Raw genomic sequence first — 71,876 nt, 5'->3', positions numbered from 1 at the left:
GTGGTTATTAAAGAATACAACAGTTTATGCCCTGAAAAAATAAAGGAAATTATCCAAAGCATGTGAATAAGCTCAAATATCCCAGCCTGGAGCACGCTGCAAGTTGTTCCTGGGCTATATTTAGCTGTAACCTTTGGAGTCTGGAAGTCTAAGGAGAGCCTCTGCCGTGCCAGGTGAGGGTGATGTGTGCGTCTGTGTGGGCACCCTGGCGTAGCCAACGTGCCCTTGTTTTCCGGCAGCATTATTAAGCAAAGCCGTCCATACTTCACCATGTTGTTACATGTGTCTGTCTGCTGATTATAAAATGTGTTAAACAGTATTTAAAAAACAAAAAAATGCAGAGCTGCGCTTTGATTTATTCAGCGAACAAAACATATGCTCGCTGTTCTGTTCTATGTAATTCATATGATCAATAAAATTTTCTTTAAAAAGAGCAACTTTGGCATTTAGAGGGATTGTGCTGCTGAAGGAAAAAAAAAAAAAGTTTCCCTCTTGCTGCATGTAGGCAACCTCAAGGCTCTTGCACCGAAATAAGTTTTTGGCTGACTAACGTCTATTTTTGTGTATTTATGGTTTTTAATCCTCAGGATCGAAGCTGTGCATTGTGGCTGCTACCCGCTGTGTCCCAAAGCCTTGGTGTACCCAGAGATATTCCCAGGTAGCTGCTCTGTTCAATATTCCTTTTGCTGAAGCGTAATAACGTGATTCCTGCTAAAATCCGAAGTTTCAGGATAAACTTGAGCGAAAGCAATTGTTTATTTGGCAAGCCAACATGTTAGTGTTAAGGAAAATTTTATGTGTTTTAATACATTAGACGAAGTTTATATTTGCCATCTGTTCTTTTAAGATAACACAAAAGCAAGTTTTGAAATAGCATTCTTCATTGTTAGCATACACAACCCGTAATGATAGATTTTTGTTAAAAGGTCAGTGATGCTGCAATGGTTTGCAGATTTTTTTTTTTGATACACAGAAGGGAAAAAAAAAAAAAACGAGGCCTGAAAATCACACCAAATTATTTAAACAATTTAATAGTTAATAGTATGCAACTGCAGTACAGGATACACACTAATGTAGTACCAGTTCTTTGAAAAATCTCATCACTAAATGTATCACATATGCATTGTGTTACATTAGAATAATGTATTTTAATCACCCAAAGGAGATGTCTAAACAGCACAACTACACAGTCTTATTTAGCATTAAACATCCTTGTGAGCTGAGGTAACCTTATAAAATCATGCTTAAATAATGTAAAACACGAGGCGGCACAGAGCAATATGCATTTTTAATTAGTAAAGTGACTAATATCGAGTGTGTGCTTTGAGGTTTTTGTTTCATTAAAAATGTATCTGTTTTTCCTGCAGCTGAATATCTGTATTCTACACCTGAACAGCTTTTTAAAAGGCTTCAGAATTTCTGCAAGAGACCAGATATTGTAAGGAAACATCTCTATAAGGTAGTTGTTTGGAATAGTTTTAGATGATATAATGCCATATTGAAGTACAAAGGAAAAAAAAAAAGCCCTTAAAAAAACAACATTTAATTAACATACTAATGTTTAAAGGAAACATGCTAGGGAGGGATATTAGTCGTTACACTAACAAGGATTAATTAAACTAGATGCCAGTTGTATTAACCTAGGTCTTATGAAATACGTGCACTTAATGCATGCTACATGCTTTTTTTAATTTATTGTTTTCTAAAATGACTGTCCTTTACATTTGGACCCAAGAGGCTTATAAAAATGAACCTGGATTAATGCAACTCATTAGTTTAAAAGGAAAATAAAAGAAAGATCCTACAATTATACTAATGAGGGTAAGTCTACCTTTGTATCGTAATTTAATCTTCAAAAAAATGCAGGTGACAGGTATCAGGTAAGATTTCTTTGACTTTTGGAGTGATTCGAATGATTTTCATAATTATGATTATTTTATTTTTTTGTAAGGTGTGTTGAGCATAAAAGTTTATCAGGAGTATAATTTACTGGTATTTGTCATGTGCTCTTCAGTTATTTCTGTAGAGAAAGTCCAGTTTCAGTGACTGACCCTCCCTTCAGGTTTTGCTTGAGTGTTCAATGCTAGACTGACTTTCATGGGTTTAAGTGGTGTATTTATGCTGCTGAGAGTCACACTTTTCTTTTTTTTCAAATTTGATTGTAGATGAAGCACTAAATATATTATTTCAGTGAAGAGCTGTCATTACACAATGCTCCTTTTAGGAGAATAACTGCTATTTTCTGCACGCTGATATGTACATTCACAGCAGTTTATGGCTTCTACTGTCCTGGCTCTGCCACGGGTAGGTTGGATACACATCACCCCTGCATGACAGAGGTTTTTTCAGTTGTAAAAAAACCTGAATTTAGCTCAAAGTCCTTAAAGGGGTGCATGGAAACACTTCCTGTGTTAACCCATGCCATGCAAACGTGGTTCCTTGAGCGTTCCCTGGCTGTTGCTGTCCAGGCACATTGTTAATGAGCAGGGCGAGTAATCTCCTCCTTAATTTGGAGTCTCATGCTGCCAGCAGACCCAACCTCACCCCTCCACCTCCCTCCCTCTGGGGACCAGAAAGTGTTGGGTCCTGCTGTGTCTCATCTGCCTCTCGACTTCTCACAGGAGCAGTGAGGGTTCAGCCCACGCCTTGACTTTTTCTGTGACCTAAAAATAGACATTTACATAATGACACATCAAAGATGATGTTGTTTCTGCAGGAAACAGTTAAACCTCAAGAAAAAAGGAGAGAACCAAAAATGCAATTTAACACCCAATTTCAAGCTCATTATCTTTCATTGTCTATTAACTTGGCAATGGTTCAGAAGGTAGCTCATAATAGTTTAAAATGCTGACTGAACACTTCCAGTGTTCAGCATTACTTCTTGAGTCAATAGTATCGTAGAGTTATACATGGGGGCTTCAAAGGGAAAACAGTCCTTAAATGTTTACCTTGACATTTCCCAATGCTTCAAGCTCAGCTAATAGTTGTGTTCACGTGGATCTTCACCCTACGTCTGGATCCCCAGATCCTAAACAGAGCAAAGGCGTGCAAAAAACGGGAATAACGGTGGACAAAATACTGATATAAAATAGAACGGGTTGAAAACGTGTGTGCAAGCCCCATAGGTAAAATGCTGATTTTCTTGAAGGATTCTTTTCTTTTTTTTAAGAATTCCTTGAACTGATTTGCAGGCAGAAGCTGAAGGTGTTTTTCCTACCCCCCTCGTACAAGGGCTTGTGCAGCCCCGTTCAGATCTTTTGAGAGTTAGAACTGAATGTCTGCAACAGGTAGCAACTGAGCTGAGTGGGGGATCGTTTTAAAATGAGTAAAGCAGAGCCTAATCCAGCACCTGTGAGCACCACAAGAAAGATCCCTGTTGTCTTTAATAGGCTTTGGATCAGCTCGGAGAATGCTGTTAGAGTTGTCTTTTTGTACCTACACCCACGTACGCCAAGTCCTCTTTCACAGTGGAACCATCCGTAAAACCTCCTAGAAAATGCTGACTTAGAACTGTGTTGTTAATGTCATTATATGTGGAATGATGCTGCTTTTTTAGGAAGCTGAAAAGAGTGAAATCAGTAAGGGTAAACAGCACTTGCACTGTATTATCACCTCTTTGTCAGATCACTATAATATTATCTCTGTTACAGTGGAATAGAAAAGGGACCCCAGCACAGGAGTCCGTACTTACCAGCTCCTTTTCTTTCAGAAACCTTCCTGCCACACTCTCTGCCTCAAGTTTATAAAGTATCTGTGAAATTTTGAAAGTAAAAATGCTTTAAAAACGAATAGTGCTTTTGCTGGTTGGAGATTCGGTTCCATAGGTCAGGAAGTAATTGCCATCAGAAGAACTTTGGCTTATCCTTTTACATATTGTTGGGATTTTATTACTAAGGATATCTACAGTAATTAGACAGTGGACTAATTAAACAGGCAGTTTATTCTTCCAGTTGTCCTCAGTGCTTGTGCCGACAAAATTAGGGACAGAAAGGAGATAAATGGCAGCGGGGCAGTCGGCTTAGGACGGGACACAGGGAGTGTCCCTGTGAAAATGCACAGACCAAGGCATTAAACTGTAATAGCTTCACTGCACAGGGCAGATTCATGCTGGCAGACTTTTAGAAATGTCCATAATGTAAGCACCTATGAAAACCTTTCCAAATGATGTATTGCTCACCCTGGGCATTCTCACAGCACCAAGGGCTGGCTCATCTGCAATTCAACCTTGCCTTCTACCCGTCATTAGCAGAAGATTGAGATGAGAGGGAAGCAAATCTCATTTGTTATCAATTATTTGTTCTGTTCCAGTTTTATGGAACCAAACTCTAGTTCTGGGTGTTTTTAGCTGCCAAAGTAAGCACTGGAGTGAAGCAAGTAACAACAGGGCATCAGTCTGAGTACACCACAGAACCTGTCAGTGCTTGCAAGCACCCTATATAGCAGATTTAAAGTTAAAAAAATAAAATAAAACGGGTCAAAGCATTTGTTTCTGCATTATTTTCTTTAAGTTTACCTTTCAGTTCCCTCACTTGAGTTTCTTAATTTAAAACAGCATGTATAAAGAGTATACAGTGGAGAGGGACAAGAAGAGTTGCCAAAAGCCAGGCATGGAAGGAGCTGACAACTTTAAATAATCTCTCCCAGCCCTCCCAGCTGAATGAGTGCTGGTTGACATGCTGTCAGCTTCAGTTCCTACAGAAAATCCTACTCTCACTCATGCTTGTTTAACAGAGAAAAGAATTTGGCCCACTTTCTGACATTCATCTTCTCATTTCCATCACACTACAGAAGCTCACCTGCCTAGGAAAAGACACATGGTGTGATTTTTTTTCTTTCTTACACCACTGTAGAAGGAAGTCTGCTGAATTCAAAGGGATTAAACTGCTGTAAAATCAAATTAAGATCCCAGTTAGACCGTAGACATCTGAATTGTTTCCAGTCTCAGGATTTGGCTGTATAGGGCAGTTCTAACAAAACTTTCTTTTTTCTTTTTTTTCCTTTTCTTTTTTCTCTGATTTGAGATAAAGCAGTATCTTGGGTATTTCAGGGAAACACGTAGAAGGGAAAACTGCTCCTGGTCCAGCTTTCATGCTTAGGCAACAGGACACATTCTCAGTCTAAGGATACAGGCGCTGGACACGTGAGGATGCAGGGGAGCCTCACACCAGATGTCCCATCAACCACTCAACCCTGTTGCAGGGAGCAGTAGCTGTTCATAGTTCTTGTACAGTCCATGCAAAACCTCTGCCTTTATCCTTACTCAATCCCCGGCAACACTCCGTGAGAAATTAATTTTTCCATAAGCAGCGTGGTCTAGTGGAAGGTGTCCCTGTGCATGGCAGGGGGTTGGAGCAAGATGATCTTTAAGGTCCCTTCTAACCCAAACCATTCCATGATTCTATGATATATTTACGGATGTTGTTAAAAGCATTTCCCTCAGTTGGCTCAGGTTTTCCCCACCTTTAGCTGCATTGACTCTCGTTCTGAACCTGGTCTGCTGGAAGCAGGAGCTCCTCGTCCGTCTTTTGTATATCATGCATTATTTTGTAAGCATTTGTCAAACATTTTCAGTATCCCAGTCTTTTAAGTCTCTCTTTGTGAATGTTATTCCATGTTTATATTCTGATCTCTCATCATTCAAGCCGTTTTGATGTTTGAGAGCTGTTTCTGTGCTGGTGTGATCATTGCTTTATAGAGTATTCTAGGCCGTGCCATTGGTTTATGTGATGTGTAGTGCTCTGATAATTTTCAACCTGTTCCTTATGGAGCAAATCCTACTGTTTACTTTTTAATGGTGAATGTATATTGAGCAGATGTTTGCTTACAGTGTTCTCCAGATCTTTTGTCCTGGGTTGATAAAGTTAATTCAGAGCTTTATAGGGTATGCAAATAGTACAAGCATTTCCATCCATCCTGCTGGCTTTCTGTTCAGCAGCAGAACATGTTTGCAGAGGAAAAAAAGAAGGGATTGTGTTGAATTTGTGCTTTTACCTGGTTGGCATTAGGTGCAGGTCGGAAAGAGGTTAGAAACACAAGTGAGAAGCTTGTATTTTCCTCCTGAGATTCTCAGTTTCCACTGAATTTAATTTAAAATGGTTTCAGAGGTGGCTTAGATCTGCTGTGTGGGAAGCTTGTAGCAGCCTGGGAACTCTGGAGTGCAGCGTGCTGTGTCTGTGCTCTCCCATCTCTGTTTCAGTGCTTAGGCATGGGATCCTAAGTAAAGTGTATATAACATAAGGATTTCTTAGGTGAAAGAAAACTTCAGTTGCTTGTTTAGAACACGGAATCACAGTGTAGTTAAGGAAGGTGCCTCTGGAGGTCACCTGGCCAGCCTCTGATCCAAGCAGGGCCAGCTTCGAAACAGGATCTGACTTCAGAGCTGGATTAAGTTGCTCAGAGTTAGACTGAAGTCTTGACACTCTTCTTTCCCATATGTTTGGCTGATCTAGGTGAAATCCACCTCTAGCTTAGGAGGTTTGCTCAGGTGGGAAGGTCTGCTGGACTGTGGGACACAGTTTTTAAGCATTTTGGGTCAACCTTAGGGCTTCAAGCAGTGTGTGGGTCTGGAAGCAGCTGTGAGATCTGCTGGCTAATGTGAATCCTCACTGTGGAAGAAATGAGCTGGCAGGAAGGCTGTTGAAGTTGCCTGATAGCTCAATTTGGGGTCTAGCCATAGATGTAAAGACATAATATACGTGTAGATGTATCTATGCATAGGTGGCCTGTACTTGCCTTGCTCTTCACTCTCAGAAATACATATCCAGGAGACTTCAGCTCTTTGAAAATCATAGAATCATGCAAACATTTAGCTTGGGAAAGACCCTTAAGATCATTGAATCCAACCATTAAGCCAACACTGCCATGATCACCGCTAACCCTTGTCCCCAAGTCTTGGTCCGTAGCTCACAGCAGTTGGCTGCACTTGTGGAGCAGGATTAAAGCATTCATTAGGAAAGCAGTTATGGGTGCAGCAGAAACACCAAGACTCGGAACTTTTTATTCTGACAGTGTTAGATAGCTTCTAAGGTAGTTTTAGAAAGTAAATGAAAACTGTCAGATGAGCCACAGCCACTGCAAAACAGTAGATGGAGAAATGGGTCAGAGGAAATAGAATTGACTTTGGAAGAAAAGTTGCAAAAAGCATGAAAACTCTTTTTTTTTTCAGTAAACTTTATTCAAAAGTACCTTGAGAAAGGAAGCCTGAAACTGTTTTCCTGCTGTTGTAGTTGGTTGGTGTTCTGAACCATCCTATGCAAGGTACCCACCAGTGTGTCCTGCGTAGATTCACATCCAGAATTTGAAGGTTTTTTTTGTTTAAAGACATCAAGATTGAAATGAGTTTTAAAAGGCCAATTAAGAAACAGTTTGGTCAGGGAAATACTGTTACTCTGCTGAAGAATATTATATAGCTCTGCCTCAGGCCTTACAGTGCACCCAATTCGTATAAAAGCAATGGTGTCTTTTGATGGTGGTTTCCAAAGGTGCTTGGAGTTTGAAAACTGAGCTCCAAAATTAATTGCTAAAAACTGTTTTACACCTTGTTCCTTCCCCCTTACTCACTTGCAGAGGGAAGGAGCTGGATCACAGAGTAAATCTGATCTAATACAAACTGGCTCTGTAAATCACTTTGCTGCCTTGCCTGCAAAATTTCAGGTTTTGTGTTGAATAATAGGCTCTAAATATTTTTTTTTTAAGATGATTTTTTAAGAAGTTCATAAAATGTATGCCAAATCAGTACTGTCTGCTTGAACTCCAGCTGTCCCGAACCAGCCGGTCTGAATGGATGAACACTCATTATTAAAATCTAAAGGTTAATTCTGGGTCTAATGATGGCAGAGTAGATATTAAGTGTTTCAGTTCTGATCTTAGGACACCAGAAACAAGTAAGCTGATTATTTCATGAAAGATATTGTATTGCTAGTGACATTATGCTGCCTGTTCTTTATGGGGAGATCTTGCTTTATGTGAAAACTTTGCTTCTCTTTATCTCTACATATTTGGTAGCTGTTGATGGAATGATTGTTTGTTGAAAAAATGAGTGTCCAGACCTTCGCATATTTATCACTCCCCAGAATAAGGAGTTTACTCTCAAATAAAGCCCAGACTGATGATGTCCAAGCAGGAGAACTAGGCCCTTGCTCCTGCTGGCTCATGGTTCTGCCATGTCTGAGGGTGAGAGGGGCAGGTTGGTCCCCATGGGTGTTCCATCTGTGGTGTGTCTACTGAGACCAACCAGTAAAGCAGAGGGATATTTGATGGTGCTCATCCAGGAGCAAATAACCTGGGCTTGATGACCAGCTTACCTGTATTTAAAAAAAAACACCACTGAATTCACCCCTCCAGAAACCCTTCCTGTGTGAGAGACGTCCCCTTTGTGTCCCAGCTTCTAACACGGCTCCGTGTGCTTCTCTCTTGTGCTTCCTCGCAGGGTGAGACGGCCGGGTTTTCTTGGGCAGCGCTCGGCAGTAAATTCAGGTCTCTGCTCGCAGCAGAACCGAGGGAAGATTTGTGACAGATGGGGCTAAGTCACAAACTTGCAGCCTCAGGCAGAATTGTGGAAGTTTCCAGAGTGTGCCCATATTTACCTGATCAGAGAGAAAAGAAAATCTGCAGAGGAAGCCGAGCCTGGCTGCTTGTCATAGCTGACACAGAGCCATCTGCCACAAACCTGTGGCGGCTTCAGATCTCCAATCCCTGCCACCACCCCAGCTCAAATTAAATACAGATTCTTAGAGACGTTATGATGGTTACACATGTCCTCGGCATCACATGCAGGAGACTGTTCAAAAAAAATATGTGGCCTGTTGTGTAACCGCACTCATGTATCCCATATGTGGTGCCACATTGAATTTCCGGTTGAATCTGTTTTTATCCTTTGTACTGGATGACATGGTGCCTGAATTCTTTCTTTTTGCCGACACGATGGCAGCCAAGCTGCAGCTTCAAACGCTCACACTTGGCTGAGTTTCTACCTAGGTTGCCAGGTTATCATTGGAGCCTTATTGTGTCCTCAAAGGGCCACAGGGCCTGAAAGGAGGATCCGAACGCTGCCGGACTAATTGGGCAGCCATCTCCGGGTTGTTGGGAGGCAAAGGGCTGCTTGAGCACTTCTCTCTCTCTCTCTCTTTTTTTTTTTTTTTTTTATTGCAAATTAATGACTCTCTGGCACAGGGGTTTTTAAGTGAAGGTATTAATAAGGGGTCTGGCAGGTAATCCCATGATTCGTGGAGTTACATTTGCATTTAATTAATCTTAAAGAAAGCTGAAAGATAAACAGCTGTAATTCAAACTAGCATGGGAAATATGCTACATGGTGCCATCTATCCGATAAAATGAAAGCCGAGACACTTGTTTTATTTCTCTCAAGGATGGAGAACAAACAGATAACAATCAAAATACTTCCAATAAAAACCAGTAGTTTAAATGTAATGGCAGTTCATCAAGAATCTTTGCATCCAGTTGCAAATACAGTCTTTTAAAGATAAATCACTTATGATTCCAGCAGTCAAGCCGCTATATTTGTTGATGTAAAATGTTTTGAAGATGTAGATTGTACAATAAATTTTTAATAAAGTGCCCACTGCAATTTTTAATTAGCATATCTCATTCATGTATAAGTGTGTACATCTATCTGTATGTTTATCACCATGCATATCCTTGTGTCAGAGTCAATGAATGCAATTGTGTCTTTATCTGATGAAGTAGGATCTGGTTTGCAAGCGATAATAAAACCTTATGGCAATTCCAAGATTTTCAACTCTGCTCTGGCAAGAAGGAAGAAGAGGACTGTGGATAAGATGTGAAGCCTGGTAAGACTTCTCTTTGTGGACAGGTATGGTCTCCCTTGGATCAGGCAGCTCCTCTCCCTGTCATGGCAGGTTAAGGATGCAAGCTTGTTCCCTTCCAAACACGTGCCTTTGTCCCTTCTGAAGCCATCAAGATGCTGAAATGTCCTTTTTCATGTGCAAGAGAGAGCATGTGGTACCTTTCCTTAAAATTACTCCATTAAGCAATCAAAAAAAACCCAAGGAGACACAGTGATAAGTGTCAGGCATTTTCCTAGCACTTCAGAGTTGTAATTTTGCAGTAATCATCTCTTATGTGTGGATTCCTCCTTCTTTCTGCTCAGCCAGAGCCCAGCTTGGCTGTAGTTGTTGCGTGTGGTTGAGTAGACATGGTCTTCTCAAGAGGGTGTGCATAGGTCTGGTAGTCATTCTTGGAAGAGCCAAGGAACAGGACTTGCCATGCAGTTCCTACCAGAGTGTGTCATTAATGTGCACCAATGTTATCACACCTTGCAGCAGCAAGAATAAATTGGAGTATTTTTGGTCTTTACTGCTGGGGAAACTGAGGCATGGTACAATTAAAGCAAATTGCCTCAAGTATCACAGTGAGTCATTCTCCAAACCAATAAAAGGGAAAGAGGAGATGCTGTAATGCTGCACTTGGGCTTGTGGTGAGCAGACTCAGTACATCAAAGCTGTGTGGTTTCCAGTGTAAAACTCCTGCTGTCCTCAGGGCATGCCCTGAGCAGCTCCACAGCCAAAAGAGGTCTTGCCCAACCCCTTGGTGAGCTGGTGGTCTGCCTTGCTGATCAGTGATACTTCAACCATGCCCAGCTCTGTCTGGTGAGCGAGGCTTCATCTTGGTGGAAAAATTCCCCCCCATGTTACAAACCTTTGCAAGTAATGTTTTATAATAGAAACACTGTGAGGACTCTAATTGCAGGGTAATAAATAGCAATGCTGCCTTATCTTCTGGTATTTCTTTACATTCTTAGCAAAAATGCACAGCTGCTCTTGAGCAGGGATGGAAATTCCCCATCCCTGGACATGTTCAAGGCCAGGTTGGATGGGGCTTTGAGCGACCTGGTCTAGTGGAAGGTGTCCCATGGCAGGGGGGAAACAAGATGAGCTTTAAGGTCCTTTCCAGCCCAAACTATTCTGTGATTCAATGATTCCATGTCCTTACCACATCTCCTAGAACCTGCAGGTTGGCCTTGCGTTGGGGGCCATGCTGGCCTGTGTTGAGGTCCTCATTCAAGAGAGAGATGTGGGGCTTCCAGGTAGTCACAGGTGATTCTTCCCCTACTGTCCTCCAGCAACCTGCTGCAAACTTAAATATCCTGCAGAGTTTTGCCTGGCAGTTTCAGCAGAGCAAAGGAGACTGTCGCCCTGCACTGCTGCATTTAAACCCTTCACTTCCAAAGGTCAGAGAGACAAACTGGGATCTTGGTCCCATTGTTCCTACACACAAGTAAGTGGTGAATGCAGAGACCTAATCCTTTGAGTAAAGCGGCAGAATTAGACCTTGACTTACTTTCATTTTTATTTATGTTTTACCTGTGTTGACACAGCAACGCTGAGTGCTTTGATACAAGTTTCAGTGCAGAGTCAAAGCTGGGTTTTCCTGACTCATGCCAGCCTTGCCAGGCAGTGCCCCGACCAGACAGCTCCTCCTGCATCAGTGACAGGCCAGGCACCTAATCCTACAATCCTTTTGTCTTAGCATTTGAGATCACAGGAAACACAGGTTTATTCCACATGAGAATTGCCTTTTCCTGGATAATGGAAGAGAAAATCCTGAAACAACTAGGGAATTCTGTGGCAAACCGTTTCCAGCACTCCTACCCCACTCTGGTGCTGCAGGCACGGCGAGGAGCCGTGGCACAGACCGGCTTCCATCCCTGTTTGCAGCAACGAGACCTCTGCCTCAGCTGAAAGCTGTTCTGAATTAGGAGGTTAGATTTTTCTAATTGCGTTTTTAAAGACCGAGCCAGCAGTTCATTAGAAATCACGGAGCAAATTCTGCTTCTCTATTACACCAATATAAATCTTGAATGAATTTATATCAGGATAACTGGGAGGGTAGAATGTACCTCCCATCTTGTTCCTCAGATTATTAAAAGTTAAAGGGCCTTGAAAATTAAATTCACCTTTCCCTGTTCAAGCTGTTTTCTCTGGTTTTTATTCCAGAAAGGACAGTTGAAAATAATTAACCAACCTCCTTTCTGCTCATAGTCACTTTTAAGTTGGGTTCTCATGTACTAGCCCAAGACTAGTTTGTGTGGAAAAGACCAGAGGGCATTTTCTTTCAAACAAATTGTTTTCATGGGAATAATTTCCTAGAGAATTATATTAAAACCTTTCCATGAATCCTTGATTTTTTTGGGAAAAAAAAAAAATTTAAAAATTAAAATGTTTTCCTCATATGTATCTTTGATTTGGGGGACTTGGCAATTTATTTGTGGATATAAACGAGCACCTTAAGGAAAGTACTTGAGGATTTTGCCTTCTAACAGGCTAACCTTATTTAACTGAAATACTTCTCAGCGAGGCTTCATCTTGCAGGAAAATTTTGCCTCTGAGTTACCAACCCTTGCAAATCAGGCTTTATAATAGAAACACTGATAGAACTTTAATTATAGGGTAATAAATAGCATCGCTGCCTGATCTTCTGATATTTCTTTAGATTCTTAGCGGAGATACACAGCTGTTGCTGAAAACTGATAATCAAGTGCTGTAGGGGCCGGGAGTTATCCCCCTGCTCTCCGTGGAAGCAGCAGCGGGAGCGGAGCGGGAGGAGGCGGCGGGACCCGGGAGCGGCGGCGGCTGCGGGGGAGGCCGGGAGGGGACACGCCGGGGAGGAATCGGGACCCTGGCAGCGATTATCCCACTCGGGGAAAAAGGTTCTGCCATCCCGATGAACGGCCGAGAGGATGGAGGTGTGGGCAAGAGCGGGTTAAACGGGGCCAGCGGCAGCTATAATGATAAAAATTACAAATAGTAAAAATACAGGAATAATAATGCGATGGGCGTGAGCCGGGGGCGATCGCTGCGGGGCGGCCCCGCGGAGCGCTCCTCGCATCCCGGCGCATCCCGGCGCATCCCAGCACAGCGCTGCGGGCGGAGCGGAGCGCAGCGTCCCCGGGAAGGAGGGGACGGACGCGCTGCCCGCCACTTTTTGTCATCGATATCACCGATAATAAAAATACTGTTTTGCAAATAAGATGCTTTTGTAGCATTTCTGTACACGGGTGGCAAAGAGAAAGAGCCTCCCCCACCCCCGCAGTGGTTTTCCGCGGGTGCGGAGCGGCTGCTCGGGTGCGCAGCTTTCTCCCAGTCCTGCGCGCCTCCGAGTGCCCGGCTCCATCTCTCCTATGGTTTCTCCAATAAAAACTCAAACCCAAAAGACACCAAACGAACAACAACAACAAAAAAATACCCCCAAACCCCGCAAGAAATCCCGGGCAAGGAGCGCGGCGCTGGGGAGGGATGGGAGGGATGCGTGCGAGGGGCTTAACCCTTGGAGCTTTGAAGGCAAAACAAGGAAATACGTCGGAAAGGCATGTCTGTAAACAATGATAATTAGCCTTTTCAAAAATCATAACACTGATTAAAATCTCGGATTCATTATTTATTCATCACAGAACCTCTTTGCAGACCTGGGAATAGTGATTAAAACCTAAGTGCTTCTCAATTTTGCACAGCTCGAGAGGAGCCTAAAAACGGGTTAAAATGGAAAGGAAAGAGGAAACCAAGCAAACAGAATTCTTCTTTTAAGAACCAATACTTTCTTCTTCCCTTCCTGGCAGGAGTACTCTTATTCCCCCAAATTTTGGTATTATGAAAATGTTTCTCATACTAAGTACAAGTGTTAGACTGAATCCAGTTGGTACTAAAATTGCAAACACACTTTCACTCCTAGAAAAGCCAACAGAAAGGAACTTCTTTTAACTCCATAATAGCAGGTTACGGAGTAAATGAACAACTGATGGTCAACTGGCCAATTATGGTATAAATATCCGTTGTTTACAGCGAGGTGTTAAATGAGCCTTTCGAGCACAAAGGATCAGACTGTCTAAGCTACAATTTGTGCTTCATCCCATTATGTCTCCCCGAAAAAGGCCCGTGCCGTTGTAGGTAATGTGCGGCAGAACATATTTCTCTCTGTTGATTTTAGTTTGCTTTAATTCAATACACACTCTTGTTTACTTTTTAAAATTTAAATAAATGTCAGCATTGTATAATTTCTATGTTAACAAAGCAGTGAGCAAAATCCCTTGTATGTTTATAAAATATTATTGTTTAATTCACATAGTTTAGGAATTCCAAATGTTGAGAATAGGAAGGAGGCCAAATACCATCTGTTTATAACTATGATGCATCATCATATGTGTACTTTAAAAAAGAAGAAGAAGGGAAAAAAAAAGCTTGGTCAATCATGCCACTGTTCTATCTGTGAGGAATATGGTGAGCATTTAAAATTGCTCTGTGCGGTTCTCAGGAAATTTTAGCGTGGTTTAATTCCGAGCAGGGATGTTACAGGAGTTGCTCGTGTCTGTGTTCCTGTCAGAGGAGCTGCAGGAAACACTCACGTGCCCCAACCACTGCAGGCACGAATTCAATCACTTTCTCCCAGCCTCAATATTCCCCACTTCCAGAGACTGAGAAACAAAACCTGAAAGATTTATTTAAACTCCTTATAGATTTGAAGGTGGGGGGGGGGGGGGGAGAGAGAAGGAGGGGTGCATTTGGGGCTTCGTTTTCAAGTGCTTCATACATTCGTGGATTTTTAAGGACATGAGGATTTTGTAGCCTGTCTTGCAAAACACAGGCTATAGACCATCATTCAGCTGATTCTGCAAATAGCTTAAAAAAAAAAAACAAAACAAACCACCCTCTGTCAAATCTTAGTAGTTTTAGGTCCAAGTTAAAATAGGTCCTCGTTAAAAATAATACATTCCATACTCCGGAGTGGTACGTAACGTGCATTTTAAAGAGAAGGTAGTCTGCAGGCTTAAAAACAAAGAGAGTGTCTCCAAGTTAAGTAGATAAGAAGATTTTTTTTTTTCCAAACCCAAGTTAATTAGCTAGTACGTCAAGCCTCATAGATGTCTTCCTACCTTTCAAGGGCTGAAGAATCCCCAGTAAATGTACTTAAACTTCCTAGCGAGGGCCAGTGAGATGAATGCAGAGATTAGGGCGAGTATTACCGTGCCTTCTCAGTGCGTCCCAGCTGCAGTTCATCCTACTATTGATAATGATGCTTGGAGTTACTGAGGTGGTTTCTGAAACTCACATATGGGGTCCTTTCCCCAAGGATGAGGAATAATAGTGGCACTCAGGTGGTATGGGGAGGGTAAGAGCAGATTTGCAGTTGTCTTTGCCTGGTGCGTGGCGACTTTTCGGTTGTGCTGATTTAATAAATGGAGAGGTACATTCAGGACAAGGGCTGTAATTCTCTGATACAGATTTTGGCTTGTGTTAACAAACAGGAAATGGGGAAAAAAAAGCTCAGGTGAAAGGCAAGAACTGTCTGGGCTTGCTGGAACCCAGCCCTGGCAGAATGCTGGTGCAGTATGAAATGCTTTGTGGCCAAACTCTCAGCAATTTCTGTAATACCATAATTTAGCATACTGTGCACTACACTGAAGTGTCTGGGACTTTGTTTTTTGGACTTCTTCCTTTCTACTGTTGCATTTAACTTGCAGCACCTTGAATTACTTAGCTACACCCAGATAGAAAGTTACCATTTCTTTAGCAATGCACACTGCACCGGGCTGTTACTGCTAAAACTGCCCATGAGGGTGGGGGAGCTTTTCCAGCCCTTTCCTGTATGTTTTCCAGTCTTTAAGATAACCCTCTGAGACAGTTTATTATCTTGAAAGACTTTAATATTTGTAATTAGAAAAAGGAAATGCCTTACACACCTTTCTTAAGTAATCTTTGTGGAGCTGGCTCCATCAACAGGGATAATTCACTACCGTGCAATGAGATTAATCTGCTCACACTGACATTACAGGAGTGAAAAGCAGGACAAAAGGCACCTTCTGTCACTGCAATTTCGGGGGAAAAAAAAAATCATAAATGTAAAATGTATACAATCCCAGATTGAAAAAAACCTGGTGCCAGCTTCAGACAGCCAGACATGCATTCCTGCATATTACTTCCTATTTTCCATGGCTATGTGATCCTGGGTCTCCCAAGCTGAGATCGCAATTGGAGGGGGGGGGCAGATTGTCCAATTATGATGTGCATACCTGTCCGGGAGGAATTATATGGAACCCTCATGCTCGTTCATCACCTCGTTTTTCCACGCTGGAGTAGTTTTATGAGATACACTGATAGAGGCTGTTTCGAAGGTTGCTAAAGACCATGTTCATTGCATGCTTGGTTTCATGCGGCACTTGGGGTCGGTGCAGGGAGGTGGGTGTTTCAGATCTCACCCAAGCACAGGTATAAATGCTAATATGAAGAGTTGTGGTTGAGGTTATGTATCTGGGACATCAAGGTGGGCAGCCATCGGTACCTGTTTTGGGGCCAACAACTGCACATCCTGCACCCATGTCTGAAGGGTGCCCGTGCTGCTGCCAGAACTGCAAAAAAAAACATGCACCAGGCATGAAATACGTATTAATTCACAAGGAGAACATATTCCCTCATCATCACACTAACTTCTAATATCCTTTTGGAGTCTGAACCCTTTGTGTTCCCCCTTGCAGCGGTAGCTGAGGGCATTGATCATCTCACAAGCTCCTGGGCATTAACATTTAACCATCCTATAATTTGGTTTTTAAGTGAAAGCGGGGAGATTAATAAACTTAATCTAGCATTCACACAGATTTGAGGACAGCTGACCTCTGCCCTCTAGAGACCCAGGCTCATTTAAGAATCTGCATCTGAGAGAACCCCTACAGTTGTCATGTTGCAGCGAGTCTTGTCCCCCATGGTCTGTGGCATATCACCCTTGCTGTCTGCAGCAGGAGCAGTGGTGACAAGGAATTTGCTGCTTTTATTTGTGTCTCCCCACTCTAAAAGGGTCAGTGTTAGCAAACACAGCTCCTTCCTGCAAGATGACAGGCTTGAGCAGCTCTCCTGTGGGGCAAGCACAGGAAAAGCAAAATATTGGTCAAAAAATAGTCAATCTTCCAACTTGGAAGGAAAGAGAAAAAAATCCAACAACAAAACCAAAACCAAACCAAACCAAAACAGTAAAACTAAAAGGAATCTGTAGTGCCAGGTCTTTGTTTTGGGGCACAGGTTTGCAAGTTTTGGTATTACCTTATAAAAATCCCCAAATCAGCAAAGCCTTTCATGTTGGAGCATTCAGCCATGGCAATGCTGCCCTGAACTGCAAAGCACTATCATAGATTTCTTTGCACATTTCACATCATGCAATTCTTTGGAAAAAAAGAAAATCTGGATAGGAGTAGTTTGTCAATGCTATTAATAGATATGCTTAATGCAGAAGTGTGCAATGTGATGAACAGCCTTGGCAGGAACCATATCCAGCCTGATTGTATTGTAATACTGTTTGATGCAGCAGTGTGTTTGATCAGTTACAAGTGATGAGTATCATATCACATCAAACAATTTAATACAGTCTCATTGTATGGAATTATGGCTGCTGTCAATCAGCATGTGGCCTATTCCTTACAGATCTGTCTTTGAGAGATGGAATACAGTGGTAGCTTCATATGCATTAATAAATAAAAGTGCTGCTGAAATTCCATACAGACCTGTTGAGATTTTTGTTTCGCTTTTATGGCCTTTTTATTTTTTTATCTTATTTTCACGATTATTTTTCACTCTCTTCTTTTTGAATGCTTCGTGGAGGTGAGTACACCTGGTCAATAGGACCACCAAGGGTGGGGCTGGCGTGCTCTGAAGACTGTTTGGAAAACATCTAGCAAAGATATATATATATGAGAGTTGTGAATTTTGTTTTTCTGTGAATAGCAGCCTGAGTATAAATCCACTGAACTTGTTTTCAGCTGAAGCTTCACAGAGTCTCTTTTCTTGGCTTCCTCAGGGAGAGGAGAGGCTATCTATTAAAAATGCATATGTTTTGTCTTACTGCTTGGCGCACCTCACTTGATAACCCCCTACTTTGGTTTGGGGATGGCACTCTTTGAACTTAAAGTCTCTTCCTTAGGACTGATATATTCAAGGTGCTGGAGGGGAAGCCTATGTCAGATGAAAGATATGTATGTAAATAACAGTGTAGAGGTGGGGTTTAAGGCATCACCCATTTTACTATCAGTTTCAGACATGTGCTGCTCTGATGCTGGCTTGCCTTGCTTCCAGTCCCTAAGACAGGGGATGGTTTTTAATGAAGTCATACTCTGCTGCCTACAAATATGGGGTCATGCTACACTTGTATGGGAGCGGTGATTCCAGTAATGTTGCTTATTGTGGTCAAAGAGGGCAGAAGATTGCCTTTTTGCATCGTGTGGCTCTGGGGTTTTGGAGCCTGCACAGACAAATTGATTGCATTGCAGTAGGGCCACACATTCAGAGAATGGAGGTGTCACGCTGGAAAGCCAAATTTCAGCAGCTGATTAATCAATGTAATGACTGGAAGTTTTTTCACCTTTTGCTACAGTCTCAGCCTGCAGATCTGAATAAGATCAGTACTTGAAAGGGAAACCTCAGAAGAAATTTTTGTAGATGATCAAGGAAGTGGTTGTTGACTTAATAAATGACACATTTCCTTCTACATCAAAAATTATCCTTGGCGGTAAAACGAGGCCTGCTGAGAGGTAGGGACAGGAATAGGGATAGCTGCATTTAAGAGACATTTCTAGATGACTTTGGAGTGGTGACTGAGTTTGAGCTCACCTCTGGTTTGGGGGAATGCAGCCTGGCTTTCTGTGGCACGGATTTCTCAGCAAAACTGCTCTGATGGATCCCACCAAAGGACTGGGAGCAATCAGGGCTGTGGAGAGGTCGGGAGGAAGCTTAGCATTATGTAACTCCAACAACCTGAACTCGGAGGCATCCATATAAAGCAAATAAATAAAGACCCGGCTTGCTCCTGTAATATCATCCACCTGATAATTCCTGAGCACTGCTCAGCCAGGTATTTCCTCTGCCTTGTAATCCAAGCAAGATAGACAAGACCCCATATGCTCTGTTTTCCATATAGAGACAGGTTGTCCTGTTACACGTATCATTCAGGAATCTTATTGTTTTTATGGATTACAGAATGGCCACAATTATACCCTACTCTTGCAGATGAAGCTGATTGATTCAGAGCCAAAGAGCTCCGTGGTGTCTGACAGTCTGGGCCTTACAGTGCAAGGTAAAGAAGAGATAGCAAGTTTAAAATATTATATATGTGTCTTTATAGCAAAACTATTTTACTTCAGACCTGGCTCGTTATGTAGCTACTCATGACACTCCAGAATCACACAGCACCTGAAGCAGAGCGTGTCCTACCCCGGTTTATCTCATGTCTGGCATTAATTGGCCGTGGCTCCGTCTGAGACCGTGATCCAGTCAAATCCTGTAGGCCACGCAGGTCTGGATGGTATTTAGATCAGAAAACTCATCCAAGCAAGAGGAGCATTGGTTTGCCACTAATCCACAGGAGAGCAGTACCTCTACAAGGTTATTTGTAGATTATAAGGCCAAGAAAGGACTATTTGGATCATCTGGTGTCACGTGTATAACACGAGCCATATGACTTCCCTCAATTAATTCCTGTTTGAACCAGAAAACCTCATCCTCTACTGGTCTAAAAATTGCCAGGCATGCAGAAGCTACCACAAAATTTGATGTTATTAGATACAGTGTTTTCAGAGAGATTTTCTCTCAAACAAGGAGTCAGAAGTGACATTTATCTCCTGTGATTATTAGATACTTGTTGCTAGGGCAAGGACGTGAGTCACAACACTGAGACTGAGGTCCCCAAATACCAATACCTTTCACCTGGGTTTCCCTGATGGTCCCATATTCATCTGGAATTCTTCATTTTGCCATTTTCCTGTGGTTTCTTTTACAAATGGCAATTCTTTGGCAAACATCACAGTGATTTGGTGCACAGAGTGATGATCTATTGATAAATAGTGGTCCCTGCACTAATTTGGTGGAATCCACCCAAAATCACCAGGAATAGCGTTGCTAAAATGATAACCAGACGTTTAGTTAAAGGGTTTTGATTTGATGTGCATTTTAGGGGGTTAAATATAATGAAATAAAATTATTGCCATTACTGTAGGTTGTGAAACCAGTGCTGCTTGCTGGGATGAAAGGCACCATATGTGAGATATGTTGCTGATTTCTTATCTCCAGAAAAATGTTCTTAAAGACTAGAGGGACAGAGTGATTTTTTCCTGCTCTAGGGGCAGTGTTTCATGGGTTGATAGCATGAATTGGGGTTTAAGAGAATGAGGGTGTAACCCTTCCCTCGCTATATGCAACCTGCATGAGCTCAGGATTAGCATTACTGAACTAAAATGTCAGATTTTAATTATAAGGAGAAAAGCTTTTTTAAAAAGTCCTGTAGAACATTGACACTGATCTTTGCAGATGTTCACCTGGTTTGTACAGCACATCTCCCTCTTCCAGCTACACAGCCTGTGCAGGAGTCTGTGAGAGGAATGTTATTTCTTAAACAGTGAAATATGCTTTCTAGCTAAGGAGATATCCATATCTCCCCCATCACAATAATAATGAAAAGCCTCACAAAGCTGCAAAATTCAGACCCTCCTTTCCTTTCTTGGAGGGCGGAGGGAGGAAAATTCTTAGTGAATTGCCATGAGGCGACAGGGTGTCTTTCCCCTTCCTCCCAAGAGGTCCAGAGCATCCTGCACCCAAGTGACATGGCTCTGGTGTGAAGTGAGGGACCCCCAGTCGTGGTCCCACAGCGACACAGCCGTCCCATGTTTGTAGGATGCTCAGGAGACAGCTTGCTTTGTGCACATGGTGCACAGTCCCTGGTGTACGTGCCACTGATTCCCAACACGACATCTCCAACGTTGTCGCCGAGAGGGAAGATCTTAAAGGACTTTCCCAATATATGTAATTCCATGTCTTTCCTACCCCCCTGCCTCCGGTGCAGGACCCCCAACTAGTTAAAAGTGTAAGAGCTGCTCAGAAAGAGGTCAGCTAATAAATGATACCGAAATCCTAGTCCCAGATTTTCTGTTTCCAACATGCTGCGCAAGTAACACTGTGACACTTTGGCAAGATGATGGAGAAAAATCCTGTGCCAGCTGACTGATGAGCACCCATCTTTTTTAATTAATTGGGTTGAAAAATGTCTTGTGTCAGTTTGAATGTAGGGGCTCTTTCAGCTGCGTTTTTCTGGATGCATATATAGATATATCTAACTGCAGATTTGAGACCCCAGCATGAGGCCTCATAAATGATAAAAATATGTATATATTAGAATTATACACACACACACATGCACATATTGGATAAATTGATGCTTAAACATATACGTGTGTATATAATGTTCTGTTCTCTGTTCTGAGAGATATTTATAAATAAATTTTATATATATCTATCTGTATTATGCACAGCTCTATGTGCATCTGTATTGTAAAATCTGTTTGTTTTTTTTTTCCTGGTACGCTTTTTAGTTTTTAGCAGAGCAATATATCTGATTTCGCTTTAAATTAAATGAATTTATTTGTCTGCCTTCCCTTAATGGAATCAGTTTTGATATACTCTTTGTTCATGCTGTTACAGGCTTCAGTCTAAGGGCTCTTTGTATTAACTTTTTTAAGTTACATTACAAAGAGGTTTTAAGATTTCCCAACAGGCTTTTATTTAACCAGGGCTTTTGATCTCAAACCTGCTGGGGCCTAGTGAAATCCTTACCAATTCTCCAGTAACTCCTCACTATTGGAATTTGAAAAGACCCACCTGAAGGATTTAACTCGCTGTATGGCTTCAGCCATCCTTTAGATGCTTCTATTCATGCAGACAGTGAGGGGGTCGAGGGCACCCTTTGTGATCCTCAGAGTAGCCTAAGGTGCCCTTTGCATAAGTTGTACTCCTGAGGAAATAAAAATCAGGAGGACACAAACCTATATACCTTATTTCCTGCTATCTTTACTTAAAGGAGGAGCACAGGGGGTCTGCTTAACATCCTTTGCTACCTAAATACCTTTTGGACATGGGAACTCAATAAAGGAACTTTCATTGCATCCATTACCCTACTGCGGTGCATAGCAAATTAGATTTAAAAGGGTACTTTTTCCCTTACAGCTATTTCTATCATTTTCTTTAAAATTTCAATTTAGTGTCTAGTGACAGAATATTCTGTAATGTACATTAGAACTATATAACACCAATTATGCTAACTGTGAACATTATTTCAAAAGAATTAGTTATATTAAGTTATAGATAAACCGTTGGGAAAAAAAAGGTCAGGTTAGGGGGGAAAAAAAAAAAGGGAGCTATGTGATAATGTTTTAAAGGAGCAACATGAAGTGAATGCTCTTTTCATTTTTTAATCCTTTCCTTTTGCATAACCCACACTGAAAATTCGGTACTGGCTTGGTCTGGGTTATTTAGGCAGGGGCGTGGCCTGTCACTGTGTTAGTTTACGGCTACAAATCATGGTGTAAAACCTACAGCTGGGTCTTGTGGTTGTGGAGAAACAAAATTTCCTCCAGTTTTGGAGAAATGGGATTGCAGAAATCCACAAAAAAGTCTTTTGGCAGACACTGATGACCAGTGCATAGACAAAAAAAAAAAAAAAAAGGGAAAAAATGCTGGCAGACCAAGCTTGAAAGAATATAATAACTAAGCACATTCTTGTCACAGTTTTGGTTGCCTATTTTCTTTCTCATGACTGTAAGTGATATGCCTGTTACCTGCATTTTGTGTTAGCCTTCTCAATTTGTTTTTTTTTTTTTTTTTAATTTTAATTTGATGTTATAATAAAACCACTCCAAAGAATGCAACAGAATCTAAATCCACCTTCTGTTTTCATGACTCTTATTTCCATTTGTCTATTTGCTGTTGGTTTGTGGGTTGGAGGGTTTTTGAGTTTCAAGATCTTAGATGGTTGGGCTGCTCCTTTGTGTGCATTTGATCTGGATATGTATTGCACTGGAATTGTGTTTGTGTAGATGAATAAAATAAAAGTTCTCTATTTTAGTCCTTAATTTTTTCCTTCCTTAAAAGTTGTTCAAGACTTTTGCTGGAACTGCACGGGGTTTGGTTATTTCAATTTGTAGGGATTCCTGGCAAATCATTTGTGTTTGTTTGACGTCCTGTGGGATCAAACTGCCATGAATTTTGAATGATCTAAAAACTGTGTAGTTTACTTCGGCTAAAACTGCCTTCCACTTGAAAACATAAATCAGCTCACTTGAGATCTAGTCAAGGTCTTTTTTTTTTTTTTTTTTTTTTTTTAACACTTGGGACTTGCCTCAGCTCCAGCTCGAGCTGGAGCATCTCTGTGCTGGTCCCCTGCATTCAGAGGAAGAGCTGGATGACACTGCCAATAGTCACGTGCCAAATTGCTGAGCAGAGGACAGTCAGGGCTGTCCTTCATGTCTCAGCAAATGCTAGGTCTTTGGGCAGACCCTGCAATGTGCCCTGCCTGGGATTTCAGCTTCTGCAGGCTTGCTTGGGGTGGGTTTTGCTTTTTTGGAGGTTGTCTTAGACAGGTCTGAAGTTCAATAACTTCACAAAACTCACTGGATTCCAAGTCAATCACAGAATCATTTAGGTTGGAAAAGACCTCTGACATTATCGAGTCCAACCTTTGGGCCTTTGGTCAGGACTCTTTTAACTTGCAAACACACAGCTTTAAGTGGAGCTACAGTAGGAGCTTTCACTTTTTCTCTAGCAGTGAAGTGGAATTAGAAGCAGATGTGAACACTGGCATTGTCTCTGGGGGACAGATGATGTTATTTCACCAGCTTGACATCTGTTAAGACTAGATTAAACCCAAAATGTGCTGGGCTGGTCCTGTTCTCTAGATCCTCTGGAAAGGGATTTATCACATCAAGTGTATTTGGGGATTCAAGCCTACCTACAAACCTGGAAGCCTCTGAGCTGGGACTTCAAAATGGACTTTTTTTATATTCAGAAGATGCAAACCACAATTGAAAGGTTTATATCTTTGTGGCACAGATGTGAGACTTTAATGAGTCCATCTTTATAAGACAGTGGGAAAGAAAGGTAAATTGGGAGGGGAAGAGGGAGCTTGTGACTGGCAAGGCCCGATGATACTTTAGAATGCTTGTCCATGTGTGCCAACAGGAAAGCACACCAATCCAAGACCTTTATTCTTAAAAACTTCCTGAGAACTTTGTTAGGCAATGTCATCTTTGCCCACTCCAAAGAGGGGAAGCTCCTCAGGTGCTTGATTTCCCCAGTGCTGAACCCATGGCTCTGTGTCTTGGGGGCTTATAGAAAACCCTAATTTCCATGTGGATGGCCATGGGTGCCTTTGTGGAGGGAGCAGCACCGGATGCTGCCCAGATGCCTGAATAGCCACCAAGAAACCAAAGCATCCCAAGTTTTATTTTACTGACTCCCCCTGTGACCTTTGGTAAGTAACTTAACCTGTTGTCCTCAGGATCCCCAGTAAAATGGGAGACCTTAATACTTATCTGGTGGGATAACAGTGCTTAATACTTACCTAATTGGATGACAATACTTACCTACATACCTCACAGGGGTGTTGTGAGGATTAATTAGCTAATGTTTGTAAAGTGCTTTGGACATGGAAAGCGGTATATAGGAGTGCTAAGCACTATTACTCTGTGTCAGCACCAAGACCTTAAAATGGCTAAGGCTGTAATAAGAGTTTTTATATCTTTTAAAATAAGCCAATTGTTCAAGGCATCCGGATGCTGGACTTATTTTTAGACAGAGATTTCTAAGAAAGTTGGGAAACAGAAGGGTATAATTATATGACCTGAAACCTTTTGTTGTTTCTTTCAGTTGCCCAACTAAACAATCTTAGGTGTCGTTTGATGAATTGTAAAAACTGCTTGTTGGAGTTTTAGACATATCAGTGTTTACTCTTGCTGATCAAACACTATTTCTTGAAATAAATATCTTTGCTACAATTTGGACAAGCAAATATATTAAATAAGCCAGAGGAAGTATTTATTCCTGTGTTCTTTCTTTCTGTATTTCTTTCTGCAAGCAGCTTTTTTTATCAGTGTAATTCTGCTCTTGTTCCCATTAGGGTAACTGAAAGGTAACACCACTGCAGTAAATGGAATTACACCAGATACAAAAGCATTATGTGAGAGCAAAATTATATTTATATGTGGTCTGAAATGCAACCTGACACTTGGTTTTAAAGAAAAATCAAACCAACAGTTCCTAGAAATATATATAAATGCAACTTTAACAGAAATTGTCGAGCTCTTTGTTGAATCCTTCTTGTTTCATGGCAACTCCTAAACAGATTTTGCAAAAGGAAGGTCTGGTACAGCATAGACCATATTTTCCCTTTCATAGGAGGAAACTTTGCAAGATTTTTGCCTTTAAATATTTTATTTGGTTCCTAATGTGAGCTCTTGGTCCAAGAAAGCAACTTTATAGTTATCAAAGCACCCATTTGTATTTTTTTTTTTTGCAAGAGCATTTCTTCAGATCTTTTACTCTCCAGCGTTAAAGCGAATTCCCACAAATTCCTAAAATCTGTTAAAATACAGAGCGGAGTGCTTACATTGGTATGTTGTATGTTGGCTGTCCCTGCTAAAGGGCCTGTGCATTTTCATCCCGGGTATGCAAAAGAAATTTGATATACTGCTGGGCTAAGCACCAGGATTTGGTTGGCTCTAGGACCAATTCTTACATTTCTGCATCAGGCAGTCGTAAGGATGGATAACACTTGAAATTAAACCTACCCCAAAGCCTTTCGTATGGATATCAGGTTATTTGAAAATGTAATAGAGACCATTCACTGTAATTAAGGGTGAGTCAAGGAAAAGGGCATCAAAGAGCTCAAAGCAGCCAAGAGAAAAACTTGACCCAACCCCAAACCCGTTATTGGTGTCCCAGCTGCCCGAACAACCGAGGAGACTTTGGGAGAAGTGAGCCAGGAAGTCAGGTGTGTTTGTTGGAAGGGATATCTTCCAGATTAGCTGGCATTTGGCCCTTCAGTGAGCCCAGCGTGGGCTCCTGGGTGTTGGATCCAGCTTTGGACCACAGGAGGAGGATGAAGTGAAGTCTGACTGACGCTGTCATGGGCAAGCTTGTCAAGCTAATGCTTGTAATATATGCATGTGAATATAATAGCTATCTAGAGCTTTGCAGTTGGCTGTTCCTGAGGAGGAGCTGAGGGGACAAGGGGACTTAGTGTTTGGGGAGAATTATCTGTATCTAGGCAGCAGAATTTGCAGACTTGGAAGCTGGGTAATTTGGTTGAAGTACAGGACTTTGCTAACCCCTTGGTGCCCGTCGTTAACATTTCCCAGAACAGGAACTGTTGCCAAACTACGGAGGATTGCCATAGTTGGTGCCTGGAGCTAAGAAGGTGAAATGCAGACAGGGAGGGAAAAGGTGGGGAAAGAGGGGGGTGCAACTGGAGACTGATTGGGGATGAAACAATGGAAAAGAAGTAAAAATCTGAATTTCCGTCTGCTCTCAATGACCTTGGGCAAATCATACAAGCTCAGTGTAGAATGGGATAAAAGCTCATTTCTACTGCACCGTAGGAATGAATGGAGATAGTGCAGCATCCAGGTGCCACCCTGATGGAGACAGCCACAGGTATGCAGAGCAGCTCCCACCCTGGAGTGGGACAGCACACTATGTCCTGTTACGGAAAAACACTTTTGCCATTATCTCTGTTCTTGCTGCCTCAGGAGGCCTAAAGAAGATGTAGCAGCAGATAGTTTTGTACACCTGAATTTAACCTTTGCTCTCCTGCCTTCCACAAATCAACTCCATCTGATGATGTAGTACATACTTCCAGCACTTCCACCAGTTTGAGAGCACTCCTTAAAAAAAGTTCTGGGAGGAAAGCACTGGACCAAAGTCCACCTTTCTGAGCAGACTGTGCTTACTGCATCAGCGATGGGTGATGTGTAGTTCAGCCAGTAACACCTGAAATTGCTTCAGTGAAGTCTAACAGAACTTGTATGCCAAAGATTTTAGTCCTAGTCCAATAGTGTTTAATAAATAGCAATTTTGATTAAAAAAAATAATGGTCATACAAATAAGACAGTGCTACTGAGCAGGAGAGCTTTGAGGTGACACAAGGTACCTGGTCACTGAGACTGCCTCTGGCAACCAAAGAATCACAGAATCATAAAATAGTTTGGGTTGGAAGGGACCTTAAAGATCATCTTGTTCCAGTACCCACAGGCACATCTGGGCTATGATTCATTCTATTTTAAAGAAGCCCAGTGGTCACTTCCTCACCTTTGGCCAAGTATTTACTCTCTTCCCTTTGAGCAGAACTGATGTTACATGATGTGGGACCACTCTGGGGACCCAAACTGGCCAAACTCACGCCCTGGGAAATGAATCTCCAGATGGTCACTGGAGGTGTCAGCCCTAGCCTAGAGAAAGGATGTAGGATGTGGGATGGGGGACTTTGGGAAGGGTAGAGGCATAGCAGACTCAGAGGAGTCTGAGCAAGACATCAAGGAAACATCCAGTGAAGATATTTTGCTTACTGGTTTTAATCATTGCTGGTGCTGTAGGTGATCAGACACAAAGGATTAAAAAATATGACAAGAAGGGGCTGTCTTAAATTAAGCATTTGTTTGGAGATAGCCTAAATTAAGCAAAGGACACCCTGTGCAGGATGCTGAATCTATGGCAGACACAAACCCTCTTGTTTCTGCCTCAGCCTCATCCTCATCACTGCAATGAAAAGTATTTGTGCACTGCTCAGCGTGTGTGGATTTCTGCAGCCCCTGAATGGGATTGTAGGAAGAATCAAAGTGAAGTGTCCTCTTTAGGTCCTCAAGAAATAGAGCTTTCTGCTGGTTAACCATTACTTTGCATTTTCACTTCCTTACAAAACGACTGAGGTTAAACATTAAGCGCCTGCAGTGAAGGACACCTGTATTTGCTGGTCCCATTATGCAGCTCTACTGAAAAGGCTTTACAGCTGTCTGAATTAGCATAATTAAATCCACATCAATTAAAAAACCTCCATCATCTCTTTCCCCTTCAGATGCAGATAGTCGCATTTGTCTAAGGTGCTAAGTGACAAAAGAACTTTTTAACAGTGGAAGCCCGAGCTGAAAGGAAGAGTAATATGGGTTGTATATTGGCCCGCCGTTCACCTTAACACCAGTGGAAGTGATTAGTGGGTGCTGCTCTGCCTAAAGAGGTAAAGCTGCCTTTTGCATGACAATGATGCCAGGACCCAGAGCCAGGCATTAGAGATGTGCATTTTACAACAGGCTTTGGCTTCTATTGCTCCTTTATACCCCATTAATGGGGGGAAACAAAGCCTGGCATGATTTGGCCAATTTCCCCCACCCTACTTTCTTCCCTTTTTTTGTTTTTTTTTTTGGGGTTTTTTTTGGTGTGGGTTTTTTGTTGTTGTTGTTGTTGTTTTGTTTTAGGTTTTTGTGTTGTTGTGTGTGGGGAAGCCCCAGTGACCCCAGGATAGCGGCAAGGCTGCGCTGTGTGATGCTGGCGAAGAGAATTCCTCCAGATGAAAACTGACATGGGGTTCAGGGGTTAATTTCTGGAACAGGCGCATTTGCATACAAATGAAAAATGATGGAATTTCTGTTCTCCTAAATTTTCAATGTCATCAGCATCAAACAGCAGTCAGTGCTCCCTTGCTGTTTGAAGAATATTCATTACTTCAGAAGAAGGGGCACCTTGTTTGGTATTAATCTCCTCTTCAGGTCAATGACTTAATTTGCTAAACTCCATCTGAAGTGCCACTCACTTTTTGATTTCTCTGCTATTCTTTGTTATTTTTCATAACATGTTCTTAATACTTTTTTTATTTGTAAGGGGATACGTGTCCCCAGCAAAGGCGAGCAGGAGGAAGGACTGCCTTTATTTATTTTCACCCAGAGAAATCAGCACCCGTCTGTATCATTTGTAGCACATTTTGGTGTCTGCTCACCTTAAGATTCATGGGGTTTTTAGCAGAACGAAAATAACTTCTGGGCCCAAATGGGAAAACAAAAATTTTTCACTCAAAACTGATATTTAAATGGACATCTGGTGCCTTGTGCAACAAGGTTACGGGGTGTCATGGCTCTAACAAAAGGTAACAAGCGGCAAAGTAATTAATCCCTCAAAGAAAAATCATAATATTCTTTTAGTTCCTGCCTCTGGAAATTCTCATCTGAAACCACAGTGGCTGAGGACGTACTCGAGGAAACTTTTGTGTTAGCTCTTATTTCCCCATTGTCCTCTCCGTGTCTACCAGGGGCCTGAGGAAGGATCCCATTTCCCCCCGTTTTTGCCCTTCATGGTTATAATTCTTCTCCCTGAATAGGATTATTCAGGGGATCTTTAGATCTTCAGAGCTTGGGGGTGTTACAGGGTAATTGGCCCGGGGCTCTCAGATGGCCATTCCCACCCTGTGGCCTGGGTGCTCCCGGCTGAGGGTCCCAGGAGGAAGGTGAGTTTCCCCTCCACTGCACCAAAACATCACCCCTGTCGGGTAGGAACCACCCAACTCATGTGGAAGGGCTGTAACAAAGCCTCAAACTCGGGATTTGCCCCATAACACTTTGTTTTTATATGTCTAGGCCTTTCTGAACTTCCCGGCCAGACTTATTCCTGATTCTCAAGATAATGGGTTTTTTTGTTTGTTTGTTTTTTAATTATTAATCAAATCTGATTTTTTTTTTGGCATGAGCACTTATGGAAATGAAGCAATTGCACTGTCTGTTCTTCTGTCTGTCGCCCCTACTAACTTTTGAACCTCTTTGCCAATATCTCCCCGGTTTGTTAACAGGCTAGAGAGCTCAAAGGTGTGAAGTGCTTTCCAGTTTTCTTTTATTTTTTTTTTCCTTCCATATCTAACTCTGAAATGGCAACATTTACTGTTTGAAATGGTACAGAGAGCTAAGCTTGTCTGTTTGGGGTTTTTTTTGGTGACTTGCAAAGTGGAAAAGAGGTGATCTGAGGATTAATTCCCCACGTGTCCCTATGAAGCCTGTTAACAATTAACCAACTTGCTCCGGATGCCTCCAAGTCCAGCTGGGGGAGGTTCAAGATCCATTGCAAAAAAAAAAAAAAAATAATCAAACAGCAAACTATTTGCACATAGTATATACAAATGATTTGCATCCAATTGCCTCTCACTGGCTTCTCTTCATGCAACCGTTTCTTAAACTGAGAATTTTTGAGGTTTTTCCGTATCTATAGAGTGTGTCACTCGGCAGGGCTGTAGCCCTGACCAGGACCTTGAGCACTAGAAAAATAAAAATAAACAGGGACTGGTGGGGGGGAGTTATATTCCTACCTGGAGCATTAAGTTAAGAGTGTCTAAGGGCCTTGATCCTCAGCCCCAGCCAAGCTGGATTTAGTGTAGGTCATATTAAGGTGGGGCAAAGGGGGCTTTGTGTCATTTTTAGATCCCCTTATCCCAGGCTGGCTAGCCCTGGCATGATGGGAGGGTGCCTGTAATGGGAGGTTGGGATGGCAGAAGGCTGGTGTCGTTGGCCCGGCGCCATCCGGAGATCCTCCGCACCGAGGGCAATTCGGGGGTGATGGGATAAGCCAGCTTTGCACAGGCAGCTGCTTTGGGAGCCTGGATCTGCCTTGTTATCCACAGAGAATGTCCTCAGCACAGAAAACTTTCTCTGTGGGAAGGTTTGCATGTGGGAGCGGATCCTGCGCTGACATGCCTGTGGTGAGTGGGGAGATGTTCCCTCCAGTGCAGTTTGTCGTTGTCGGAAGAACAAATCAAGAAACTGTCAGATAAAGCTGAGAGAATCAGTAAAAATCAGCATCATCCAAAATTCAGGTCCAAAGAGTTACAACTGTCCATGTCTTGTGCTGTGAAATCCTCCTAGCAGGGAGGCTGGATTCCTTCCGATTCTCTTACGTGACAGAACACAGGCGAAAGAGTGACTCTCATGAATGCTTTTGTACTGGAAGGCTCAGGATTCTAGCTGAGGAGCTGATTCTTAGTCACATCTGTCTATCTTGTTGTATGAATATTGATAATAAAAGTCAGAAAGAGAGACTTGTCATCGTAAGTGCATCAGACTCTGGCACTTGCCTGCTCAGAAGGAAGCGGCTCTGCTGCCTCGCTGCTGTCGATGATGTCGGTTTGTTGAAATAATATGTCTCTGCCAGCTGAGAATCTGGCCACAAAATGAGAAAAGTTGAGATTCCCATTGTTGAATTAGTTTGGCCACATTAAAAATACGTCGCTCTAGAAATGTGTATATGAATATGCTAATGTTTATTTTGCTAAATGTGCTTGCCAGGATGTGCCATGTGGCTGAGTTAGTGTTACTTTAAGAATCCTAATTTTTTGCCTTTTCAGACTTTGGAGCTTTTAAACTTGTAAACACAGCATTTTGTTGGCATAAGTCTCTGTGATTTTATGCATACAGCTGACTTTTATCTTCACTTTTTACATCACCTTAATACTGTAAGAGAGAAAGCACTCATCTGTTTATGATAAGTTTATCAGAAATACTCCAAAGTTTTCCATGACTAAGATATTATAGTGTTACAGTGGCTTGCTACAGGGTAATTTCGAGACAACAAACAGAATATTTCAAAGCCCAGATGTCCTGTTTAGACAAGGGGGTTTATATTGATTAGAATCTGCTTTCACCTAACATCGTGTAGTAAATATCACAAAGACGTAATTAGAAAATTTGGTACAATATTTAGTCCTAGTCCCTGTGTGCCAGAATTGTTTGACTACTGAGAAACTGGAGCTTGTTTGCATCCCAGTGTGTTGTGAAATGCAAACTTCAAAGAAAATATTATATCTCCCAACTCCAGCTCGTGAGAGTCTTGGAAGTATAATACAGAAAGGCTTAACAATCCCTGCTGAGGAAAGGGCAATTTGACACTGAAACTACTGTTAAAGCACCGTTGACACACTGGTGGGCAAAAAGTGCTTATTAGAGGAGTCTAGTTACAGTCTCGGGAGCCAGGGAGAGAAAACACACCCAAGTCATTGTGAAATTGGCAAGTTGCACCAAATAGATGCGTTTTGTGTATGTGTCTGTGCTGGGTTTTTTTTTTTTTTCCTCCTTAACTACATATATCTCCATGTGTGCTTTGTAGGCTTTCCATAAGATTGGGGGCCTCGTGGTATTCAAATAAAATATTTAGATTTGCAAAGCTTCTGGAAGCCAGATTTTAAGGGAAAAAAGAAGTTTTTTGTCAGATTGTCAATGTCTGAATTTCATCACAATCTGTTCAGCTGTTTGTTGCAGGCAGGCGTAAAACGTAGAGGGTAAGTGTGTGTTTGTACTTCTTATACATATTGAAAGAGGGCTGCCTAATCCCCTTGATGAGGAAAGCTCTGTAAATTATATACATCTGCAGGCGCTGTGCACGGGTAGTACAGAAGCAAAGAGGCAGATCAGCAATTTGAGGGAGAAAATAAGAGTTTTCTCCCAAACTCAGCTCTCGGGAACCTGGGAGCAGCCCAGCCTCCTGATGATGTCATTTACTTGTTTGGGTTTTTTTTTTAATGACCCGACTGTTTTGCCTTAAAAACTTTGCCTAGGAGGCCCTTCTACACACTTAGGATTCCTGGCAAGAGAAAAAAATATTTGCTGATGACAGCTCTGAATATATTCTCTTTAATTGTCACTTATGTCTCTGTCCCATCCTCTGCACTCTGCTAAAAATAGTAACTTGGATTGATGGTTTTGACACCATCTAATGTATGTATATTATTGCATACAAAACCTACATAAAAATGTCAAGAATGAGACCTCAGCCAGGAATAAAATTGAAAATCACAAACATGAGACAAGACCCAAATAATGAGGGTGTTGCAAGGAGATATTATACTGATGTCTCTGTGTAAATACATGCGGGCAGAGCTGTAAAGATCCTACCATCTCCCATGCACAGAGGATTCCTAGAATAATATTTGCCTATTTTTTTTGGTAAGTAACTTGTAGGTAGTGTTTATATTTATCCTCAGCCTTCCCCAGCTTCCTTTAATAGCACGATTTGCTAATCATGCTGCAGCACTTGTAAGGTAAGTGCAGAACATATTTTCCTGTCCATTTTGCAGAGGATAAATTTGTCCAAATTACACAGCAAGTGTCTGGCAGAAGCGAGACTAGACACCAGGGATAAAATCCCTTTGATTTCACTGAGGAGAGGATTTTATTCCAGGAGTTTTGTCTCTGGTCCTCCACTCTGTCTACTATGCCCTGTGTATTCTGGGCTTTTGTTGATACTCGATACAAGTCTTGGCTCATAGGGTTAAAGGAAAGTCTGACAGAGAGGCAGCAATAGTAGCGTTAATGTGACACTGTAGTTATGGTTTTGTCAGCATTTCCATTATGGACTTCTGTTTGCAGCAATTGTAAATCAACCATGAAAAAAAAAAAAAAAGAAAAAAAGAAAAGAAATCACTGTGAACTAAAACTTGGCATACCAGAGTCCAGGAGGGAATTTTGAGCTTTTGGAAATAATGGCTTCTGATTACCATGGACAGGCATGACATGATGTGCAAATATACACTCCACATTGCACTGGAAAAAAGCAGAACAAGTGTCACCACTTTACCATGGCCAAAAATGTGAATAGAGAGGGTCTTTCTGACTTTTGGAAGTGGCAGAAATATTTTATTATTCCCAGGAACATCTGATTAATGCCCTTAATGGCTTCTTAATTCTTCCTGTTTACTTTGTATCATCCCATGTCAGGGAAGGACGATGGCTGGCTTTGAGGTTTGTAGTAGATCAGACAGTCAGCTGGTGTTGATCAGCACAGCTCCACTGAAGTCCAGTGAAGTTAGGTTGACTTACACCAGCGGACAGTCTGGCTCCGTATCGTCTTTCCACAGGAGGCTGCGGCATTTGCTACCCATTTGGGGCACTAGTTGATGTTTGTTTAACTTTGAAAGTCCATTCTGCCATACTGATTGAATTCCAGTTGCAGGATAGGCATAAGGTGACTTACAAGTTTTTTCGCTGAGGACATAGTTGGTTACTTTTAAGTTGTTTTGAGCTCATATTTATTGCATCGTATCCTAGGCTTTCTGCTGCTACGCAGCGGAATGATGGAGCAGGTGGTGCTCGGCCAGTTTATGACCACAAGGCTGGTCCAAGAGGCTGTAACTATCGCCTGCCCTGCACCCAAATCGTGATTTTGCATGATGAAGCTGAGTCACTGACCATTCTGGGTCAGAGCTCTGGGCTGTCCCCGGGACGAGCTCCCTCCTGCATCATCATCCCTCATGAGTCACAGGAAAGAGGAGCCGTTGGCTCCTCGGAGCGCTTCCCAGCGCAGCATTCCCCAGCCGCCCAGCTGGAACCCGAGTCCTTGTTTCTGAGTTCAGCTTGGAAATAATTACAGTGCCGTAGTAGCTTTGGCTTTCGGTGGTGCTGCTAATAACCGAGCGCTAAATGTGGAGCAGCTCTGCAGAAGTGCCCCAGTGTCAGGTTACGGGGAGCAGACGTCAAAATAAAGGTGCAGTAAACTCGAGGTAACTCGTCTTAATTGCGCTCTGGGGGTTGGGTGTAGGAAGGAGAAGCAGCAAAACTCCTTGCTGGGGTTTTTTTAGATGTGACATTTCAGTGATGCACCAACAGAGGAAATTTTGCTTGCAGAATCCTGTGAGCAAAACACTTCTGAGAATGTATGTATACAATTGTTTAAAAAAACACAGGGTTACTGACACAGATGCCAATTTGGTAGGGCATATGGAACATTTACACTTGCCTTTTTCATTCTTTCTTGCTACAGCTGGTACTGATTTAGTATGTGAAATTTTACTAGCAGGAGTGCTAATCAAGACAGAGATTTCTGTGAGGATTTAGTCATTTATGTGGAGGAAAACTATGGGTATCATTAAAAAGTACAAGATCATCTATGAGAGGAACATTATCATTAGCAACTTAATTTTTAAAGCAAACAAAGGGCAAAAAACTACTGTATCCCTTGAACAACAGCAGCAGAAAATGATGTTCTTGTAATGTTCAGAGTCTTGTCACCTCTCTCTAAGTTTGGGAGAAGAAAATTTGAAATTCACTTAAAAAAAAAAGCAATAGATGATCCAAGTGTTTTTTCAACCAGCGTGATAGCCTGCTCTGCTACATCAAATGGATATGGCTGGGAATGGGATTAAATCCAAAAAGCACATCCAAATTCTGGATCTGTGTTTGAATCTGAGGCCTCCATTCAAACCTAACTCTGTGATGGGGCTGCCTTTTACCATCTCAGTGTTTGAGAAGGGGCCAACACTGTCCCACATCTAAAATCCAGAGTTTGTAAAAGTGCCCTTTTTTTCCAGGAATTGCAATCTGGGCCTGGAATGGAGAGATTCAGACATTAAATATCAATTCTGGCCAATTTGTGATGGGACAAGAAATACTGTACTCCACGAAGAAGGCAAAGGGAGTATATTACTTATCCAAAGAGGTGATTTTGCATTACACACGGCATAAAAAATTATGCTCGGGTTTAACTACCATTTCCTGCCAAGATTATTTCAGTGCAAACAGCAACAGAATAACTGCTGTATGTTAAATATGTTGTACAGGTGGCCCAGTGATATGGGAGACCTGAGCAATAACAGCCGACATCTGCGGCCGGAGGAGCCCGGGCGCGGTGGAGCCGCGTGCGGGGTCCCCGCGGAAGGCGGCCAGCTGCCCGTGCTCACAGCATCCCCTTCCATGGATAGATGTGTGAGGAGCTCTGGAGTAGGCTCTGTGCCCTTTTCCTGCTGCTTTCCCAACTACTTTCGGGACTACGGGGAAAGGCAACGCGAGGAGGATGCCGGTGTGATGCCCTGGGTGATGGTGCTCTGAAAGGCCAAGAGATTTGCCAGTCAGTATGACCAGGAAATAAATAAATACCTGCCTGCAACTACACAGGAATTCATCTCAGCTTCTCAGGGATTGGCTTCATATTGAGCCTTCTGAATATCTTTGCAAGCTGCTCTGCTCTGGTGTGACAGGCACTCTTTCCTGAGGCAAGATAACACTGAGGAGGGTTTGGAGAATGAAATCCAGGCACCTTCATTTGTTTCAGGAGTGTTAGCATTGTCCCAAGTGCCTCCCTTGCTGAGTAAGGCAGTAAATTTTAGGCAGATTCCCAGATATCACTGGATTCAGTAGCTTTACTGTAGTACAGATGTGAGGGGTCTCCTTTGACCCCTACAGGTAATGGCTCTGTTGTGGTAATTCCATAAATGCTGCAAGGTTGTCTCATGTACTTTGGGATGTACCATGGCTTAAATTTTCAAAGAAGCCCCACTAAGCTAGAATTAAATTCCCTTTTTTCACTCTCACAACCCCAGATTTCAGCAGTTATGACTTAAAGTTTCCTGATGTTATTTTCCAGTATCACATCTAACTTTAACTACTAGTAGAAAAACCAAAGACATTGTAGAGCTTGAACAGGCTAAATGACTCCTGGATATGACAATGACAATTTTCACTTAAAAAGCTGTTTTCTCAAAATACATATACCACTAAACATGGTATCTCCAGGGGGTAGGGAAATGGCCATCAGGCTAATTAGCTCAAAGCAAGCGAAACCATAGGGGAAAAGGAAATTTTATGTTGGTTTGAATATTGCTGCTTGCACTAAAATTGCTTGGATGTTTGTGAAAGCCGTGCAGAGATGCTACGGATTTTGTGGGCTCTGGGAGTGGGTCAGCTTCTCATCTGATGGCACTGGGACATCCCAGATCTGATGCTGGCAGCAGTGGAGCTCCCTCCTCCGAAAACCTCAAGCATTTGACTTGTATTCTTACAACTGTCCAAACTTCTCCCTAACATATCAGGGTGAAAGAATCTGATATTGGATCAGAACACGAATATCACAGGACTTGTCTCTGCCTCCCAGGAAGAAAAAGAAGTGAATCATGATGGAGATTTCACTATTACCATCGATAAGAACAGTTACATCACCAAAAATGCGCAGTACAGCCATCCGAAGTCTCAGACAGTTTGTGATGTTTAAACATCTTAAGCATGTTGAGCGTTTTCTCTGCATTTCTTGATATGGCACTGCGGTTTTATTTAAGCAATCCCGAAAATCGTGGCCAGCTGCACCATCTGCCAGAGATGATGCAGGATGGGTGCCTCCAGCATGTCAGCGCTCAGATGTCATTTAAAAGGGAAATGCTTTCTGTACTGGGAAGAGGGCAGAGACAAAGAGCCTGGGCAGGCAGCAGGCTGTGCTAAGTGGAAAGAAGAATTGATACCTTTTCTAAGGCCTGACCCGAACATCTGAGTTCCTTCCCTTGGGGTTTCTCGCCCCCAAATGTTCTTTTTTTTTTTTTTTTTTCTTTTCCATGCGCGTGTCTTTTTTTTTTTCTCAGCACTTGCAGATCTGGAAAAGGCTCGGAGAGATAAAGACTCCTCTGAAGTCGAACAGGTGGCTCGTCCAGGTCATTGAGCGCGATGGTGGCTGTGAAAGCAGAGCGTCCGTCGGGTCCCACCTCGGCGCAAGGCGCGGGGGCGCGCGGCGGGGATGTGCTTGGCATTTAAAGGTCAGTCCCTCGCAGGTCCTTGGAACATTCCCGGCAGCAGGTGACCTCCGTGACTGCTCTCCCATCTCACACATCCGCCTCATAAGGAAGCCAGGCTGCACCTTTATGAAACTGTTTGCAGAAGAACGAGGCGTGATCACAACTAAGCTGAAGGGTGTCATATTCACTTTACCGCCGACATGAGGACCAGTGGTTGAATATTCGATTACACGTCAGTCACAGCACATTAGGCAATCTTCCAGTCTGCCAGCTTTGCCCTTCCCAGCTCCAAGCTAAGTGTCATCAGGAAAGAAGTAGCACGGTGAAGGAAGGAGGCGACTGGAGCTTCAGTCCCCATCAATAATGTCCTTTCTTATCATTCCAGTAGGTCTATTGGGTCCTCCATACTCTGGAGAGGGTAAGATTGTTCGTGCCTCCTGGCTGTGGATTCAAACCACTCATGGTGCAGTGCTGCTCAATTTTATCTCTAAATCCAAAGGTATAAATGTGTGCAAAAGCAGCAAATGGTGTAGTGAAAAATTAGGGAACTGTCATTCCAACTACATTACCAGAAATATTCTGCTCTTGCAAATAAAGTGGCTATAAAAACATGTTGCTCTGACCAAGCATTTTCTGGACTGTTTTGCTTGCAAATTACTTAGTGAAAATATGCTAGGAGTGGAAGTTAAGGGTTGTGGACAATTTCCCACTTTGCTAAAGCCAGAAAAATCCCATCTCAGCTCCAAGAAGGAAACTACTTTCCAAAATGTCAGCTCATGCAGAAAGTCCTGGTTCAGCTGGAACGAACCACTCCGTTTGCGCTCGGTGGTTTCTGGAATAAAAAAATGCCTTGCACACCCATGCTGGGAAACACAGGCACCAAAGGATAATGTGGGTAGATAATTCCCATTGGCACCGGGGGCTTATTATGGTTTTTGTTAAGCATCCTCCACCTGTTAGCACCAGCCATGTGAGGAGTAAACGGGTGGCATTCCCATTTTGCATCTTCTGTTTCCAAGGTTGAGCTGCACCTTCTGTTTGGAGACTTTCAAAGTGAATTTGAAATCAGAGACAATGCTGCTGTGACTGGGCAGGACCTTCATAAGCAGAACTTTAGCTTTGTCTGCTTTGATTTCAGATTCACTTTGAGTGTTTTTCTGACAGGAGGTGCAGCCATCACAAGACTCTCGGTAGCAGCATCACAATTAACTTTTCAAGTGACCGTTACTATTTAGCTAGAAAGACAATAAGATTGTGGTGGGTGTCAATGGGAATAACCTTTATGATACTTCCAAAGCTTCAATTCTGTCCTCGGGCTCCACAACTCCCAAGAAATACTTAGAGGGAGAGACTGCCTGCAGAGTGAAGAGTTCAGTGTGATGGATGAAACAATAAAAATGACACCGCTGGTAAAACTGAAAGTTTATGTGTTGTGCATATGATTGATGTCAGGGCAATGGCATCTGGACCCTGTGTCATTATGGGTGCAGCATGAGACCCTCCGTGTGGCAGGATGGATGGACCTGTGGCTGGTAAGTCCAGTAAGGCGAGTTTGGCCTGTCTGACGTCTGATCTCCATGAGGAGTTGTCTGTAAGGATTGAAGGCAGCTCTCAACAGCAAAATGAGGTGGGAAAGGCAGGATTCCATTTTGGGTCATACCTGGAGAAAATGGCTGTTCTCCCCCTATATCACCCAGTCCTCCTTGACCATGTTTGAAAAGGGCATCTTCAGTGCTGACAGCAGTGTTGTTACAGACAGAAGGACCTGGCTGAGAGCAGCCAGGGAAGTGCACCTTACTTTTAAAAAGAAAGATGTGTCTTGACAGCTTGCCAAATGCCACATCTGCCTCTCTTTGCACCTCTGCGGGTGAAGCTGAACAGCAAGGTGGTGAAGATGAGCAAACCTACCCCTTAACCGTGTGAGAGCCAGACTCTGCTTTTCCATCCAACAGCTGTAGGTGATTCATGACTGGAAGGACCTCCCTGAAACCCCATCTGCAACACCTGGGGGAGGCACAGCTGTGAGCTCCCTGTGGTGGGGTGAGGAGGCACCATGCCACTCACACCTCAGATGGGCTGAGAGGAGGGTGGGGGAGTATGGGTACTGTTAAATGCTTGTTGGTTTGGGTTTGTTTTTGTGGTTTTTTTTTTTTTTTTTTCCCTATTGTTCATTCTTTTTTCTATTGGAGTTTTTTTCTTCTTTCATGATGGATTTCTGTTGGGGAATGCTGCTGAGAGCATGCAAGCCAAGATGATCTTCGAATTGTCTGTTTCTCAAGTGTTGAATCTGTCCTTCAGTCAACCAGGCAAGTCTGTCTTGGTTTATCTGATTAGGTATAAGGATTGGGGGTTGTATCTCTAGTGTTTTATTTTTAATTCCTGCTTACAATAATATTAAATCATAGCTTGCTGGTCTGCAGGTATCTCGGTGAGACTGTTTTGTCTGTGACAGTGAATATTTTGCATGCAGTGCATCAGAGTTGTGTAAATTTTATGAACAACTTCTATTATCTTTGAAACCACAGAAACAAACAGTTATAATTATAGTCTGAAGATGCTATAGTATTTCAAATGTGCCTACAGTAGTAGTATTACAATGAAAGTGTGGTGTGTGCCTGCAGCTTTTGCTGTGTTCAATGACATCATAATTATGCTGTATTTGAGTTCAAACTTCTGTCCTTAAACACAAACAGCTTGTGTGAACACTCTTAGGTTTTCCTTCTCCTTTCTTGTGATAGTCACTGGACTGAAATTGGTTGAAATGGTGAATAAGGTAGGGTAGTGCATTTTACAGGCTTTGTGCTGGGAATTGCTACGGATAAGTAGTAGGCAGTTCATGTTGTAGGATTTGGAAAATGAATGAATGCTGTTTAAAACCTCCAAATGGGCATCTGCTACTTGTTGAGCTGTGATCTTCTGGTCCTGGGGTATTTGGCAGTCTTGTGATTTGTGATAATGGAATTACTGAAAAAAAATTATCAACAAAGACATGACATGTCTTTGTGAGGGTGCAAAACAAAGCTTATGTTTCTGGAGTTAGTGCACTTTCAAGGGTGAGATGCCTCATGCATGTGTCCTCAAGCATGGTCTTAGATGTCAATATACCTGAGCCAGCTCCTGGCTGGTACATACGACCACATCCCACTGGCACAACTGTGACATTTACAAGCTGAAAAGCTGTCCAGGCCTCCATCGTCTTTAAAGCTGACTTCATACCTATTCATGCTGGTTCATGAAGTTCCAAAAAAGTTTTTATCTTGTTTCAGTTTTTCATTTAAGTTGTCCCAAAACACAAGGAGCTTTGTTTGAGCCACACTCACAAGATACCCCGAGGTTTCAGTTTCTAAGGAAGACCTTTGCAGCCCTAGACCTGAATTCCTTGTTACTCTTGTTACTCCCTGGGGATGCAGCAGGGTGTCCATATCCCTCTCTCCCACTGGTGAGCAGTAGCATTGCTGATGGTTCTGCAGCACTGAAGCTGTCCAAGCACATCTATACCCCATAGCCAGAGGTGTTTCTTATGAACACTAGGAACAGCAGTAACACCTAAAAATAACCACAGTGTAGAACTGGTTGAAGAATAAGGCAAGAATTTCCCAACAAATATCTAATTACTATATTAAAAATATTTCTTTCATGTAAGACTTAGCTTAACTAACTCTGTAAATTGAATGTGGCATCTTTCTAACGCTTCTCTGAGTCTCTGTGATTGTTTTCATTATTGTTATGATTGTAACTGTTACTAGAATGAAATTATTTACACATGGAGCTAAATGATTATTTTCATTGCTATTCAGCTCCTGACTGCATTAGGCTGGTAAGCTGCATCCACAAAAACACCCATGCTCTTCAAAGCTGCGGGTTTCCCCATCTTTGGGAGTGGCTGTGACACAATGTTCCCATTGTTCTGTACATTCAGGACTTATCAGGACATGTCAAGTGGAAAATGGTAGAAAAGTGGTCCTCTGACATCACCTGGCTGCTGTGGTACCTTGCACAGTGGAGCTGCTTTGGGCTTTTCTGCTGCATGGTGGGCACTCAACTGCTGTCTGCCCACCGTGTGTGCCTTTTGGATGTGCTCACTTTAGCAGGCTATTTTCCATGTGGGGACACCTGGTCATCCTAAGAAAGTATCCCTTTATGTGTGAAACACCCCTGACTCCATACAGGCTCCGTGGCTGTTGGTGCTCTAGAAGTCACTGTCAAATTTTAGGATCTTTTTGCTGTTTGTCTTCCCTTTTATTAGTCTTTGGCAAACCTGGATAGCGTGGAAAGAGCACACTGGAGTGTTGGTGTAACCATTGGGTGGTGGAACACTGACCAGTAGGGCCATAAAAGTCAATGAAGTGTATAAGCAGCAGAGCACATAATGATCAGTGAGTCTGCAGCAGTCCATCTTTAACACATGGACAGATATGTTCTGGTGGTTAAAGTGCATGTGTGAGAGCCAGGAGAACTAACTTTGGATTCTGTATTGGACCCTGATTTGTGCGTGATAGTCACTTCCCTACTGATGGCTTTGCTATTTTCCTGTTTGGGAAGAAGAGGGAACATAAGTGTCAGGTATGGGGGGGTTGCCACGTCCTGATTTATGAGTGGTCATAAGGCTCGTGTCTGAGATCCTAATGGGAGACTCTAGAGAAGTGCAGGGAGTTGGGCAGGTGCTTGGTTGGAGTAAATCAGCATAGTTCAATTAAAATCAATAGATTTATCCCATCTGGAGTGATAAAGGCTTTCCCATCAGTTAAAGGACTGGCCCTTAGTATGTAAGAGGAGTTAGGGATGCTGATCCTCCTCTCCCAGGAAAGGTTGTGCCCAAGAACATGTATTCACTAACAAAAGACCTTGGACTGTGGGATTTGTTACCAACAAGAAGGATATATGGAGGCGAATCATAAGGCAATTTTATTTAGGAAACATGGAAAATTAATTAGAAACTCTCAAGTTACCTTTGACTCTTTGGCAAGGACACATTAAAATTGCCAACCCTCTGTCCAGCAATATAAAAGCATTTACATCTGTATAGCTTCTGTTGGTCAATTTATGGAATAGGGAGGGTAAAACTGATGTAAAAATGGGACAGGCTTTGGATATGAGCAACTTTCAAAGTAGATACTCTTTCTGGAATTGGTCTGCAGCTTGTTCTGGTTTAGTTAAATTTGTTGAGTTGACCTAATTCAAACCTCAACCTGGATGTTCTTAGATCAGTTTAAAAAAAAATTACCACCAATTTTCCAGAGGTAAAACAGACTGACATAAGCCCAATTTCAAAGCATTCACAAAAATTAATAAGTGTTTTAAAAACATTTCAGCTAAAAGAAAAATAACAGCTTAATCTAAGGAACTTTTGCTTAGACTGGGCCTTCATTTCCAAAATCTGTACAGTAATATCACACAATAGACTGAGGTGCTGATTATGCCACAGATAATGTAGTTGTTAATGATCAAGTTAATGTTAAAAGCCATTACTGCTCATTGACATAATTCTCAGAACATTATACTGGAGAAGTGCACCTTTTGTGTAGCAACAAAATGACAAAATTGAAATGTTAAAAGTTGAGTGCCTGAATAATAGCCTGTGAAATCATTTAGACAAGATCATTGTTGTTGCTATTGTAAAAGAACCAGAGAGTGACAGAATGAGACAAAAAAAAGGAGGGGGAGGAAAAAAAAAAGCAGGCACCAGAGTGTCTCTTTCCTGAAGGGAGATGTAAGGTACAGAGGATTCCTGCTCCTCTGTTCTCTCTCTGCCTCTCCAATTTGGAAGGTCTTCATCTAACAACAGAGCACCCTCCTCTGGCAGCTCGCCAAAAATGAACGCCTGGCTTGGAAGCCGTCGGGATGGGGACGGGACCCCTCGCGTAGCATCGTCCCAGCGCTGGGGTGGGAAGCTTTACCCGGCACGGAGAAAGGCTCTTTTTTTGACTGCTTGCCAGGGAAATCTAGGACAGTGGCCCAAGCGTTATGTAAAAAAAAAAAAAAAAAAAAAAAAAAAAAAGTCAGTCGTGAGTGTTTTTGCTGTTTTGCCTGGAGAGGGGGTCACTGGCGACTGCAGTCGCTTGGTGTGGTGGAGGTCATGGGCTGGGACTCTTTACCCTAAACCTGGAGGATTTACAGGTCACTTCAGAAAACTCTCTGAGCCCTGTGCCACCCACGGGCATCTCCTTGACTCTCTGGGCTTTAATAAACCCGAGAAAGAGCGCAGAATTGTGGTAATGGGCTCCGCAACAGGCAGACCATTAAACGCCTGCAGTGGAGGGACACTTTACTGAGCAATATACTGTACAACAAGCCTGTGTTAAAACATTGACCCACAACATTTGGTCCATAAAAATAGTTACATTCGCAGGGACTCCTGGCAGTGATAGTTTTAATGCAGGGTCTGTGTCATGGTATAAAATAAATGACTTCCAACATTACAGTAAACGCTTAAAAGCTCCATTGAAAACCTTTCTGTGCAAAGCAATGAGTACATAGTGCAACTACCTGCAAGCCATGGCAGTTTTGTCCCTGAGCCACCCACAATGATCTGCTCTTGTGCAGAAAAACCCTTCAGCCCAGAAGCCAGTCCCTCCCAGCTCTCCTTGCTATCCTTGTAAAGTTGGGCAAATCACCGTGAAAAAGGTATTGAAGAGCACTTCACTGGATTATGTTTTCATTCGGGATTTTCCAGGAACACAGTTTTCTGCTTTTTTAAAGAGTTACCTGTGTCATAAATAGCACTTTGAACGTGACTCGGTTTGTTTAGCATCTCACAGTACCAACATTTCATAGGAATATTATGTGGCCTTTTGCTAAGTTTTCATGTGCTCTAGTAAGAGCTGTTGCCTAATAAATTTGGAGGCAACTGGCTCTGGTCTCATCTTATGCAGTTTACCACTTTTTCTCCAGCACAAATCTGTTCTATTTTTTGTATTCAGGTAGGGAGGTTCAAATCCAAGAACACCCATCTCAAACCAAAGCACTTCTCCATCCAGGTGCCAGCTGCCAGCCCACACTCCACTCCGTTTTCCTCTCTAATGCATTAACTTTCCTGGAGGGCTTTGATTCTTGTCCTCCTACGGTTCCTGTAAGCTCCCACAAAACCATCCGGTATATTCTCTGCCTCCAGTGACTGTCTTTCTCAGGATATCTTACTACAGGGTCTGCTACTCTTGGCACCCTCTTCCTGTGACCCCAGCCACTATTGAATTAAATCTCTTCCATGGTTTGGCTATGAATTGCAGCCTAAAGTCCATAACTAAACTGTGCATAGTATTGGAATTCAGCAGGAGCTGGGGCCAGCGATTAGGGATGGTAGACCCTGCCACTTTATCTGTCATGACAGGAGGGAAATTTTAGAGAAGGAAAATTACTGGCAGGTCACAGTTTGGAAGGAAGGTAGCACTAATATAGGGCTTCTGTTTCTGCTGTGCTCATTGCTGTAGTATGAGGGATTGTGCAGTTCCTTAGGAAAAGTTAGGGCCCTGCAGAAGGGATTAAATATTCCACTGCCTCTTGCTGTGGAGATACGGATTTTTTTTTTTTTAAAGGTGTGATCTTCCAGCTATAAAAAAGGAAAAAACAATTTTATTTTCTTCTGTTTTCAGGAAAGATAAATCTGAATAAGGAAATCTTTCTTAAAATCAGCCAAACTTGTTACAGAGGCAGATCTTTACAGCTGGAGGTTTTCCATGAAGGTGTCTTCACCTCTCAGGACCAGACTCTCTGCACTTGACATGCCTGGATGCAGCTACTCCCAGGGACTGTAGAGAGAGTAGCGATGCCCATGAGGCTGGATTTGGGACCCTAGTGCAAGGCTGGGATGGTGAGGGTGTGCAGAGCATAGGGGAGGTTATCTGTAGTGTGTTTGTGATGTCCTGGTAGTGGAGGAGGGCTGTCATGGAGCTTCCTTGTAGTCCTTGGAGATATTATTATTGTGGTACCCCCTAGTTGGAAGGGGAGAAACTTTGACATGCGCACTGAGTGCGGAAGTAGGAGGTTCAATGTGCCCTAAGGGCTGAAACCTGCACTATATCTGGCTAATTTTGCTACCTCTAGTTCATAAAACAGCTTGGATGCAAGAGCACATACCACCCTGCACACCCTTTAAACAAGCAGTACTCAGTAAAAATGAAATTATTGCTCCTGCCAGTTTTCCCGTTCTTGCCATTTCTTTCTTATCTAACTCTGAGCTAAGGCCAGCTGCTCTTCACCTAGATATTTATTTCTCTCAGATACTAATCAGTTGAGTAATACCTGGAACTCATCAAGTGGAGCTGGAAGTCGTAAGAGCCCGACTGTCACCAAAGCCCCCATTCCCAGCCTGTGCCCCTCTTGGTCTCATCTCACTGCTGGATTAGAGAGGAGATGCAGCTGATCCTGAGCAGAGCCAGCAGACTATAACTCGGAAAAGATAAGGAGTATTGTAACGTTCAGGGGTCTATCCTAGAAAAATGCATGAATTCTGCTGATTTTTTTTTTATTATTTTTTTTTTTTTTTTGCTCTGGCTCAGTTTTGAGAGGGCTCCAGGCAATTTAGATGTAACTACTTATCCCTCAACCAGGGAAGCACCATGGTTTGGGTTAAGAAGCTGATTGGCAAAGTCCAGGGGTGCAGATAGAGGTCAGAGGCTCTGTGAGTCTGATGGGTGCTATCTCTTCCAGTAGCCGGCTTTTGAACAGGGAGAACTTGTAATAAAGTGATTCAAGTATTATGTGAGGAGAGATGGGTTTCTGAAACACTGCCTGAGCTGTGGCAGTTCAAGGTGAGGCAGCAGATGATGTTTTGAAGGGGACATGGAGAAGGAAACTAAAGAGGCTGAGAAGTGTTGCACAGCTGTGCAGGTGGGGAGAGGAAAGGTGCAAGTCAGGCAGAGCTGCAAAGAAAGCCTAGGTAAATATTAAATAATTGGAATATGAATTTTGTGTCAAATCCCTCACTGATTTTTCACTGCATGTGTATACTTGGCTTGTCTATTTAGAAGCCTTCAAAATCTAGGTAAAATATGAAAGAAGACCACTAAATTGGTCCCCTTCCCACATCACTTCGCAGTTTCTTAAAATGTGTTTATGTTGAAAATACCAGAAATCATCCTACCTGCGCACTCTCTTATCTAATTAATGCTCTGTCCTTTATTTTTATTACTTCTAAAAAGCCAAAATGTTTCCTTCAAAGAGATTAGTTAAAAAGAACTGGAAATATGTCAAGGAAATATTTCAAGAACATGGAATTTTTCAAGGAAATGAAACCCAGCCAAGATAAAGTAACTCTTCTTCTTCACCTTACACACAAACTCCCTTGATTAGTATCAGCTTTAACCAAAAAAATGTCCCTTCTGAGTGGAGGACCTGAGTCCTATGTGTCACCCCAAGAGAAATTTAGGTCTGGACCCAGGTTTTTATGGAGAAAGTGCTGATGCAGCTGCAGCACAGCACAACTTTATGAATGGGGTGTTGATAAGTGTTGTGAGCAGCCATCATATTGGAATTACAGTGCAAACCAGGCATGTGCACAGGTCACTGCTTTTTATGAACACATGTTCCCAGATCTTATGACAAATAGGAAAGTAGCCCACGTTGACCTTTGAAGCCTGTTGCAAAGTCATTGCTGAGCTATTATTTGAGTAGCTTGAGGTAGAATAATGTTCAACTCAGCTTCCTGGAGCTGCATTTGAAATGCAATTAATTGACTGCTGTTAGTTGTCAATTAACATTTATTATCAATTAGTTCATCAAATTGATTAGTTGGCAGGACCTTAAAGCCTAAATGCACTCCTTTCCATTATAAATATGTCTATAAGAGTAAAAGCTACTCACTAATTGATGTCAAACTGAAATTGCTTATGTTGGTCAAGAGACAGAGCACATTGTTTTTTTTAAAATCCATATTAAATTAATTTTGCAGCAGAAACATCAGTAGTACATTATTTTAAAACACTGTCTCTGGTGCATGTGACTGTGTGTACATCTCTTAAAGCCATTAAAGTTTACAGGTATGATATAGGAATTGCTGGGAGCCTTTTTCCTTGTTTGAGAAGTGATGATCTTTCAGTCTACCAGACTAATTTTTTATTAGTCTGCCTGCTAAAACATCTTGTAGCAAAAAACATGGCATGAAAGCCATTCAGTTTTAGCAGATCTATTGTAAAACTATTGACATTTCTCCCTTCCCCACTCTCTCCCCCCTTGGACCTATCCACAATTTGGGGGGCCATTCTTGTGCAGCAGGCATTAAGCAGGATTATTCAGGGACATCTCTTTGTGACTAAAACAGATCACAGAAAGGAGTCACTAGGTATTTCTCAAAAAAAAAAAAAAAAAGATTATATTTTCAGTGCCTTATTCTTGCAGGCCCATAAACAGTTCCTATGTTTGTGAGAGCCTTATTAAAGAGATGAGATATATGGGTTAGCTTTGCAGTTTTAAATGCAATACTTGTCTTGACTTATTTGCTCCTAATCCTGGGGCTAAGGAGCAGATAAAATCCTGAAAACTATTCCTTTAACTTTTTGTATGCACAAAATACCTGAGAGGGGTTATTCATTTTCATTGCCTTTGTGCAATGAGATTATTCCTGCATCCCCCAAAACTGTGACCTAAATATGGCTGAAAGACACAACATGTGACCTGCTTAGTGCTGCCTGTCATGGCCTGGAGCCACAGCAGGAACTCTATTAGTGGGAACAGCACAGATGCTACCAGATGGCCAACATATTGTCCAGAGATGACCCATGTATAATTGCAGAAAGTTCAATACATTCAGGTTTTGAATTTAATTGCATTGACCACCTTAGCTACTGCCGCAACACAATTTAATTTATTTAAGGTGGAAACTTAACTTGCAGAAGGGAAGAAAATATTTATGCTTTTAATATCACGTTTGCATGGGGTTTTTTTGCAAACTGGAGGAAGGCGAGCCCCGTGCACGTTAACAGATGTTTGCAGAGGTCACACTACCTGAATGCAGTTCAGGCAATTCAAGCAATGAGGGAACAATACAAGATTTTTTTTTTTCCCATTCACTTCCTGCAGTTTATTTAGATCAAGTTCCATGGGACCAAATCTGGCAGTCTTGACTCAAGCAAACAGCCCACTGGAGGGAGGAAAAATAAACAAAAGGACTCTTTTAAATATTTGAGCATGAGGGGTTTGCTTGAATAGCGAGTGCATAACAAGCTGCTTAATTTTTGTCTTTAAAAGATACATTTTAGAGAGACAGCACAGTTTACCTACTAAGACTTTAGACTGAGAAAGTAAACCCTTGTATTCAGTTTCTCTCCTGCATACCATGGATAAACTGTGGATCATAGCAGGAGCCTCCTGACTCAGACTTAGGGTCAGGACCTTCTGGAGCTGACCAGCCCTTTCCATGCAGAATAACGCTTGGCTCTTTTCTCAGCCTCCTGTGGTGCCTCTGTTACCTTGAGCTGTAATATATTAATTTTGAGTGGGCTTTATATGTTTTTCTAGTTCAGAAAGCCCTCACTCATCATGAAGCTGGGTTGCAGTCTCATGGAGCAGTGAGTTTTGAGCGTGATGTCAACTATACGTGTTGCAGATCCACGAGAAATGGCAGGAGATGGGAACCTGGCTTGCTCTTCAGGATCAAAAAGTCCAGCTGTATGGGGAAATGAGCATGTAGACCCCTAAAAGAGCAAGTGAGAGGGTGAATCATACTGCAAGACATCAGGAGTGCTGGTGAGGGGGCCACATGTGGGGCTGTGCTGGTTTGGAGCAGGTTCTGGCATGAATGGCCTCGCCAACAGATTTCCACTCGGATCCCTTCCATTTCTCTCTCTCCCATTTCCTTGCTTTACTATATTGGCTTTCTAGCTTGGCCTGTGTGGGCCCTATCAAATCCCAAACATACTGGTAACTTTATTATAATTTTCCCTTGGAGTAAACCATAGTCAGTTGAGTTATATTCATTATATTAAGCCATTTGTCAACTTCCAGTAAGAATATTTGCAGAAGCAGTCAATCGTCAATAGATGGCTGAAAATCTAATGTTTTTTTGGCATGAGTATGTAACAAAAAAAAAAAAAAAGATAACTTGGTGGTGAAGGATGGACCCAAACCATAACATGTAGTTCTGCATCCAAATTGTCAAGGGATGTGGGCTTTTGGCCCAGCAATGAAGGCAAACACGTCATTTCATATGGCCACAGCTCTACTCTTTCCCTAAATTTAGTGCTTGAGGTCTTGATTTGTGTCCATTGCTACTAATATAGCAGCCTGATTTCCTTCGTGTGTGAAGAGAAAAGCTTCTTATATACCAGAACCATCACAATGAAGAATTATTGTTTTAGGGATGGGGTGTGGGTGAATATTGCCCTTATTTTTTTCCACGCTGTCTCTAATCAAATGTAATCACCGCAGCATGTGTTATTGATTTTGTAATTGCTTCTTGAACGGTTTGGGCCCCAAGACTGCTACGCTGGTGAGGATGTCATTTGGGTTATATATATAAGCTAATGGATGATGTATCTTTTTATTAGGAAAGCCCTCTGATATCTCAGTTAAAGATGAAAGACTTGTCCCACTTGGTTGGTAACACTTTCCAGTGTGACAGCGGTCTTTCACCTGTGCTTCCTTTGTGTCGCTAATTCCAAATGCTTGTGTTGCTCCCTGTAAAGTGGTGAGGCCAAAGGCATGGGTGTTTTCCACGTAATTCCTGTGGTTATGGCATCTGAGCTGCAGCACGTGGCTTTGGTGCTTCAAAAACTGGCTGACACTGCCTTGGTTCCCAAAACAAAGCAGTTGCTTCTGGGTACTAACTGAGCATCACTTAATGTATGTCTCAAATCAGGCTGGAAAAGCTGCTGTTAATATGAGGTCAAAATGGGGAAATGGATAAAGGAAGAAGAGCTTGTGTGGGAATTGTGTAGTCATGTGTTGCCCTGTGTGAAGGGAAACATTTTTTTTTCATTGATAGAGTGGGATTTAGGTTATCTTGGGAGAATTCTAGCACAGCACCAGTTTCACCAACCATAAAATCCAGCTTGAGGCGTCAGTGAAGCCTGAAGTGCAGCTGGGACTCAAATTTATGATATGTCTGAAGTCTTGGAGTGGGGTTTGAATGATGAAGTAGGGCTGGCATTGGCATATTGGGAATCCTGAGAGAGGTACTGCCCAGCCTGGGTGGTCTCTCCCCACGGCATGAGGGCTTCTCTGCGTCACTATAGTCTTGTGAGATGGTTGATCTGATCTGATGGCTCACTCCTGCCAGGAAAAGTCAGTCCTTCTGCCCTGCCTGCTTTGGCTGTGCATTCCCATGCTCTCTCCTGCATGAGGTCTGGTCTGTGTCCAACCCCTTGGTGGTCTGGTTCAGCATGCACTGCTATGAGAAAAGCAACCCAGCAAGGAGGGTTAGAAACATGCAGCAGTGACAAGGAGCTGAGCAAGACCTCTAACAGAAACAATCTATGAGGGCTCAGCTGTCTTGGGAAGCCTCACAGTATTGATATCTCTGTGGTCTGAGCTCCCTCTTCTAGAACATTCCATGGGAAGGCTTAAAGCATCCTTCTGGAGGCATGAATTAACACAGAGCTCTGATCCTGAGAGGAGCTGTACTGGTTCTCCTACTCTTAACACCTGGAACATCCTATTTTTCTTTTCCTTGACAGCTGTCTTTTAGCTCAGTCAGAGGGATTGAGAATGAGTTCACCTGGTTTTAGAAGTCTAGATCAGAGCTAGTTAATTTGGGCTTCCTTTAAACCAACGGGGAGAAATAGATCCTCTAAAATGCATTTCATCTGGCCTGGTTTTATATCTACTTTAGAGTGAGGTTAATCCCACATTAATGACATCTCCTTTTCTAGCCTGAACGTGAGAAGAGCCTGGCTCAGATGTCTGCAAGATAGACATCTGCATTTGGTCACATAAATCCCACCCGCAGAGCCGCTCCACTAATGTGACGAACCCAGATGAATGGCTTCAATTAATAACAACAATAATAATATAGACTCTATAATCTAAATATAGAAAATAACTTCAGTTAGGTTTTTTTTTCAGATGTGGACCAGATCTTTCCTTGGTGTTGACCATGTTATTTTTGATTCAGTGGGGCTCGTGGTGAGTAGTTGTTTGCAATGGTCAAGAGCAATGGTGGTACCTTCTTTAGGCAAACTAAACTAACATACTCTTCCTGCTGATAGAAATAGAAGAATTTTCCAAGGTGAGGGATTGGTTTTGTTGTTCCGAATGAGATTGGAAAGCAATATCTCTGTTGAAGATATCCCTTGTAAAAACACAATGGTTGCAACTTTCTGGAACCACTTGTGACCCCCAAACTTACTCATTTATTAGAGTTTCTCACTCAGCTCAAGCTGAAGCAAACAAATGAAACTAATTACTCTTGAAGTTGGGTATTGCCTTCTTGAGCTTTATGAGCCTATTTTTCTGAAATTAGAAATTGCCTAACAATGTGGAATGTTTCCAGCAAAACTGCTTCCTACAGCTACAATTTTTACAGTCCCACAAGTGCCTTGTGGGCTACCTTTGGGTAGGCAGCAGTGACATCCAGTGGCCAGCAACCTGATCACAGGTCTTCTCCCAGAGCCTGTCTCACCTGGGAAATCTCTCCCTTGGATAGCTGTGTGACCCCACTGAGGTTTAATACACTTATTCTGCTTAATGGTTTTGGTTGGTTTGTTTGTTGGTTGGTTTGGGTTTTCTTTGTCCAAGAGACTCCAAAGTCCTCAGAGAGATCTTCTCCAGAACTCCAACAAGGACAATGGAAATCTACTGATTAAAAAAAAAATAATGTATTTTTTAGATTGTTGGCTTCATTGTAAAATATTTTAATATGGTTGTCCACAGACATGGATGTCTGAATAGGTGTTGAAGGACAAGGTGTAGATATCGATGTTGGAAAAGTTTGACCTTCTTTGGATTCTCTACAGAGTACAAAAATCCTATGGGAAATGGAGCATAACAGTAGAGACCCTGCATATATTGCTTTAATATTAACTTATTTACTTTCAAGGCAGTGGATCTGATCCCAGTTGAGTCAGTTCATTGCAGATTGATAGTGAAGACTGGGGTTTTTCTCTTTTATTCCCAAAAGTAAACATTTTCAGGATTAGGTCCATAGTTATGCACCTCCAAATGCAGGAAAAACAGTTGACCTGGTGGTGAATGTTCGGATGACTTGTACCTCCTCTGTGCTTATATAGTCTCCGAGCCTTTCTAAAGCAGGGACACATGGTCCACCTTAACTTTAAGTAGTTACTCCTTTCAGTTATGTCAGCTACTTAAATTTATTTGCAGACAGTCAATTCATATTGATCATAACTCGACCTTACAATGACCTTGAGCAAAGGTACTCTGTGACTGCTATAGATATTGTGATCAATACTGGAGAGCAATTGACTACACCTAGTTACTGATAAATGGAGTTTAAAAAAAAAAAAAACCTAAAAAAAAAGGTACACTATTTTCAGAAACAAAGATAACTGCTCATTTAGTCGGCTGTTTGCAAAGGTTTAATATTGATACATGAAGTTATAATGACATCCTTGGGCATTCTCAAATGGTAGAAAACAATAGGGTGCAGAGTCACTGTGGCACATTAAGGAGAAAGAATCATTAGTTCCCAACTTCAAATAAAAAATTTCATGATATTTATGACAACAACACTGAGAACAAATACTCTTACTTAGCAGTGCTCATTGGAGAAGGCATGTATCAAACTGTGCCTCTTTTCTTTATGTGTGAGCCAGGTCTAGTGAAATAAAACACTGCATTACTGTGCACAGAACAAAGCCTTTAGTAGCACTTATTCTACTTTAGTACCACTCTCCTTTGCACATTTGTGCCCGAATTAAATTGCACATCCCCAGGTATAACCAACTGTAATCATGAGGAAGAGATCACTGTGGTCTCAGCACATCTGCTACACATTGATACCCCTCCCCACACTGCCTGAAGTTGAAAGGGAAGATGCAAGGGATGTTTTCCCCTGGTATTCCTCTCACTTAACTCAGAGTCCCACTGAGCAATGGAGCTGAGTATGAGCAGCTGAGACATAAGATGGAAGTCCATTGGCAAAATGGTAGCAAGCTGCATGGGAGGGTGGCTTTATCTCCAAATCTGCTGGTTTCTGTACAGGGGAAGCCATTCCAGCATGTGCCTGGGGGTGAGGTTTGATGCCCAGAGAATGCTCCGGGGACATGGGAACAGCAGACCTCACAGAGGTACAAGTGAAGTTCATCCCTACCAGCACCCCAGAGCTCACTTTCTGTCAATGCTGTCTGCAACAAAACCTGGGTCTGGCATTTTACATGATTTCAGGGGGTTTTTTTGAGGAGCAGATTTCTACATGTGTGACATTCTTTACAAAAGAAATTAATTAAATGGTGGGATGGATCAAGCTACACAAATCAGAAACAGGAGAGGAAACGTTTTGCAGGCACAGACCTCCCATAGATCTATCTCCCTGTGCTCTTCAGCATTTCCCCCAGGCCCTTAAGTTTCTCTGCCCATTCTCAAAGTTAATCTCCTGATCATATTTCTTCAGTCCCATACAATAATTGTGGGTTTTTTCTTTTTTTTTTTTTTCCTTTTCCCCCCTCACACTTCCCTGTGTTTTGTAGAGACAGTGCCCATCTGGCACAGGCTCCTTCTATGTCTTACTCTTCAGTCAAGTTATTCGTTAATAAACTGGTGTTTTCAGTGTGTTGGTACATCAATACAGTACAGAGTGGTTCAGTTAGCTAGCATTCTGGGAAATCCTTTGCTGTATTGAAGAACTGTAAATCTCCATTATTGCTTTCCATAGCACAAATAATGAATCGCCCCTTACCTTCACAACATCCTCTCAGTTAATTTTTAAGGGTGAATGCATTGCGTAGTGCCTAGCAAAGGGGATCTGGCTGTGCCCAGCCTGGATTACCAGGCATTTGTTGGGCTTTGGGTTGGTTTTTTTTGGTATAACTTCAGCTGCTACCTGGAAATTCAGCAATAGCAAAGGGAAGCCAGGGCGAGCACAGCAGGAGCAATATTGAAACGTTCGGATGAAAATAATCATCAAGACTTCGGGATTTTTTCCAGAATGAACCTAAACTGGAGGCTTTACCGATTAGTCCATGACTGATTGAAGAGGTATGTCACCTGCTACTACATGGCAGCACATCCCGTCGCACCACAATTGCCTGCCTGGAGTCATTATGGTGTATTACATCCTTTTGTTATCAAACTGTGTCATGTTGCATCACAGTCAGGAGCAGCCGGATGGAGACGTGGCTGACACGGTGCCTGTAACAGATGCAATGAGACATAGCATCCAAAGCACATACCTGCTTTTAGTCAAGGCTCAATTTGCTCAGAGCGTATTTTGACATATCTACAGAGGGTTTGGAGTTGCAGGTAATCCCTTCTGTGTTTTGCTCTCGCTCAAGACACTAGTCTTTCTGCAGGATTAGGAAGAAATGCAAGCTTTAAATTCCCTTGTCTTGTTGCACTGTCATCAAATAGGTATGAAAACTTTCTTAGTCTCGCTAGTGCAATAAATGCCTGAGATCTGGGAACTTTAGGCGCCCTGGGAGTGTTGTTTTAAACCCTAATCCCAAAAACTTGAAGAAATAAAAATGTCTTCTAGTTACTTTTGTAAAAATGAAGAAACTCTTGTAAAAGTCTAAGACTGGGCTTCCAAACTATGAGGCGTATTAAGACAGTGATATAGCAAAAGCAAAAAAAAAAATATTCTCATATTAATTAATCTTGAATGAAAACAAATTTTTAATATGAATGCATATGATATTCATGGTGTGCCAAATGAATTCTTTATGATCAGAGCCTCTGCAATCAATACTAAATGAATTCATAATAAGACATCTAAAATACAGTGTTACCACCAAAAAAAAAAAATAAAAAAATAGGCAACCATCAAAACTGCAGCCTAAATAAAAAATTGCCCAGGAAGATGGTTTTAGCTATGACGGTCAATGGTAATTCTTTACTTATTCTTTTGTTTTACCTCTTTCTCTCCTTCTTGTCAGAACATTCATACAAACCTTCTTGAAGAGTAGGACAGTGGTGTGAGAGGTGCACGGTGTGGATCAGTGGTGACTCCAGAGTTAGGGGGCAGCACAAAGGGGTGTCTGATGCATGGGGATGAAGACACACCAGGGTGATATTATCAAGGAGAATGGCAGAAAATATGAACGGAAGAAGAGCAAAATCAGAGAGGAAGATGGGCAAGAAATGAAAAGGGAGTAGAGACTTTCTCTAATAGTGGTTGGTGGGTGATAGGAAAATGCTCTATAGGACACAGTAATTCCAGCACTTTCTTGTTGGTAATGAGGCTTCTGGGGCTTTTAAAAAAAAAAAATTAATTTTTTTTTCTTCCTATAAACTAATACTTTAATTGCCTAGTCTCTTGAAAATCTTATGGACCTAAAAATTTGGAAGCTAAGAGTGCAAGTTAACCTAATAGAGACAGCAACCCAGGAGCACGGGTTCTCCTGTACTTTGGCAGCATGTCAATATTTGTTTTGCTATGGGCGTACCTGCAAGGTGAGGAAAAAATACTTTCAAAGAATGGTCTATACTAGGAAATCCTCTCCAGTAGATATATTAGCTACCTGGAGCTGTCATGCAACCTCTGAAGTAAAAGGAATTACCTGTGCTGTACTGGTATAACTGACAGCTAAATCTGCCTAATCTGCCTTAATTATACTCTTCAGTTCAGGGTCTTTCTGGTGATTTGAGGGCGGGAGGTTCAGCAGGGAATAAAAGTCAACTGCTTTCCCTTCTAGTTAGAATAGAGGAGAATTAGCTGGAGGACATTAGGAGAGTTTCTAAATATCTTTCCTGCCAATATTTGATTAGGGACTTTAATTTCATTAGACAAACTGATTTTTTCATTAGCCAAACTGATTTTTTCATGCATTGCTCTCTCCTTTTAATGTGTAAATTACATGGGATTTGACTCTCATTACTACATTGATATGGGTGATGCCTTCAAATGGACGCCAGCACCGTGTTCACGGACAAGTCTACTGAGAAGAGCTGCTTTGTGCTTTGCTTTGGGAAGTAACTTCTGTAAAAAGCCAGTTTGTGATTCCTCTTGCACACTCTTTCTTAGGAGAGTAAATTCTAGCAAATGACCTGGGTCTCCTGGTTATGACATGAAGTAGGACTGCATCATATGAAGCATAGTTTGGGTAAAATTGTGGAGTGGAGCTGATGGAGGACACAGTTCAACAAGTACGCACCTGCTTTGAACCTGAGCAGTTCAGTTGCAATGATTTCAGCCTCTGTATTTCTGAATCAAGATTGCCATAATCTGCTATCTTTTCATAGTACTCATTTTGACCATTTACCTCCCATGTCATGTGCGTCAGTTTTGTAGGAACATTGTCACCATTTTACGTTACTTTTGCCGAACAAATGAAGTATCTAAACAATAACATGGAAAGGTGTTTCAAAATGTGTTTTTCTGGGGTCATTTGGGGTAAAATGAAGCTGAAAAAGAGAAGCAAGATGAAGTTTCCAAGTACTTCTGTAATTATGAATGAGCTGGTTCAGCTCCAGTCCTAAAGTCTGTAGCGCTGCGGATCATGGTGCATCATGTTCCTTGCTGCCTGGTGCTGTGTATGCCCAATAAAGCATACAGTTACAATAAAGTAACTGTGCTGGTATTAAGCACGAGATAAAAGTAAAATCAAAATACATTGGTTCCAAAGGCACAGCATTTGGGGCCGATATTGCATCAAAACTTATACATGAAGTTGAATCAATACTTGTTTTACTGGCTCCTCAGAAAATACAGGTGCTGAAGGAAGGGAGCCCAGTTGTTATTACCAGATAAAACTCTCTGCTTGGAGTGGAAAAAGTGAAATTTAAAGCAGTGCTTGCTGTTGTTGCATAGCTTTTAAAAAAGGAAAACAGGAGCTTTTATTATCAAGGCTATTATGGGAACACCCATCATTTTTACAGGCTTGTGCTTTGGTAAATAAACACGTTGACAGAATTTCTATAATTGTTTTGAAAGTATTTTTATTAAAAAGGGCTCATTTTGTGCAATACTGAGTAAACTTCAGAACTGAAGTAGAACTTTGATATTTAAGATTTTTTTTATTTCAAACTATTTCTGTCTTGGGCAAGGCCGAACTGAGCATCTCAGCAGAGGTCTGGGTGATGCTCTGCATCAGAAGAGCCAAGGAAAGATGAAGTGTCTTGCTTATTGAAGTGATCAACAATTTAGCATTAACAGGGTTGCAATATTGCATGGTTTAGCCAGATCGTAACGTTTTGTTTGTCAGAATTGTTAAAAGTTGAATTCTGGATTCAGTTCTTTGATGCCTGCAAAAAAACCTGATCCATGTATGGAAATACTTTGGCTTAAAGTTTCCAAATGTTTTTGAGTTCTCAGGAAAGAAAAGTCTATTTTGGACTATAAGAAATGAGAAAAATTTCTCTATCGAGAGCTGTTTTTCTGCAAAGTTTCCTTTACATTTTTGCAGAGTCTCTACGTCAGACAAAGTATTTTCTCCCATATTATATAGTAGGTATGGATTTATTTACACTAAAATATAACATCATTATATAATAAGTTTTCTTGGAGTGCTTGGTACTGTACAAACCACAAAAATTTTTGCTCCAGTGACCTTGTAATATAAAACTGAGGGAGCAATCACATTGCATTATGTGCCAGTGTGGTGAAATTAGTTTTGCACTGCCTAGGCAAAAGGATCTCCCTTGTCATCCAAATTACAGGACTGGGGCCCATATGTATGCACTCTGCCTGTTTGTTTATGCCATACAAATGGTAATACCAGGAAATATTTTTAAGAGTTGATGTCCCTTTTCCCGCTGCATTTGTGGGTTTTGTTGGTTTTGGGTGGGTTTTTTTTAAATATTTCTCTCCTGGGTAAAATGTGACCGTTCAACAGAGTTGAAATGAGTTATGTTAATCTTCCATCATAAATATGAAACACTTTCAGTTGTTTTGCTGTCATTAGTTGTCCAGCTAAAAAGCAGGGAGCGGTTTACAGGCAAATAGCAAGTGTTTGTTGGGGAGAGGTACACAGGAATAAACATGGATGTCTGGCCCAGTATTAAGGATGAGCTTTAAACTTGCAGAATTTCGTCTTCATTTCTTTTCTTTAAATGCAGACTTATTTCTGATTTATGTATTTCAAAGCTCATGCAGGTAAAGGAGGGAGATTTTCCAGCGGTGCGGGGTGAGCCTGTTAAGAATTACAGTGATTCTCTTAATTGGAAGGTGTAAGCAAGAATCAATTTTCTTTACTAGAGAAGTTGGGTGAGTAGCAGGTTCATCTAGAGCAGGGTGAACTCTTATAGCATTAAACCAAGGAAATGTGAGATATCCAAAATTAGAGTTCTTCTTTCAGCTGGAGACTGGGAGGGCTGTGTGGGACAACACAGAGGATTACACAGGTTTTACCTCCAACAAATCAACAGAAGGACCTTGAAAGATACTCATTTGTATATTTTCTAAGTAAATAGTTTTCAATAGATAATAGAATGCTAGAATGGTTTGGGTTGGAAGGGACCTTAAAAACTACCTCATTCCAATCCCACTACCATGGACAGGAACACCTTCCAATATCCCAGGTTGCTCCAAGACTCATCCAACCTGGCCTTGGACACTTCCAGGGATCCAGGGGCAGCCACAGCTTCTCTGGGAAACCTGTGCCAGGGCCTCACCACCCTCACAGCCAAGAATTTTATCCAGATATCTAACCTAAATTTCTCCTCTTTCAGTTTGAACTGATTTCTCCTTGCCCTTGTCCTAGCTTATTTAATAAAATACCCAGTGGAGCAGAAAGCTGTTCCAAAGACTCAGTTGGCTGGGAGGACCATGGAGACACCTTCAGGGACTGATATTACCCTCTCTGAACACCGCTTTCCAGCTTGCCTGCTGTCTAAGAGATGGATTTTGTGCTTGATGGAAGTGTGGACAGGCCCCGCTTTCTGTCCCCGGGGAAGGCGTTGGGTTTCCCTGAGCCCAGAGGATTAAGCCCTACGGGCCTCTTCCTCCTGTTTGAAGCACATGATATGGATATCGATGTTTTTGGTGGGGCCAGGACTCTCTAAAACACGTATCACACCAGGCTCCGCGGAGTCTACGCTCCGTGGAGATGTATAGGCAGGGATGGAGGGCAGCCAAGAACGGCTGCTGCTCTGGAGGGCGAGTGCTGTGCTATGTAATGGCTTAGATTGGTTTCAGGGCCTTCCTTTAGCTAATATTTGTTACTTTTCCATGGAATATAGAGGTAGGTTTGCATTTCAGGCTAGCTTGGGCTTCTTTTAACCTCAGATCATCTGGGTTTCATAGGTACCGGTCATACCATGAGCTTAAAATGTTCTTTTTTTTCCTCACGTGTTCCCTTTCAGAGTGAAGGCAGATTTTTATTTTTAAACATTTGGAGTTTGTTTTCATAAAGTTTCCCCAATCAAGACGGTATCCAAGCCATCTCGGTTTGTCGTCGTACATCCAGTATTACTACATTAGCTCTTAATAAAGAACTCATGCAAAAACCAGATTCCCTTCACACTAACTACAGAAACATGTTACGGGAATGTGACCATAGAGCTGTGTGGAAAATGATATTACTTGCAGAAGATTTGTTGTCACATAACAGCCTCCTCATCTGCTGATTACTATCTTACGTTTATTGTGCATCTTCCTTTGTGTAGCGACTGTGATACTTTCAAAAGTGTTTAAAACCTCTGCAGTAAAACAAAATAATAATATTTAAAAAAAAATAAAAATCCTGAAATGCCTCTGCTAGCATCGAGCTAAATCCAAACTAAAAAGTAAATTTATACATATGCTGTATATTAAGCTTAACCAGGGTAACGCCCCTTTCCTTTGGTTTTTGGAAGAGAGTCCCACATTGTCACATGTAAAGGGACATTTCAGCACTGATTTTCATTTTCATGAGATTAAAAGTGAAACATGTAACCACAAAGCTGGTTTATGTCATCCCCTGTTGGAGCCAGCAGTAATGCCAAAAATTAGATATTTGATAGGTTTGTGAGAGAAACAGATGCAGGAGGGATGCCATTCCCACAATTTTAAACTCCTTCTTATCTTTAAGCTAGAAAGAACATTCCAGATGAAGAAAATCTATCTTATTGGCTTTAGAAAATAGAGGAAGAAAGTTGCCAACAAAAAAAAAAAAAAGGAAAAAAAAGAATAAGAAGAAAAGTTAATTTAAAACCAATGTCAGTCTTGGGGAATTGTAAACCATAATTGAGGGAGAGAGCGTGTGTGTACATTCATATATGTGTGCACATTTACAAAATAAATAGACTGAGATGGGGCTTTTCCCTTCCTTTTTGATCTGTTTTATTCAGCCTGCAGTCTCACTTTGGCTTTTTTAATACTTTTGGGGTGCAGAGGGATGGAGGATGGTAAAAATGAAGGGAAGAATCTCCCCCAAACGTATACTAAATAAACTCAGCAAAAGCATCCAAAAAGTATTCTTTCAGCTTTTTGTTTTGGAAGCAGTTTGTATGTCCCTGTTCTTTTTATTTCATTCTGCCAGCTGTCTGCTAAACAAATCTAGCCAGGTGGGGCTTACAACCCATGACTAAAAAACCTACTAGTGCAGCTGTCCAGCTTGCCTGGAGGAAGAATTCTAACAAATGGCAGGAATGAAAAGATTGGTTTTGTTTTCAAGAAAGTAGCTATGGTACCTTCCTTGCTTCGTTGTTGGCTTTTTTTTTGTTCTGCTTGCTTCAGTTAACTCATGGCCTCCTAAGGTTTTACAGAGTAATGGAAAATCCACTTCCGTGGTTCATCATTTAACGTGCTTTTCGGTATTGCTTGGGTTTCTTTTTTTCCTTTTTTTTTTTTTTTTCTTTTTTTTCCCCCCTGTAATGATTTTATTCTGTGTTAGACACATAGGGCAGCTGCTTCGAGTGTTGCTAAATGTAAAATAATCTGACACTTTCCCTACAAATCACTGGTAAGCCATATAGTAGCTTAGCTGGATTTTTAAATATTCAAGAGTTGAATATATAACTAGTGAAGGGTGATGGTGGGTATTGTTTATCCACAAGCTGGGGACAGAACAGGCTTCTTTGCACTGCTTCATCAATCGACCTCAACTGTGATTTTCTAGTCAGCAAATGAATGCTTCATTTTCAGTGTCTGTGTTGAGCTAAACAAGAGTTGTGCTAAAAATTACTAAACCACCATCTGATCTATAGTTCCAGCAGTAGAAGATTAGCATGTGAGCCACTGAGGCACCTTCCCTCACTCCTGCCAGAAAAAGAAATGTGTGAAAGGTGTTTGTCACCAACTTCCACTTAGGGGATTCAACTGAAAATCTCCCTCTGCTTTCTGTTGAGTAACGGCCCAAACAAAAAATAATTGGTTTTTGGCCCAATTCTGCCTCCTTTGAAGCCAGTGACATCTTGTTCTTTTGACATCTTTTGTACAGCTCCACGTTGATTGAGGGTGATCTGGTGGAGTGATTTACTCAGTAAGGAGTTGAGAGCTTTTGGCACTTCTCAGGTATCACTCAGGGTCTCATGGGTTCCAACTTTAAAGGAGCACATGGCATTAACACCTCTCAGAGTCAGGGTGGTTCATCGCAGTAAAGCTGCAATACAGACTTTGGGCTTGGTCCAGAGCTAGTAAAATATTTCTGCTTATGTAGGTGTGTGAATGGTGCTACTGTTTTGACCAACTGCTTATCTAATGATAAGAAATCTCATGTAAGGTTAGGACTTTTTTGATGGACACTCAAGTGACTAAGTGCTTCAAATGAAGCATGTCTTTAATTACTGAACTGAAAACACATTCAATTCTTTTAGACTTGATTTCAGTGACTTATCTGTTTCCTTATTAGCACATCAACAGATCTGTACCCCAGAACTGATAAATAAGATGTGGAGGTGCACAGGGTCCTATTAACTATCCCAAGACAGGCAGGTGCCAGGTCCAAACATACCTCATTGCATGATGGAACTTTTCTTTGGGAAGCAACAAGGTGCATATAATGCACATTCAATGCTGGTCATTTATCCCTCTGTTGTCATCTTCACAAGAAAAAATGGGTGCAAAAGGAGTGCAATGACTGTTTTCACACCCCTTTATAGCCCATTGGCTTCTCTGCACACACCGAACCAGTGTGTGTGGATAATGTTCCCCTGAGAGCTGATTTGGGAGACTGAGACCTTGCCCTGTCTCTGCAGAGGGGATGGGAGAGCAACCCACTCTACCTGGGCTGCACAAGTCAAGATGGCATTGAGCACGGGCAGGCACAGCCAGATTGCTGTTGCAGGCGCCGTTATTTCCTTTTGTTGTATAACAAGGCATGAGTGATATTGGTTGGGGTGCTCGCAAGCCAAGAAAAAAGAAGGCCAATTTTTCATGAGGAAATTGAAGTGCTGATGCAGAACTAACCCTCACGGTTTGTTGTTATTTAATGAAGAAGCAGTGAGTGGGGGATTTTGGCAAAACTTGGTGTGTAAGCATAACAATTGTAATGACATTATTTAGCACACAATGGAGTAACAAAGGCACTTAAACGCTACGATTAAGGACTGTGTTAAGATTCTCGAATAGCAAGTGAAAGCAAAAAATGTGACTACGTTATTCTCAAACCCCATATAGAAATATATTCACTTCATTCCTTTTTTTCTGCAGCAGATCCCTAGAATGGCTCCAACAAAATCGCTAGAATTAGCTCCTTTTGATGATATTCTGCATTAGAGTCTCTGGACATTGTTATCAACTTCAGCTTTTTACCTGTTTTTCTTTATTGTTAGGCAATGGGAAATGTATATATTACAGTAAAAATGCTTATGTTCATTTCCCATTTATTTTTCTGAGAACAGTGTCAGATTCTGAAGGCCTGTACAATGTACAGAAGATATATATGCCTATGAAATAGCAGGATAATATTGAGAAAGCTGAGCCTTGAGAGTAATTTGCCATAAATTATTTTACCTGGTGTTATAACAACTTCTTAATCTAAAGGATTTTCTGGACTTGCAGTATTTTTACAAGGAGCTCTGTTTTATAAGAGAAAAGGAAAAGGGTCAGTTACTATATTGTAGCTTTCCTTTAATTTTCCATAGGTTTTGAAATATGATTCTAAATACAATTACTACTACACTGGATGAGCCCAAACCATCTTGTCTTTGGGAGAGGAGAGGTGTACCATGTTTTTGCTGAACCCATCACCGTTTCCTGACTGCCATGAGAGCAGCAGTTTGCTTCTGCAGGCCATGACTAGAGAATGGGAGACCCAAGAAAGCTCCAAAACGCTGTGTGGGATTACACCAGTCTAGTCAGCGAGCCCTGGTGCCAAGGGTGTAATGCAATATTATAACCATCTGTTGTCAAAGACCGTTATCCCAGTGGCTCCTGGACACCACTCACTCTCCTCATCATGGCAGCAGCATGTCACCATGGTATCTGGATGACAAACAGGACACGGAGCACGAGGGGGAGGTGGCAAAAGTGCAAGTAACACAAAAAGGTTCTTGGATTGTGGAGACCTTCTCCACTTCTAGGCTGTTTGCTGCTCAGTACAGAGACAGTTTCCATTACAGCCTCCATATAACTGAGGGGAGCATGTTCCAAGGCTGTAACCTCCCTGGACTGCCAGAGACTGGTTAGAGTTGGCCAACTCTCGTGGTTTTAGTGTGATATTCACCTTATTTGGTGACTGAAAGTTTCTCATGATCACCGCTATCAATTTGTTTTATTCTTATTTTACATTTATCCACGGTGCTTGTAATACTTAGGGTTTTTTTATCAGTAGGACTGAGGTTTTTAGAGGTACAATTTTTCTTTAACTCCTATATGCAGAAATATGAAGCTGATCCTTATGGAGACATCCTCCATCTGCCTCTTTTCCATTAATTGCAATGTGTTGGAAATGATAGCACATTCAGGGATGAAAGCAATTCCAATTGCTAAGAAATAGGTCAGAAATCAGGTAAAGAAATATGAAGTGTAAAACTGAAATCAAGTTTGACAAGGAAGTCTGAAGATAAAAAAATGTGGTGGAACTGGGAGCAAATAATATCCTGTGGCCTATGAGGAACAAGAAGGGAAAAAGTGCTCCAAGACACTGAATAAGAACTGGAGGACAGAATTGAACGGGAGTTATAGGAGACTTTGGTGACAAGGTGGGCCCATGGCTGTGGGATAGAGAGGGGGGTCTGCAACAGAATGCTAGTGAGAATGGTACCTCACAGTATCCCGTGGGACAGCAGGAGGTAAAGTGGAACTTGCAACACTAGCCAACAGAGATGAATTTTAGGCTTGAAATGATAAGGCACAGATCATATTTATTAAAAGCTAGCAGCTAATGATTTTTTCAAGTCATATATGAATTCATTTTTTAGAGGAGGGAAGAGGTTTAAAGGATAAAATAGTTTCAAACACTGAATAGATCAATAAATATGGATGCTTCAAATACTGGTAATGTCTTAACATCTGAGCATTTCTCCATCTGAAGAGCTTTTGACTTTAAGCTGGTAAATAACATGGATTCCAGCCACTCTGACCACTTCCTGTGGGGATGATCTGCAGGTCAATAAAGAGATAAAGTTATTGTCTTTATTGGTTCCTTATTATGCAGAATTAAAGATTAAGCTGGACACAATATTTGATGAGGGCAGGAGTAAGCAAGGCCATACACAAGCAATGTCACTCCTGTATTAACAGGAGTGCAGCACTTACCAAGAGAGGAAATTGAGAGGGGGAGAAGGGTTGCCTCTTTTTTCTTCTCAGCCTGCCTTCTCTGCTACCAATATAAACTTTGTTGTAGCCTCCATGAGCTTCTACGTGACTTCTCTGTTGTCCTCATTTGTGACTGGGAGAAATACTGAGAGAAGATGTGAAATGAGGAAAGATCTGCCAAGCCATGTAGTAACTCCAGTCCTGCCATATTGTATGAATGTGAAGAGTGAGATACCTGGGTTTGATGTTATTTTTTTTTAAAATATTAATATTATGTGAATATTAGGAGACACCAATGAGGCCAAGTAACTTGGGTAGACCAAACTCATCCGGAAAGAGAGTGACCTTACAAGGCGGGACAAGAAGAGCTTTTGGGAAAAGAGATGATCTTGGGTGGGCTATTTGGATTGAAGAAGCAGAGGAGATCATGCAGACAGCAGATACATTGAGCCATCCGAGGGCAAATGAGCTGAGGAAGATAAAATTTCCAGAACTGCCAGAGGGACAAAGCATATACACATCAGAGAAGACAGAGAGAGGGGACAAGTCTGCAGAAATTACTTGGAAGAGACAGAGAGTAGAAGGAAGGGAGAGCAGTGAAAAGCCAGAGAGAAGAAAGAGCAAAGGAGAGTCTCAGAAAGTGGTTAGATGTGGGGAAATATCCAAGAGAGGGGAGGTATTGGAGTTATGGGAAAATGGCAATATCTGATGGGAAAAAAAATCTTGTGATTAAAACGTTAGGCTTAAATTCCTGTAGCCCTGGTAAATGAGTTATTAAATGGTTGTCACACAGTACACCTTGAAGTGGTTGCACTTGTCATGTCTTTCTCACCTAAACAGATTCCAACCTTTTTTCCTTCCTTTTTCCGGTGTTACGGATTTCCCTGGAAACGAGGTATTGCTATCTGTGACTAGGGAAAAGGCTATGCCAGTAGTCATCGCAACACTTATCTGCTTTGACATCCCCCTGATGAATAAGTTGTCCCTTTGACAGTTCTTATCAGTTGGGGCTACTTGTGAAGGCCACTTTGAAATTCCAGCTATGGAGCATCAAGCTATTACCCAGGGCGAGGTGTTGTGAGTAGGAAAATTCTGAGATCTTGCATTCAAGTCTTCAGTTTCTAAAAGGTGTCGCTTCAAGGTGATGATTATGTTTTTTAAAAGGGGAATATTTCTGAAAAGTAGTGATTTTAGAGTTATTCTGTCATGTCAACTAACCTCAGCAAAGAGTAGTCTGCTGTCTCCAGGACAGCTTGAAAGGGTCTCTCATGAGTAGTCAGAACTGTGTTCCTTGTCAGATACCAGAACTGACACCTCCAAGACGTGCAGGAAGGTATATTTAATAATTTTTCTTTTTTCCATTTGATCTTTGGTTTGGTTTGGTTTTTTTTGTTTGTTTGTTTGTTTGTGGGTTTTTTTGTATTCGTAATCCTGAAACACTCACTTGAGAAGCTCTGACAGGTCTGGAATAAAATTAAGAAATGCTGCCTTTCCAATCCTCATTCCAACAAACACCTGTTAAAAGAAAATAAATCGAGTTATATGCCAGCACTCTCCATTTGTTTCTCATGTTCAGCTTCAGGTAATCCATGTAGATATATTCTTCCACCTGCTTCCAGACCTCATCTTTCTGCATTTTAGCATTTCCCACATTTCCCATTCTAGAATCATCTCCTCCCTCCTTCTCCATAACAAATGAAAACAAGAAACTGTTGAGTAGAATTGAAATGTGAATTGAAATGTGAAGGGAAAAAACTTCCATGCTTTCATTCTCTTATTGAAATATTTTCAATTTCCTAAAGACTCTCTAGATTTCCTTTGGTGTACATTCTTTCAGGATTTCTTTTCCATTCAATGTATTAACTTTGTTTTTTTCACGTGATCATTATTTTTACCAGCATGTGTAACACACATTTCCCACTTTATGATGGCAGTAAATACAAATGCAGAAATTACACACTCAGACAAATTAAGAGAAATAAACCCTAGCAGGTCCTGAACCAGCCAGCAATCATTCCTACGTATCGTCTATTATAGCCCCGTGTACCCACAGTACATTTCCACATCACACAGGTGGAAGTGTGAAGCTGAGGCTCATTTAACAGTATGAATTTTCCCAATGTATCACAATTACAGGAACACCTGTGCTTCATAACTTTCTGTTGATCCACTGTGAAAATTCACAGTGTGTTTAGTAACCGAACCATCAATATGCTTTGACTCCTACAGCGTGTGGATTGGGATGGCCGTTTTAGTTCCTTCCTTAAAGAAAAAAAAAAAAGCCAACTACCCCCCCCCACCACCACCCCCCCCAAGCCATGAACAAACCAAAAAATGACAGAAAATTTAGCTGGTGTTTGTGTTGTGGGCTGTGCTCACTCTTCCCCACCGTGGCAGATCTTTATCGCGGAAGATCTTCAGCCTACCCTCACTGAAGTTTGGCAAACCCCAGTCTGGGAAACTCAGTACCTTTCATTTTTTTGGCTTCCTTTCATTGCCTGAGCAAGGCACCAAGACCAGTTTGTGTTCATGACTCGTTGCTTTCTTGAATGTGTGTCAAGTTCACTGTCATGTAAATCGAGCACCTTTAGCACGCTCCATGTGTCTCTGCTAGACTGTCCTGCAGAGCCGCCCCAATCCTGTGCCAAGGGATTGTCTTGGCCCGTTCGTGGCATGGTTTGTGCTCACTCAGTCTACTTAGCTCGGCTTGGCTAATTTCTATCAGCCCACCTAAGTTTCCTTGATAGGAAAAATTAATAATGTGAGACAAGGCTATTGTTTTATCCAATCTACTGAGCTACTGTTATGGTATAACAACGTATGAGGCACTGCTTGAGTAGAAGGGTTTTGGTGAAAAGTTTTTCATGGCTCTCTACCCAATATAATCCCAGCTATTGTCCTAATCTCTATTTTATTCTGTTATATAAAAGATTATAATTTGCTTTTTTTTGTGGTGCTTTGGCTCAGAAGGGAGACTGAGGTTTGGGAAGCAGTTCTCCATCGTAATATGACCCAACACTGAAGGAGGGTGTTTTTGGTGGTGCAGAGATGTTGCTGAATGGTTTAAACTGTTGTGGAGACATGCAGACAATGGCAGGTGTAACAAGAGCTGAAGCCATTATTAGTTAAAATTTTTACCTGGGGAGGTGGAGGTGAAAAATTTCTGCTCGGTGCTTTGAGTGTAGGAGAGGAATGGACTTTGTGATGACATTTAACTGATCTTTGCATCATCTGGGCAATGAACAAAAGTCCTTGTCCTTCAGTTACCACAAGAGGTTGGCTGAAGATGGCTGTGTCTCCTGTTTCATATGAACAGACAGATTTCCTGTCCCTGGAAAACAGACTCTCTGGAGAAGGAAGAAGATGAATTCATATTTGGTTCTTGTCCCACAGTGAAGTTGGGATGTGTCTAGGAGACCAAAGCCTTGGACATGCTCTCAAGCCACCCAGTTTAAAGATAACCTAGATTAATGTCATCAGCTTTTAATGAGAATTGGGGTTTTGTGTCTTCTGTGATGTGCCACTCTTGTAAACAAATCTTAGGTTTAAATGTCAATTGAACCCAACCTTGAGAGATGTCACATTTATATTTCCATGCTCTTTGTTATGAGTCTTTGTGCCATATCTCCACTTTCCTTGTTATTTCTTCCAGATAGAAACCCATTTCCCATTTGAAAATTCCAATAATATACTTCTCTAATGAGCTGAACTCTACCTTTTCTGCTCTAGTCTCAATGAAGTTTCCATCATGAGCGAGATTGTGGCCTCCTGAGTTATTTTCCTGAATCCTTGCTGGATACTCCATGTGTAGTTCTGTCCTTGAATGAACTTGGAGAGGAAAGTGCCCCTATTTTCCCTTCTCTATGAGGTAGAATAATACATATGCTGTGTCACAGGTGTGTAGACGGGTCTGCAAATTAATGTGTGCTTAGGTCCTTGGATCAAATTTTATATAAGTGAAAAATAGTTGAAAGTCATTTTTGGTGTCCCAGTGGGTCTGACATTCTTTTCTGCTCCCAGAAAGAGATTTTCTGTCTGCAAATCTCATGTTTCCAGAATTAGATTAGGAGTGTCAGATGTGCATTCTTGGGGCCTTCTGACCCAGATTAACCCTGGAGCACAAAAATTTGATCATGTAGTTGCAGGACCAGAGCAAAAATATACCCACCATGGTCTACCACTGAATATGGGAGGCTTTTGTATAGCACACTGAAGAGAGGACGTTGAATGTATCTGTAAGGTAAATGTGGATGGACTGTGTGCTGCAAGGATAGATGCTGTGGCCAGGGTCAGGAAAAATAATTGGAATTCAGGGTAAATTCACTGATCTGATCAGAGAGATTTGTGGGGAAAAAATAACTTTTTTTAGAATAAAAAGACCTTTCAGTGACGGCACAGGATGATAAGGGAAACTGAAGTAAGAAGGAGATGTAATAAATATATAAAAGGTATTTTATGACATGACTGTCCACTTCCTAAATTGCTAGTGGAAGAAGATGTGGAAGCCTAAAAATGAGGATGAGGAGGCATCCCATACCTGATCCATGATCAAGTCTGCTGGAGCTAAAAGCTGTGAAGAATTGTCTGTGTTTGGACCAGTGGTTATAGAAAAACCCGAGGCAGAGGTGGAAGGCAGATTGTAAAACCTGAAAGAAATAATTTCTGATGAGATGTTCAAGAGCAAATACAGTAAAAAAATGTGTCTCGTAGGTATACTTGTTATGTTCTTGCCATCTGGAAATAATAATATGCATCTTCACAAGAGAGGTTTGGAGATATGGCTTTGTTGATTTCTTTCTTAGCAAGGGTGGAGTTGTTTCTGAGATCGGGGACTATTTCACTGCTGTGAAATATCTATTTCTGTAAATATGTTTACTTTGCTAAATAATCAGAACTGAATCCCAGCAATAAATCACTGTTCTAATTTAATATTTGAACTAAAATTCAGTTTATAAAGCCTTGGAGTCGAAGCTGCAGCTGAACACTCAGGCAGGATGGTGAACAGTTGGTTTCAGCAGCGATTTAATTCGTGGCAAAGGAAGCTGAACCTGAGTGTGATGTGGAATCTGGCTGCTGTTTCATGACTGGTTGCTTGTTCATGAATGCACTCATGTTACTACATGTACCAAAAAAAAGAAGGAAAGAAAGCAAAACAGGAGAACACTTAACGTTCCTAAAGTAGTTTCCTCAAATTTCTCTGCAAACAATGTAAAATAACAACCTAATAATTTTGTATCTTAATCATGTTCAGTAAAGAAGTCCTTTAGATAATTGGCACTGCCTCTGTACTAGGCCAAACTTTCTTTTAAGTTACAAATACTCACAAAAGGTTTACATCATAAGGAGCTGCTTTGGAGATGTGCAGATTTAGTTTGTAAGTACAAAGTGAACATGCAAATTGCCTTATCTTGTGGGATTCACAAACAACCATCATTCAGATTGATTTAATACATAGCTTTTTATCTTTAAAAGTGTTAATTAGAAAATAGGGACAGTTCTCTGAGCACTTAAGAGTAATAAATAGATCAAAACAGCATCCATGCTTCTGTGATGGAACTTCTGAAGACTTTATAAAGGGATTAAACCAATTGTCAAAAAGACCACAGTATACATATTTAATAGTGCTACCAAGCTACAATTACATTTTTAGGACTCTATTTTCTAAGCTTTTAAACACTCATTATACCAAAAAAAAAAAAAAAAAGGAAAAAAAGAGAGAGAGAGGGGGAAAAATAGGGATTTTCAGAACTTTATCACATAACTTGGGATTGCTGTGGCAGTAAGCTCTGCTCCAGGTCTGGAGTGACACAGCTGTATTCAAGACACTCTGGTTTTCATTTAACACCACAGGTTGTTCAACTGTGTGAGAAAAAGACCTCGTGTGGTTTGGTTGTCTGATTTTTTCTCCACTGCAGCAGCGTGTGCAGGCAGAGGGGACGTGCCCACTGTGGGCACTTGATGGATATCCTTGACCTACTGTGAGTTAAAGCTCACTTCTTTTAAGATTTAGAGATCTGTGTGGATTTAGTTGCAACAGTAGTGTTCATGTAACCAATATTTTCCTTTCCTTCCAACAGTATGTTTGTTCTGTGTATTTATTTCTATATATTTCTATATATCCTTGCCCAACAAGCTCACACTGAATGAAACCAATGTGAGTTGCAGTCTGATTATTTATCAGCAATAATGAGTTGCAGTCTGATTATTTATCAAGTAAAATTGGGGCAAATGCAACTTGTCAAGCGAAAAAAAAGAAATAAACCAGATCTCATAAATAATGAGAGAAACAGGTAAGATCTTGAAATGTACTTGGGGAACAGTGTGAAGGACTAGAGGAAGAATTAACTTCAGCACCCAAGGTCATCCACTTCTGGGACTCTCGCCTAAAATATGGGCCTTGAGAGGCTTTCATGGATTCAGTGGGGCCAGACTTTCACCCCATGAGAGAACAGCTGTAATACTCCTTTTTCTACTGTAATTTCCAAGTCACACCTATCAGCAGCATATAAAGTGCATTACAGCAATAAGATTAAAAACCCTGTTTTTTCTCTCCAGCCTAAGGAATGGTTTTGAATGTCCAGGATTTCTTTTTGCTCCTTAATTCAATATATCTACATGCAGATACCCATGCACAGTGGTTTCACCAAGTTGCTGTTATTTGCATGAACCACATAATAAAATGCTTATAAGATCTACATGTTTATGGGGACAACTTCAGAGAGCAGAAAGTCTTGTGATTAACGCAGATGGAGAGATTCTCCATCTCCTATTTACCATTTTAAAACTTACAATCAACTAATACCATGTCAAGAAAACAGAATAATCCTTTATATTTTAATGCAAACATCTAAATATGTACAATTTGGAG

At 41.6% G+C, this 71,876-nt stretch overlaps 1 protein-coding gene and 2 long non-coding RNA genes across 17 annotated transcripts in view; 2 read left to right on the top strand and 1 right to left on the bottom strand.

Annotated features, from left to right (window-relative positions):
- Positions 1 to 9,599, top strand: part of GTDC1 (glycosyltransferase like domain containing 1) — a 179,272-nt gene extending 169,673 nt beyond the window's left edge. For 11 of the 13 annotated variants that reach the window (XM_032693233.1, XM_032693229.1, XM_032693222.1 and 8 more), the window contains 3 exons: positions 588 to 658; positions 1,368 to 1,459; positions 8,429 to 9,599. In XM_032693233.1, coding sequence (XP_032549124.1) covers positions 588 to 658; positions 1,368 to 1,459; positions 8,429 to 8,512 — 247 coding nt within the window. In that variant the 3' untranslated portion in view covers positions 8,513 to 9,599. Of the gene's footprint in view, positions 434 to 587; positions 659 to 1,367; positions 1,460 to 8,428 lie in introns of those variants that run through there. The other 2 variants (XM_032693230.1, XM_032693231.1) reach the window with 2 other exon arrangements.
- Positions 9,600 to 15,997: 6,398 nt separating this feature from the next.
- On the top strand, positions 15,998 to 37,456 carry LOC116789466. Of its 3 annotated transcripts, none has more exons than XR_004358041.1 (5): positions 15,998 to 16,208; positions 19,020 to 19,086; positions 27,904 to 28,062; positions 31,962 to 32,133; positions 33,899 to 34,009. It is a non-coding gene; the product is annotated as an uncharacterized LOC116789466 (long non-coding RNA). The 3 variants fall into 3 exon arrangements; XR_004358042.1 differs by having other exon boundaries at positions 18,990 to 19,086; XR_004358043.1 differs by lacking the exons at positions 31,962 to 32,133; positions 33,899 to 34,009 and adding an exon at positions 37,195 to 37,456.
- Positions 37,457 to 51,910: 14,454 nt separating this feature from the next.
- LOC116789668 lies at positions 51,911 to 54,472 on the bottom strand. Its single transcript, XR_004358120.1, has 3 exons — positions 54,131 to 54,472; positions 52,985 to 53,050; positions 51,911 to 52,071 (listed from the first exon to the last, which is right to left on the bottom strand). It is a non-coding gene; the product is annotated as an uncharacterized LOC116789668 (long non-coding RNA).
- Positions 54,473 to 71,876: the final 17,404 nt, after the last annotated feature.

Source organism: Chiroxiphia lanceolata, chromosome 7 (assembly GCF_009829145.1).
Source record: "Chiroxiphia lanceolata isolate bChiLan1 chromosome 7, bChiLan1.pri, whole genome shotgun sequence".
Classification (NCBI taxonomy): Eukaryota; Metazoa; Chordata; class Aves; order Passeriformes; family Pipridae; genus Chiroxiphia; species Chiroxiphia lanceolata.
Note: the sequence above shows the minus strand (reverse complement) of the source record. Positions and strands in the feature narration are given on the sequence as shown.